Here is a 72,089-nt window from a genome sequence, read left to right on the forward strand (position 1 = left end):
CTGTTTCTTCCTCCCCATTATTGCTTCCCATCAGAGCTGGCAAATTACTTTTAGAGCACTCGCTAAACCATTCTCTCCCTACTCTTACCTCTGTTATTTCCACAGCCCAGCCCTCACATGGATTATTTTCAGCAAGGTAAATCATGTATTAGTTTCTAGCCATTCTAATACATGTGCTTCAAATTAAAAGTGGGTACAGCTCTTTGTCTATGTTGAATGAATGAGCAGCACATTGTTCAGCAACTGTCTTCATTTAGTCTTGAAGGGAGGGAGGGAGACCTGGAGAGACTGTAACAGTCCCAATCACCCACCTCAAGTGCTGGAGGCAACCCCAGAGAGATCAAGGAGCCCTTGGCCATCAGTAGAAAGACAGAGACTTCTCTGACACACAGTTTGCATCTACTCCAGTTAGAAATTAAAGGCAGTTTTCCTTTTTATCTGAAGTGCCCACAGCGGGCGCAGCAAGTTCCCCAGCCCTGATTTAAGTTCAGTGTATTTCAAGGCACCAAGGCTCCCAAATCACTGGCACTGAGGACAGGAGAGTTGGTCCCCATCCACAGACCTTCCCCCCAAAATGACCTGAGAAGTGGCACTGACTGCATTTCACACAAGTGTAATGCATTCAGACAAAAACAGCTAAGTCAAGGGGGAGTCCCTTCATCTGCTGCTTGGAGTTTCCAAGCTGTCTTTGGAAATGAATCAAATTCATGTCTTCCATGAAAAACGTCCAAAACATAGCAGCAGCAGCTTAGCCAAAGAGGCACTAATTTTGTTCCTCTTCAATCTCTCATCTGCCAGGACAGCTTTTATTAGATGTATTCACCATATGCACTTTCTTTCCAGAACAAGTCTACAGGAAAATCAGGACATCGCTTTTTAGTATCATTGTAACCATGTATCCAAAGTATAGGAAACAGAGGGGATTCTCTTTCATTTTTTTTTTCACCTGCAGACTTCTTCCTGGAGTGCATGGAACATATCCCAGTACATGTATCACCAGCCTTACCGCATTACCTTTAGGAGTTCCAGTGCTTTATTTTTTTCCATGTGCTATTCCTCCTCTACTTGAGCCTTCATCATTCTTGACATAACAGGCACGTTACATGTCCCTACCGTTTAATTTTTACATAAGATTTTATGTTCAACCTGTGGGATGAATTTTGTCTAGTGCAGTCACAACCAGAATTGTTCTGACCTCTTCTGCTTCACATTATCTTTTTCCATATAGAAATGACATCATCTGCATTTTATGCAATTCACATTGAAATACAGCAACCTGGGGAATCAGACCTTGATTTTTCCCTGTTCCCATCAACATCCAACCACCATCCTGTGTAGCACAGCACTTCCTATGCAGGTGGGACTAAGATGCTGAGAATAAAGAAGCCACCACAGCCTCTTGCCCTGCTCCAGTATCTCTCTGTTTCAAAGGGATAGTAATGCCCCTCAGAGAGAGAGCAGGTACCTCATTTAACAACACTGGTGCAGTGGGGCTTCGCAGAGCTGTACCAGGGAAAGCCACAACAATTTTGTCCATTTTATTGGGAAAATGAAGCAAAACAGAACTGAAGCAACTTGCCTGGTTACACAGTAAGGTGTAGGAGCTTGGGAAACAGAATCCCAAAGGTTTCTCAGTTCAGCATTTTGCAGGTTGGATAAAGGTGGCTGACTCTATACTCCTTCATAAGCCAAAACCACCCAACTTTTGCCTCAAAAAGGACTATTGAATTTCCTGGCCTGTCCTACTGTGTCACAAGTGGTCTTGTAACCCTTTTTAGGCCATTTTGGAAATTTATATACATGAAAGCCCAGCTAGAAATATGTGAGCTCTCACAAGAGAATAATTTCCTGTGGTTGCAATCCATTTGATTTAAGGTGTCCAGCCCAGGGAAACGAAGGTCAACTCTAAAAATGTCAGAAGCCCCACTATAGTCCTTTGAAAAGAAAATATGGTTAAGGAAGAGAAGTATTACTTAACATCCTTCCAGTAACAGTAAAGTCCAGAGTGCACTTGCAGTGATTTAGTACATGATGATAATATAGCCTGGTGGGTTTTGTATTGTGACAAACCTCTTCCCATTCCTCCCCCAAACTTATTACTGATGGTAAACTTTAGAGTCATATAGCTTTACCTAGATCAGAAACAAAAGAGGTATACTTGCATAGCCTTCAAGATTTGCAGAAATGCAAATAGTTTTCAGTATTCTCAAAGAGAAGTCATTCATTTCCAGGGTAAATGGTAGTACTAGCCAGTAAAAGCCCAACAAGTTCACTTGTGTGCAACAGAGGCACCTTCTGCATCTGCGAAGGCTGCAGACTTCTGCAAAAACGAGGCTTTACTCAGAGGACACGAGCTTTTTCATGACATACCCTACCTTCCAGAGGAACAGATATCTTCATGCGGTCTAATAAGAACCTCACAGCAAACCAGACATCACATAAATAAGCTGCCTAAGAACAGAAGAATCTCACATCTAAAATCTGAAGATTTGACCAAAGCTTCCTTAGCACTCAGGGCGGGAGGGTGGGGTGGTGTTGTTTTGGGTGCTGGGGTCTTCTTTCCTTTTCTTTCCGTATTCTTTTGAAACATTGAGTTTTGCTGGAAATGTTGCACACTGCTGACTTACTTGCAAAAGATTCCAAAATGCACTGGGAAACATGCACTGAGCATGCACAAACACAGCAGTAACCCTGACATCTTCAACACATAAGTTCTCTAAAGACAGGGCAGCTTTCCCCTACTTACAACCTTTCAACAAAGTCCCAATTTGCCTTAAAAAGTGAGGAATAGAGAGAATCAAGCAAAACACTGTTTGTAACCTGTAGCCTGCATAGGATGCTGGTCTGTCAACATTGATTTTTGGCATACAAATAGAAGTTAAATATCCCCTTTTAATTTTATAAATGTTAGGTTAAAAACTGTCATGAATCACTGCTGCTTTTCCAAAACATCCAGCGCTGCCCAGGAGCCAGACAGCCACAGAAAATGACAACATCCACAGAAGTCTTAACAGACTTGGCAACCATCACCACTATAACAAGACAGATGCACAAATAGCAGAATTGCGTTTGTTCACACAATCGATTAAATTAACAACCTTACCACAGAAACTTTTTTCATTAATACACATTTGCAGGAAATAAATTGTTTGCAAGCCACACATTGGCACTCACTTACCCTGACTCAAAATAAACTTAAAAACACTAGTTATTAAAAAAAAAAAAAGGAAAAATAATCATACACAAGAAAGGAAAATGAAGGAAAGAGATTCAAGAACTTGTAATGACAATCCCATCCCCCATATCTGACAAATTAAAAAAAACCTCACTCGCTTTCGGAGAAAGAAAGGAAGAAGGGAAATCAGAACTCAGACTTTCAAAGTCTTTCCATTTGTGAATGCACCTGCCTAGATCTAAAGCTGTACTTGCTAATGCCTGTGGGAATAGATGACCAAGCGAGCAAACAACGTAAAAAATACTTTCCACTCCAAGTAGCTTGGATGCCTTGGTTCTGATCTCTCTGTTCATAGTTCAATGAATAATGAAGGGTACAAGCCCACACATTTGTAACTGTCTCAATTAAAATGGAAGCTGCGTGCAGGTCTAGCCAAAAATCCCATTTTTTGAGGCTGCTTGCAAATGAATTTTACTCCCAGTTTAATGCAGGTGTCTTTGGCTCACAAGAGCAGAACTGAGTCTCTTGCAAGGACTGAGCTATGCAATAGTTCAGTGGCAAAAAGGTACCTCCTGCTCACACTTCACTAGATGCCCACTCCTAAAAATTACACTAGAAACTACATGGGAACTACAGGAAGTCATCTTGCTACTTGCAAGCTACTCATTTTTGGTAAACTCCAGTTTGCATAATTCACTAGAGCAAAGCACACATTCAAACATGTATAAAGGAGAATTTGTTCCCTGGGTGAAGGCAGAATAACGCTGGACAGCACCTAAATGTGGCAATGAAAGAGTTAAACACATGGGAGCTGGGGCACATGGAAAATGAGAGCCACATTTAAAACTCTCCTGAGAATGAAATGCAAAAGTAGCTGTCTCTGTCGCATGTTTTGTGTCTCCAGGGGTTTCTACAGGAACACTGTACAGTGCAAGATCATCTCTCTCATGCTAATATTTTCGAGAGATCCTCATCATTTTCCCTCCACCAACAATCTTCTTCAGGAGATGGGAAGACTTCCACAATTTGCTGTCAAAACCCAACTCTGTATCATGTTATAAGCATATTATGCGAGGACACATGGTTTGTCCCTGTAGATCCCTCAGTTAGAGCCTGGTGGGACAGGCCTACATGAATCAAATCAGAACTGCTAGTTACATATGGCATTGAATAAAATGAGATACAAAGTTAGGAACAGCAGTACAGCACCATGGTTGCAGCACAATTATCTCATGTGATTTGGATAAAAACTGCCCTTGATAAGTGCTAAGCGGTCAAAAGGAAGACAATGCAACAGTGCATTTTTCATTTGGAAACTGTTGTTTTCCTTTAGGGTAGGGGGAAGCCTCTTCTAAAACTTAAGAGATTTTCCTAATTTACAAGGGATTATGTTTTAAACATGTTTTTTGTCTCAGCAATGCTGTAGCACATGTATTTGAGATAACAGGAGATAAGCGATAGGAAGTGATAACACTAGTAATTCAGGCTTCACATAGCAGGCTGCACTGAATTTGAAGTCTTTTCATATAAAAACAGGAAAGGGACTGAAACACGTTGACAAAATCAGAGCCATCCCACTTACTGTGAAGTCAACGAACTGAAATATAATATGAATAAGGTGCATCTAGCATGCTTGAAGCTTTCTACAGGACCATTAACTTTATTCTAGCAGAGTTATTAGTTAGTTAAATCCCTGAGATTCCTTAGGAAACTTCCAAACATTCCTGGCAGTCTACAAACTAACAAGAGCTGGGAGGGACAGGAGAGGGCAAAAAAAGACCCACACCCCATCGTGTCTAAGCTTCTTGCTTTGCCTTTACGATGAGAGTCTCATTGCAAGAACATAGTCGAGACTTCAGCAACGACTGAAGTGGCCATGAGATCTGGCTACTTAGGCATGACTGATCATACTTTCAGGTTGGTGGTGGGAGTTTTATTGTTTGAATGCCAGAATTACCCTCTTAGCAGAGGCTGTGTCAAACCAGAAATTCAGTGAGTTATCTGTGGGAATGTAAATGGGGCTTTTCCCCTTCTTACAGAGGAGGAATCCCCAGGAATCATCACTTACATCAGCTTCCTCTGACAGACTACTACTGAGAGCCTTGAGTATTGGCAGTCTGTCAGTCAGCTAAGTTTTACAGCTAATTAAGCCCTAAACCAGACTGTCCTATGGAAAAATGTATTTCAGAAGAATAAAAAAATTGGATTCACCACCTACCCCGTCACAATGATGAGTCAGCAATGATAAATAGGAGAGCAACATGCAACATCCTCTTCTGCGACCTATCGAAAGATGATTGTGCTGCAGATTATTGAACTCACCTGGAAGAATTTGGCAAAGAGAGGGGAAGTCTCAAGAAGCCTGTATGCAGGAGAAAAAAGCAGTCTAAATATGAAAATGAGTTTGTCTTGTACTTTTACTTCACCTTCCAGAGACTATTATTTAATTTCAAGAAATACACAAGCAGATCAGGTGTTAACATTTACTTTTATTTATAAAAAAATTGTCGAACGTATTAAATACAAACATTTGGAAAAAGCAATCAAGGCTTCACTAAGATGCCCAGGAAGAGGAAGACAGAGAATCAGGAAGCTTACCAGATTTAGAGTTTTTAAACTAGCAGAAGTAATTACTATAATTTTTCACTGACTTCTTTATAGACAGTGGCCATTATAGCAACCAATCTTATTACTGTCCTTTTTAAAAAACAGAGATATGATTTGCCATATCTTCCCACTCAACCACAAAATGTAAGGAAGCAACTCTTTCCAGGTTAAAAATCAGTGTAATAAATACTAATGCATTTACCCATTACCTACATTGTTTTACACTAAACATTGGCTTATAATCACACGTGGATATCAAGTTTAGCCCCAAAAATCGATTATACATTTCAAATCTGGATATCCAGTAAGGTGTTATAAACTTTATACATTTTCCAGTGAACATCAAAAGGAGGACAATGTTTTGAGGCACAGAAACAAAGTAACTGAATGCAGCTCTTACACTATAAAGGCCAACTACTAAGAGGTGGACGGAGGTCTAAGTCGTGTTCCAGATAGCTGGAAGTCCTACAAACTGCCACTGAAAGGCTGGTTGGAAGACAAATCATGTCACGTTCTCGGTCTGTGTTAGCTTCTCTCCCTTTCTAAAAGGCCAAAAGCGAGAACTGTAGCTATCCTCTCTTCTGCACCTTGTGGTTATAAAAGAGTAAACTATCATTCTGCTCGCTACATGGGCAAACAAGATTCAAGTTTTCTTCAACTCCTGCAGCAATTTTACCACTTTAAATGCAGTATGCAGTACATACAGGCCACTAAACAAGATGTAGAAGCAAATGACTACAGAGAATACCTATTCTGTCTTAAAAAGAGAGAAGCACTTCCACTTGCTGACAATATGGCATGCCCTCCATCTTCCTGCTTTACCCTGTATCTGCTTTCGAGCTGCAGCATAGTGCACATTGACGTGGCTATATGGCCCTAAAGCCAAACTCCGTTCTAAAAAAAATCCTATTTGTGGAAATGACTCTTTGGGGATAACCAAACTCTTAAAAAATCCAATACGGAATAATCTTGGGACACACAATTATTAACAAGTATCTCCCATTCTGACCCTATATTTGTCAGAAGAGACAAAAAAGAACTATCAACCTACCAGCACTCACAGGGTTACTACTGCAAGGATGAGAGTGCCAGAAGTGTTATGGGATAGATAGTGCTGGCAGTCAGCTACAGGACGGACTGACTGGCTACCTCCAAAAGCACTGGAAAATGCTTCTGAAAGAGTTGCCCTTTGCAGACGGACTGAGGTTGCACTACGTATCCTTGTATGAGTAGAGGGCTGAACAAATGGACCAGCATCCTGAACACATGTCAGACCCTGTTACAGAGGAAAATGTTTTCCAATTACCAAATCTGCCCTCCGAGCACAGAGGGGAGTTGCCAACATGGGCGCTGCCGTGCTGGAATTTCTAAATAGCCAATTATTTGCAAACCAACATATTTGGGAAAAGTCAAATACTTCAGTTACCAGGCAAACACAGAGCGGTTGCTGGATATCCCAAAGAGGTGGTGGTTCATTTAGCAACAAGCTTGAAAACAAAGTCAATTCCAGCATCTTTCCCAAATCCCACAACATCCCTTTCTGCACACAATTATTCTGCTCTTGCTGTGTTCAATATATTTAAAGCACTTAGAGCAATGAGAGCCCTGACGCAGGCCTGGACTCAGATTAAATGGTCAGGCCAGTTCCATCCCATTCCCTTTTTTCTTTTTTGGCAAATATTAACATGCAAGATCTGTATTTCATGAGCCATAATATGTATTTCTTGAAAATACTTAACAACAGATATTTAACAGCCAGAGCTTATTTGACCCCAAAAGTCTTGCTCCCATCCAAAGAATTCACTGCCACCCAAAGCAAGCAGGAAATCACATGAAGAGGAATTTTATGAAGGGATAGGAGGTCACAGTACCAAAGAAACTGAAAGAGACAACAGTCTATTTAGTCTACTGACTACTTCTTGACAGGTTTGGTTTTGTTTCTCTTTTTTTAAATATTCTGGCTGTTTGGGAGGTATTTTTTATTTTCTGGAATCTTCAAGAAAAATAGGCTTTTCATCCTTTGATTCAAAGACAAGAAACCATGATCTTAACATCAGTGCCAGCCTCCATCACACAATCAGAAATTAACACACTGTCCAGTCTTCCTGGTGACATATTTGAAGTTACACTCTTAGAATACACTTGACTCAGACAATGGCTCCATTCCAGCAATGCACAATGTTACCAAGAGCAGAGTACGACCCCTAACTTTAACCTAGTTTAAAATATATTTTACAAATACATTCCTATAAATCTGATCACAGCAAAATATATAGTGGTTTTAAAATGGCAGAAAGTTGAATCCAAACAACTCAATTTTTAAACCAGTGAGAAATATGGGCAATTTTAAAAGAAAACAAAAACTTCTCAAATACAGACATTTGTGAAATATACATGCACACACACACTCTCGCGCACACACACATCCACTTACTTCACTCAGTGTCAGATTAAGATTACACAAGGCAATTTTCAAGGTTGCATTTACAACCACAATGACAAGAACAGCATTTTTGAGGTAGCTGAAGTCAAAGAGCAAACCACAGCACAAGCAAAGAAACAGGTGCTCGCGCTCACACGGAGCCCACTCTTTGGAGACACGTTATCATGTGCGCAGGGGTGTGTGTTGAAGAGGCACGTGTTCCACAGGGAATGAAGTTCAGCGGCACTAGAGACCTGATAACTATTCTCCAGACAAGCTTATGTTGGGAGACCAGATGCACAATAAGGGGACCACGGCTTAAATCACTGCACATCAGCTGAGCTGTGGCAATAGTCTCGGTGCTCTTGGTCTGTGGCAGTTCTACCAACAGCTCTGTCTCACGTGCACTGAAGCAAGCACAACTGTGGCAGTTGAAGATATTACTCAGAGCTGTCTGCCCCATTTCTCTCCTAGATGCTACTGTTGGTAGAAAGGAACACGTACCCATATCTCACCTGCTCCAATTTGCAGCCTAGCATTCAAGTTCAAACCCACCTCCACACCACTACTTGCCAGTGGGCTGTGAACAAGAGCAGCAGAGACACAGACTTGAGTTCCCTTCTTCAGACGCAAAAACATCTTTGCCACATGAATAGTGCAGAGATGTCAAACTGCCACAGCTTGAATCACCAGACTTCATCTCTCAGAGCCCTTTGCTAGCTTACAATGAAAGGAGTTGAGCTAACCTCACAGCAAATGCCAAGCAATGTGGGCAAAAGGGGATAATAGCTGTGGCTGGCTGGCAAACTGCCTCAGCCACAGTAACTGGAATCAAGTCTCTGGGCATACAGAGTGCTTGATCCTGCCCAAATTATAAACTGTGTGAAACACACTCATACGCACATACATAATGTAGTATTTTTATCAAGAAGCTTTCTACAAATCAACTGTATGATTACTGCTGAGAGTCTTGAAGATGGGATGGAAATTATGGCAAGATGTTTTTCAAAGGTAGAAAGAAAAAAAAATCAGCCTCCTACGATTAGGTCTCTGTTGTGTAGTTGCTGTATGAGAGAGATGGCACAGATGAGAAGTTGTTATTCCACTGTCTTCCTCCGGTATTCTGCTGTAATTCTGCCTGTTCTTTATATTTGCTCAGAAGATTTTTGGCTTCTTGCAGATCCTGAGAAGAGTTCTCCCCATATTCTTCTTTCAGCCACTGCCTGAACTGCAGAAATGGAACAAATATATACAGTATGCTGAAACAATAACATGAGACTGATGCAGAAGTAATACTCCTTCCTGTCCTACAGAATTTCAAGAGCCTTTAAAAACACAAGCAGTTTAAAGAGAAGTGCTCTACATATTGCATGTTCTTCAGCAGTAGCACAGAATACATGGGCACAGGAACACGCATTTGAAATCACCTGGATATCCTACATCCCCTAAAATCACACACTTGCATAACAGGCTGGCCAACTGGAGTCATACAGAGTAAGGAACATCCAGGCAAGGGCATCCTGGACTTAAAAGCACCCTCATCTCACTGCAAGAAGGTTGAAAGTCAGAAAGTGAACCACTCATATGAGTTTTTCATCCTGAACTCACAAACACATGTAGTGAAAAAATGCACTGTAGATATCAGGAAACGTTATCTTCTAGGAAGAAAAAGACTAGGAGCTTTAAAAGTTATAGAATAAGACCCTATATGTTACTATGCAAATGACTGAACAGAGCACACGGTGACCAATGTACCAGGTCCAGCTGAAGGTGAATCCAACTCTGTACCCTGAATCAGGCAATGGCAGGGCAATAATGCTGGGAACTTTTCTCTGCTCGTTTCCTCAATTTCCAGCAATTTTCAGCTCACTTATCTTTGCGTTTGATAGCAACAAATGATTTTTTCTGCCATGAGATCACTTTCTGAATCCCCAGATTTTTACAAGATATCTTCATGCCAACAAGCTCCATAAGTACATATTGTATAACCTCCCCTCTTTTTCCTTGATTGAGTCCCACCAATTGATAACTCCTTCTCACATTACAGGGAAGAGCAGATATCAGACCTGTTTCTCTATTCTGCTCAACTTTATAGACCTTTATCTCATCCTTCTCTGTCATTTCTTTGCCAGTTGGAGAACCGGAGTCCGCTTAGTCATTCCTGACAATCCCGTTGCTCTCCTCTGCAGAAGCAGCAAGTGGACACTGACCCAAACTGTTCAGTCCCAGTGGGGATAATATTCTAGTGATAATTTTTCAAGCCTTAACTTTTATAGCTTTGTCCTGTTTGGAGCTCATGGATAGCTTTATCCATAAGATCATTTACTAGGACACTGGGAGACAAGACCTCAATATAGTTAGTTCTTCCTGTTTCTAAAAGATATTAAGGTCCTGAGTCAATTCTGAAGCCACAGGCTACCATGTGGAAATCCAGAATTGGTGCAAACTGTGTAATGACTTTAGTGACTAAACTCCTTTCTGTAAGAAAAAGATCTAAAGGACTCATATTCCAGAAAACCCACAGGACACCACCCTATAGTGGCACAGCAAAACACCCATGCTGCTGAAATCAGAAAAAAGTTCACGCCCTTGGCAGATGGCATTATTCCACTGATATCAGGTGTGTAAACAGACACCTGCTAAGGATGTGGTTGCTGTTAAGAGACAGTAGGAAACTACAGCCCAGCCAGTGACTACAGGTGGATACTTCTTTTTGCAACCTTCTGCCTCCCCCTCAGTGAAAAAAAGGCCGAATGTGTCGTCCATGGTGGATGAAAAAAAGAGAGACGTTACTGTCTTTATCAGGCTATTTGCATATAGCCTTAATTGTCATTGCTGTTAGCCCAGACCAATTAGAGTAGAAATGACTGTAAGGGAGGAAGGAGACAAGTCTGGAAAGTCCCCCTCTGACTTCTGTCTCTTAAAAATCAGTTACTCTATCATTTACACTAGTTCCAAAGGATCCAGGAAACATTCAGTTACATATTAAAAACACGCAAATATTTACAGTTGCAAACTGCATCATGCAAAACAAATGGTAATTTCTAAACTTCGAGCCTTCTGCAGCAGGATGAACTAAAAGAAACATCTTTGCTTCATGTATTTTGCTTTCCGATTTTGGTTTGCTTCTGTTGTTGTTGTTGATTTTTAATACACGCAACAGGCACACAAGCCCAGAGAACAGCAACATGCTGAGCAATGGAAAATGGAGGGGACAGCCAGAGTAGGTGAACAAAAGTGGAAGTCACCCATCACCCACGGACAGCAGGTCTATTGCGTGGGATGGTTCTTTTTAGGGGTAAGAAACTCATTTTTGTTTTGTGAAAACCACTTTGCAGTCCTACTGTTCCCTCAGTTCTCCAAGTCCTATAAACCCATCAAAGGCTAAGATGAAAAAAAGGGTAAGATTTGAGGCTGTTCTACACACAAGAAGATGTACTGAATCTCAGCCACAGAAGGTGGGGGGAGAATATGACATGTAAGTCATAATGAGTACCTAATTTAGCTCCTGGATAGCAAATATTTCCGACTATGATTTCTTTGCTGCTGAAACCTACTGGTTTTATGCAATTGGTACCTATAGGTTGGTCCTTCTGCTGCATTCTGAGCAACTCACTCTTTAGTTTTTACTCCTCTAAAGGTGTCAGTCTTGTATTGTTTCTTGGCACACATGAAGCAATCACTGGACTGAGAACACAGCTGGGCAGGAGGTATGTTTAGATGTGCTTTGTCTCTTCTCTCATCTAGCATTTCCTGATATCTTCAGTGCTATTCACATCTCCCCAATGGAACAGGCTTGGCCAAGAAGTCAATTCCTCAAACCAAAATCAGGGAATCAGATAAACCACTCAAGTCTCAAAATAGTGAGAAACAGCATACGATCTGAGATTTGGAGTTGTGTTTCACAGTTCATTTGCCTGTAGTTCACTTACCTGATCAACATCATGTTTTTCAAAGTCCTGTAGCTGCCTCTGGAAGCCCATGTTAGGATTGGCACAGGATCTCGCTGCACGGACAACAGACAGTGCATCTTCCCAACCAAAGTCTGTGATGGTCATGATGTAAGCAACCACCAACGTTACACTCCTCGAGACACCTGCAAGACTGCATGGAAAAGGGGGTGCAATAAATTGAAGTCATGCTGTATTTCATCTACAGTAGTTAAAAGCATCACTTCCCAACATCACAGCAGACTGCTGTATTGTTTGCCACCAGGAAGCAATATTACAATATTTAAGTTAAAAGGTTTTGGTGCTGCTTTTTCAAATGCATCAGAACAAATCTATGACAAGATCAAGAAAGTGGGTTCTGAGTGTCAATTCACGAGAGACTGGGAAGGATGGAATAAGTATTAAGTTGTCACAAAACCAAGAGACAGTGTACACATTCTAAGTTTTGGGTTTTAATAAGCTAGAAATAAGTCACCCATTTTCTTCTGCCTATATAGATCAGAGCAGCGAAAAAAAGACTGTTCCCTCTCCACCACTAATAAAGGCTTCAATTTCATCACGCTGAAATGAATTTTAACGGAACTGTTAAAGTACGTATGTCTGATTACTTGAGCTCTTTTCCTCTTTCTGCTGTCCATGCAGAACTTCAACTCTCAAGACTCCGGTTTCCCCATGTGCAACACTGGGATAAAGACAGAATCATTCACTATTACTGGTTTGACAGCACTGAACAAAAACCTCCTGACTGTTACTGTTGTGAGTATAACGTATATGTTTGAGTTACATTCATACTAGACTTTTTCACTTGGCATTTTGAGAACATTTTATGCTTTTGAAATGCTTTATGAATTTAAATATGTGTTTTTTAAAACTCTATCACAATTCAAACAAACATAGCAACAGACCAAATGACTCATTTATGCTCAGGGTCCATGTACAAGCCCAGTGTTCAAACCATGAGATGATTCTGATTCCACGTATAGACATATGCTATTTGGACACAGAGCACAAAGAATACCAGAAATAGCAGATAGAAGGAAAAAAACAGGGTGGGATACCCTTTTCTATTCTCTACATTCCCAGGAGCATCTCTCCAATCAGAGACCTGCTATTAACAGATGTGATGTTTAAATGCTTCAGCAGTTTAAAGAAAACAAGTGGAAAACAAAATAAATTTCCGTTTGGAGGATTTTTTTAAAAAAACTCTGAAGTCACCAGAATAGCCATTATAGAAACTAATCAAATTATAAGGATTATGGAAATCATCTTTCAAAATACAGTGGGAAAATAATGGGAAATAAATAATACATCTCTAGTTAAATCAATGCTATGAAAAGGTTTGATAAGAAGAGAAGGTCACAAAGAATTTCTTGGGTTCCCTTTATCTCCTGGCAGCTGCCCACCCTAGTGACTCAAAAGCCCTAGCATGAGGCGTAAGTAACATTTGCAAGGCTTCTGGGGCTCTTCAAATACAGGGGCACTTCAGTCCAAGAGGATATTGCTATACAATGGAGATGAACGCAAACTTATTAAAATGATCAACATCCAAATCAAGGTATAGAATCCCTTAAGAAATTTTTTTAGCAAGTGGTATACATACCAATGAACTAGGCAGCCTTCACCTGCAAGCCGGCACTCATGGATAAACTTGATGCTCTCTCTGAAATGCCTTGCCCTGAAAACAGAAGCAGAAGGGGAATAAAGAAAGCGCTCAATTTAGTAAAATCACTACTTAGAAAGAGAGAAATGTATCCGAAAGCTCATTTAATGCTGTTTCAAGAATTTAGAACTGAATACACATCTTACAAGGTGCAATGTAGCATCTGCCAATGAAATGTAATACTCACTGGCATAGTTATTCTCTAATTTACCTGGAGAAGAAACTGGTATCTTGGGTACTACAGTGTGATAAACATTAACAAATGCTTTATTCTTATACTGTTAGGTTTGTATTTCAGCTTGGGTTTTATTCCTCTTTAAACTAGTAACTTGACCTTGCGTATGCTCAGGTGGCAGCTGAAACTGCCACCAGCATAACTACAGGAATAGTTCTCAATGTATACTGCCTCTCACAAAGATGCATCCACTACCTGCTACCCAAACTTAAGCTTAAGTTTGACTTCACCTCCTCCTTCAAGTCATGTGCTAGGATACGTATAAATGTTATGATTGTCTTCTTTGAAACATTAAATCCTCTCCTTTTGTCCATGCTATGAAAAAAATCTCACGTCAAGCCCTGGCTTCTTCAGCTCCTTCCAGTCTTCTCCTCTCAGGGTGCAGTACCCCTTCTGCCTGCCCTTATTCAGGGTGTCAGCCAACCCCTGCCTACAGCCTACCTTTTTTAAAGCGGTGTAGGAGGAAACCTGGAGAAGACAAAGACTGTCTACAGACCTTGAGGTCTGTACTCTCATTGTCCTTTATGTATGTCCTTTTCATTATAAGAGGGGTAAGTCTGAAGGAAAGTGACTGGGCAGCTGTCATTATCTCAGCAAATCTGCAGCATCACCTCTTTACATCCCAGCCCCAAGTTGCTCACTCTGTCTCTCTGCCTTTCAGACTCCAAAGCCTTTGGGGCTGCCTGCAATTTATCACAGGGGCAAGACACAAGTTTATTGAGGCCTTTGAGTGCTCTCACAATTTCAGCTCTCAAGCAGTAAAAATGTGTGCAACATACAGACAGAGGAGAGTGCTTTTTAAGGTGCAGTCAGTACCAAGTTTACTGGCAAAGACAAACCTGAAAGCACACAGCACTCAACACCCATGAAACACAGCGTCCTGCATTCAAGACATTTCCCCTCTCAGGGTGAATATTATACCACAAGGTTAAAAGAAAAAAACCTCAGACCAGCACCAGCAGCCACACAAAAATCAGGAATACCCACAGAAAAGGAAGCTTTCCTTCCTGCCCAACAGTGCAGCTGATGATGGTATAACCACTCAGACCTAAAAGAGGACAACTGATGCAACAGAGTGGTAGACTCTGTGGAACATGCAAGCCAATACTGTCTAAGCAGATATATCCAAAAAGAGGAATCCCAAAGCTCAGGACTCCCTCTCCAAGGCAGTTCCTGTATCACTGGATACAATATGGAGAACACAGCTGGAGAAGACTTGAGTGACTTATCTGGAAAACCTCAAACCACAATGCAATACCGATCTTTAAGGGCACTCATGACAACTCAGGATTTTATGTTTGGGATGAGTGAAGAAGAGGATGGAAGCCGTATCAATGCATTTCTACTCAGACTGCCGCTCCTAAACATTTCCACTGTCTGAGTTCTAACAGCTCATGGCACTCAGGTCTGCCTGGGGCACACGAGCAGCTTCACATAAATGAACAGAGGGGACAAATGAGGTGTTGGGCTGTGTGTCCAAGAGGCATTGCTACTGCACAATGAAGGAGCGTTTATCCAAGATTGAATGGATTCAGTCAAATGAAACTTGCTTAGGGCTGGATTGAAAACACCCCCATCTTCTCATATAGCCATCTTTTCACTGCACTTCACTTTCTCTCTAGAAAATCCGGCCAACAGCACAGCTCCAAGCATCATTGAATACACTAGCAAAAATTTTGGTTAAACACTTCAGTGCTTTAGTTTGGAAAAATATCTGCAAATGAGCGTAACACCTTTGCAAGATACAAAACATAGCTAGCAGTGAACACTATTCACTCAGTTTTATTTGCCCTTCCTTATTGCTGACACTCAGTCTGCTAAAACTGTCAGGTACAAATTGTTTACAGGCGTACATGAAAATGAGAAGAGTAATCGCCAAGTTTCTGCTCTGCAGAACCACAACCCCTCCCCAACTTGAGTCAAAGAAAAGGAGAAATGTACTCCTCCACAATCCTACACTATTGGGGTCTCTGCTGGCTCCAGCAGATACAGTTGCCTAAACTAATTTTCAAAGTTATAGTACAAACCATATTTACATGAAAACTAAGACTAAGGACCAGTTAGGGGTATGGCAAGTGCCAGACGCAAAGAGCAGTTGCAAGTCTTACATTAACCGCAAAATTGTTGATTGTCATCTGTAACAGGAAAACATTTGACAAATGTGTTCATTTGCAGCCTATTGCAGCCGATTTGCTGGACTGAACAGTTACTTCAAGATCATTTATTACATGATATCTGTCTTTTACATCTATCACCTTAAAAGCTGAGTCCTGAACTGCATCATCTTCACAGGGAAAATACCCCAGGAAGAAGAATCAGTACATGCCCTTACCAGCATGTTCCAAAAGTTATGTAAACTTAGGCATTGACAAGCTGGATAATCCAAAACTAGGCTGAGGGCAGAGTCAGGATATCAGCTCTACATTCACTGCAAATCAGATTTCTACAAATATCATAAAGGTTAAAAAGAAAGCATCTGAATCAGATAAGAAGTATCTTGATGATTCTTTCCTTTGGCAATGTAAATGCAACAAAGATCCATCTCAAGGTCTTTTTTTAATAGATTATCTGGCTTCTGTATTATAACCACTAACAGCCTGACTGTTGGAGGTTGACAATTATCTGGAACAGCCCAGGAGGGGAAAATTAGATTTCTATAGAATTAGCTTTTTAGCATCAGGTTCTATAGGAGATGACATTTCTGGAGAAGTCAATGGCCCAAGGTAAAATTCTCACAATCCAAGGAAAACACTAATTTAATGCCTAGGAAGCACCTTGAGCCTCAAAAGCAACTGCTTGTTTCCTTCTCTTGGTAGAAGCAGAACACGGGAATAGAAGCCAGCTTTTGAGCCACTTTCGTGAACATTCACATGTTAACAGGGTAGTCCTGGCTGTATTTCCCTGGTGATTCATTACTCTGAGGATGGGAACTCCACTAAACAAGCTTACTAGGAGTAAACATGCATTACACACATTATATACCAGAAGTTTCCCTAGTGACTACTGAGCTGAAGTGAATTAAGAGCTGAGTCCCAAAATTCAGTGAGTAAAGTCTTTCAGCTGGACATTATCAACGTGCCAGCACTTGCAAAGTAGCAGCAAAGCTTCTGATAAACTTCCTTTTGGGAAAGACAGACAAGACTAAGGCACATGCTAATGCACATGGAAGACAGGGAGGTGATTCAAGACAGCCAGCACAGCTTCAACAAAGGCAAGTCCTGCCTCACCAACCTAGTGGCCTTCTATGAGTGAGTGACTACATTAGTGGACAAGGAAAGACCCACAGGTGTCATCTGGACTTCTGTAAGGCCTTTGACACAACCTCCCACAACATCCTTCTCTCTAAATTGGAGAGATATGGATTTGATAGATGGACTATTTGGTGAATAAGACATTGGTTGGATGGTCACACTCAGAGAGTAGTGGTCAACGGCTCAATGTCCAAATGGAGATCAGTAACAAGCAGTGTCTGGCAGGGGTCTCTTCTGGGACCAGTGCTGTTTAATATCTTCATCAATAACATAGATTATGGGATCAAGCGCACCCTCAGCAAGTTTGCAGATGACATCAAGCTAAGTGGTGAAGCTCACTCCCCTGAGGGACAGGATGCTATCCAAAGGGACCATGACAAGCTGGAGAAGTGGGCTTGTGAAAATCTTATGAGGTTCAACAAGGCAAAATGCAAGGTCCTGCATCTGGGTCAGAATAACCCTCGGTCTCCAACCTTATAGGCTGGGGCATGAAGAGATGGAGAGCAGCCCTGCGGAGGACTTGGGGTGCTGACTGACAGGAAGCTCAACAAAAGCCATCAGTGTGCACTTGCAGCCCAGAAGGCCAACTGTATCCCAGGCTACATCAAAAGAAGTGTGGCCAGCAGGTCAAGGGAGGCGATTCTGCCCCTCTACTCTGCTCATTAGACCACACCTGGAATACTGCATCCAGGTCTGGAGGTCTCAGCATAGGAAAGGCATGGACCTGTTGAAGTGGGTCCAGAGGAGAGCCACCAAAATTATCAAAGGTCTGGAACACCTCCACTAAGAAGAGAGGCTGAGAGAGTTGGAGGTGTTCATCTTAGAGAAGACTCTGAGGAGACCTTATTGTGTCCTTTCAATACTTAAAGGGGGCTTACAGGAAAGATCACAGAGAATCATAGAGTTACCAGGTTGGAAGTGACCCACTGGATCATCGAGTCCAACCATTCCCATCAATCACTAAACCATAACCCCTCAGTACCTCATCCACCCGTCCCTTAAACACCTCCAGGGAAGGTGACTCAACCACCTCCCTGGGCAGCAAGTTCCAGACCCTTTCTGTGAAAAATTTTTTCCTAACTTGATCATTACGACCCTTTCTCCCAATCTTTATGGTTGTCTCTTAGGAATATCTCCGTTTTCCTAGAAAATATTACATAAGATAAGGAAAAACTTTTTAGCAGGGTCTGCAGCAATAAGACAAGGGGTAATTGTTTTAAAATAAGAGAGTAGAAGTTTAGACTAGATATTAGGAAGATTTTTTTTTCCTCTGGGGGTGGTGAAACACTGGAACAGCTTGCCCAGAGAGGTGGTAGATGCCCCTTCCCTGAAAACATTCAAGGTCAGGTTGGATGGTGCTCTAAGCAGTCTGATCTAGTTGAAGATGTTCCTGCTCACTGCAGGGGAGTTGGAATATGTGACCTAAATGGTCCCTTCCAATCCAAACCATTCTGTGATAAGACAGCAGCACATATCTGGTCAGTTGTGCCTGTCAACCATTGCTAAAAACCCACAAGGACCCACAATACAGGATGTTGCTTTAGTTCCACACACACACACACACACCCCCCCCCAACACCACCAGAACACCTCTTTTGAAAGAGGAAGGTAGATACACAAAGAGGGACTAATTCCTTTTAATGTTCTCCAGCTATCCCTCCCACCACAGAGGGCACAAGCAGTACTGCCAACTGCTCCTAGATAAGACTGTGTCAAATCCTCATAGATTGAACAAAGACAGTTTCCTCTTGCTTTCAGAAGATTGTTTGTGCAAAGCAAGCAACATTACTATTTCAAGCATCATGATTCAATTTTATTTGAAGATCTGGACTGTATAAAGCAAAAAAAGAAAAATCAGTTACTCATCAAGTTTTATTTTAAGTGATAAATGTATCATTATTAGAAGTTATGGCGTTTGCTTGCAACCACCCGATACCAAAAGCAAGTATTTTAGATGCCTGCAGCATAACAGAAACAATACTCATGCAAATATTGTATCTTCTTACTGAAATTCTAAGAGCTTTGGTACTGCACGAGACAGTTCAAGCACCGAAGGTGGTTTTTCAATATAACTCCTTGATATGTAACAGTGAAGGAGGGGCTGAATTGTTCATCAATTAACATTCATCACAGATGCCATCCTTTCTATTTCTATTCCCAACTGATCCAGATCTCTATTACAGAGGAAGCAGATTTGCAAAACATTTTCAGAAATGCTACACAGATCTCAGCATACTAATGATCAATTAATGACATGTGAATGTTTTCCTCTAATCTCAAAAGGACTTTTAAAGTAAATAAAAATAAAGAATTTTTTTTTAAGTATTAAGGCCACAAAAATTGTCCCTGACAAAGGCAGATAGCTGTCTTCCTTCTCACTGCATGCCTGTCTTGAAATTTAGAGGTGGCTTTTGTTGTGGATTGTGGGATTTTGTGTGAGTGGTGGATGAACAGGGTTCATCAAATGCTGTGTTGGAATCTTTCTAGGGTAGAGTAGAAACATACTCTAAAAATATCCCCTGAAACCATGAGCCGGAATACTGCTGAGATGTGAGAGAAAAGAAGTGCTGCATTTCCTTTTGTACCTACCAGGACTCTTTCAACTAGTTGTTACTCTACAAAACTTGGTAGCAGGATGTGGCTGAACCCCCCCTCACCTTTCCCTAACATAAACAGTGAGCTCTAGAAGAAAGAATTGGTCACCATCCAAGTTCTCTTACAAAACCTGTTTTGATTTGTCTTTGGAATCAATCAAGACTTGCTATCCTTGATGGTTCAAAATATTAAAACTGAGGGCAAGTCAATTAGTGTTTCATGAACGTTAGCAGAGTTGAGAAAGAATGAGGCTGGGACACCCTAGTTTCAGTACATATATCCTCAAGACGAGAGTTACCACAGGGTAGAAACTCCCCGCTGTACTAGTCTACCGCTAAGAGCAGTAGGGCCTTCTAAGGCAGGTTCAAGAAGCCCAGAGCAGATAGTTGGAGACGCAGTTTGCACACTGGGGCTTTATCTTGAAGGCCCACTTTAAAGAATTTATTTCAACTCTCAAAGCACCAGGCTTCATACCTCTTTCAGGTATTTTCTTCTTGCTAATGGCTGAAGATAGTCCTAACTAAAGAATAGCCGAGCAAGAATATTTACAAAAATAATAGCTAGAATAAACTGGACTAACTTAGAGGCAGGCTCACTAGGAATTCCTAAAGTTTAAAGCCAGAAATGAAGAAGTGTTTACATACTGACCCTCCTACAAGCCCTTACACACAAAAAGCAGGCTCCAGACCAAAGTGGATGCAATAAAGTGTTATTGTGTTTTCTTAAAACTGTGTTTTCTTTTTTCTTAAAAGCCACATTTGTCTAATACTCATGAGAAATCAGAATCAGATCTTTCAGCTCATTGTAAAACAGGCATCATGGTACTGAGGGATTTCTGGGATGTTGTGATTTATTTTTAAAGAAAACTTACAAGTTCTGTGAGGGTGAATCAGCAGCAGGAATGCACAGATACTTCAGTCCCTGTGAAAAGAAGCAAAAAAGAATAAGAAGAAATATCCATGTTAAATATATTTATCGACCACCATGCAAGTCCTGCTCTAGACTGTTGCATTTTTATTGACTTTTAGGAAGGCACACCATTATTGAGACAAGCAGAGATCGTTTCTATGCAGCCAGATTTTAAAACACTGTTTTCACATCAGCTTTGTTGCTAAGACACCAGCACATAGTCATGCTTATCACAAGGCCCAATAGCAAGCTTTTTAGAATAGAAGCTATTCACTAAAGAGGTGTAAACTTCTTGTTCAAATTCCCATTCTTACATTTCTAGCAAAACTAAGTTGCAGCTTCTCCTGCCCTTCCCTTTCTCCGAACAGATGTGACAACCTAAAATTGTGATAAGCAATTTCTCCCAATTCCATGCAATCACTTCTCTTTACCTAGTTGATAAACCAAAGAAAACACATTTCAGAGAAGAAACATGTTTGTGTCATGGGTTTTGGCCTTTATTTTTTTTGGAAATTTCAAGGACAACCGTAAAACTTGCACTTTTCTTCCACAAAATTAGCCTCATTTTCTTAGTCAGCTATTATAATAAGTTACAAGATCAATTAGGGAAGTTAGATAACCATTTATGATGCATTAAAAAGGTTACTGGGTATATTTAAAACAACGCTATAACCAGATACTACTACTTTGCATTGACAATGCTCATTTTAACTGTCGTTTTATTTTCAAAGCCTATTTGCTCCTATGACTGTTAAGACAAAGAACACTTCTGAAAAAATATTTAGCAAACTTTACAAACAAGACTTCCAATAATATAGGTTGCAGCTCAGACACACAAAAGCTAAATCATTCAACTGGAAGCCTTTTGACTTATCTCAAATGCAGAGTTATGAATTTTTCAGATGTACTGGTAAAGACAATTCACAGTAAAAGGTCCACCATAAAATGCACCTTAGTTTATCCTTCTGTAACAACGCAAACCCCTGTAATAATCCTGCATGTTCAACAACACACGTTTACCTATAAGAAGACATCCTTTGCCAACAAGATGGAACACAGCATGCATCTACTAGACCTTTCATTTGCCAGCCAGGGGTGGGGGGGAATTTGGGGGAATTTTCATCGCTAAACTGCAATAGCTACCTGAGGCAGCATCTTCTCCAATACCACCTTTGCTTTACTGGCTCAGAAACCTCTCTTTAATATCCCCTACATGCACTTTTGTTACTTTACTTGTCATCTTACACCAAAGAGCAATGGGATTCTGACCCCTGGCATCAAGCCAATCCTCTGTAAGATGCAAACTTCACCACTATGTCAGAAAGGATGTGATGATACCTCAACTCCTATCACTTAACTACCACTTACACATGGCACCAGTCATTTTCTCAACCCACCAGCACACCTTCAGCCAGTGTCTTCTTCACAGTCACATAGATTTGAGAGCCTGCCCTGTCCCCTCCATGCTTTACCAGACCTCCTTGCTTTGACAGGCCATCCCCAGCATGCCACAGCCAGAAGAAAGTTGCTACTGTCTATGGCCTTCAGGTTCAGGGAAGACAGAGTCAGGGTGGGGAAGGCTCTGCAGACAGTCCTAAGTGTGGAAAGAGAGATGTGGCAGTGCCTGACGAGGGAGAAGGCACCATCAGGACAACACCAAGCCAGTGACAGCACATGGCATTTTCGTGACAGCTGCATGGCAAAACCCACCTGAGAGGAGAGAGAATAAGCATGAAATCAGTTTGTAAACTAAAGCAGCTTGCTGCAGGAGGCAAGGGTATCAACACATGGCACTGTCCTCTTGCCTTGTATCAGGAGAAGAGATGCCTGCAGTGGGAGGCCAGGATGGTTCCACAGCCATAAGCTGATTCACAATGGCTTGCACAGTTACATTCACTCAGAATGACGATGTAAAAGTAATACGTACATTGATAGGCTGCTGAGCCAAGGATGATAATTATATTGTGACAGATTAATTACGATAATAAGCATTTTGTATGATGCATCTGAGAGGATTATATCGGACACTAGTATCACTTCAAGTGAGTCACTCCAGTAGAACGAGGGCCTGTGACCTGAAAGTAAATTTACATGCATTCTTTCCCCCACGCTTCTAGAAAACTATGCCAGTAACTCTGCACCACCGAGGGAAAAAACAGGAAGAAAATCAAATGTAGTAGATGGGTTAACTCCAGAATGCACTATATGCCAGAAGGTTCGCTCCATCAGCATGCACTGATGCAAGTTCTTCCCCAGATTTCAGAAGCTATGGCATACATAGAGTGCTTTTCACAGGCTGAGTGCATAGGGGCTTTCAGATCATGCTCACTTTAAAAGCAGAAGTAGCACCAGCACAAGTTTAAGACCCACAATGTTCTTTTTCTGTCATGGCTGGCTAGTTCCCACTACCACAAGCAAGTATGAAACTAGCCTATGAGAGACCACACATGGTACTGAATGGCTCATCCAGACCCTGATCCTGGAGGTCTTCAGCCCTTACAGCTTCCAGTGAAGCCCATAGCACTCTTTTGACCACTGTACTTGCAAAAGCTTATCAGCTTTATCAGCTTCTCAGACAGGAGACGGTGAAAGCTACTGGAATTTGGTATTTTGACCGATGCATGTCACTTGTACGGTGGTTTTGGAAGGCTGTGATGGTGGACTCCTCCCTGTGAGGAAACAATCACACACACAATTCAGAAATAGTTAGAGGTGGGATTTCAAAAGTACTGTGCAGTGACCTAACCTGACTCCCACAAAAATCAACAGCAAAACTCTTAGTGACTTCAACTCAAATGCATCTTGACCAGAGTCGATTACTTCTGAAGATCCCATCCTACAATCCAGTTTTGCTTGTCTTGTTTGTACTATCAATGATAATAATAGGATCAAATATCACCCATCATAATTAGATGCCTAAAATAAACCACCACAAGACTGTATGGGACAGGTATTCATAAATGAGACTCCAAGGGATTTTATGTGTAGATATTCATATGTTGATTGCTAGTATTAGATTTTCCACACATATGCTAGAAAGACTTTCTTTTTTAAGCATATTGGCAATAGGAAGATACTTAAATTAATGAACCCTGCTGTCTGTGACTGGTATTTTTTCTGTGTGTGTGTTTTTTTTTTAAATACCCAGGTTTGTAATATTATTTGTATATTTGTGCCACAAGACACTGCTGTCCTTCCTGTGCACATACACTGCAGATAATATCTAAGAACTGTCCCAAAGGGACCTTTCAAAGTAGAACAGTTTATGCCAAATGAACACAAATACCTACAGTTCATATGCAATACCAGCATGCAAGAAAGACAGAGGCATTGCTATTTAATTACCTAGCAGTTTGTTTGCCATTCTGAAACTGCAAAGCTTGAGATGCAAGAAGGCAACAACCACTGAAACAGCGACTAAAACAGAGTAAGCTAAATCAATATTGAAGAATCTAGCAGGCCAGCTCCCAGTGAACATTTCAAACAATCTTCAAATCAGTACCTAATCTGCAGTTTCATTAAATAAATTTGAATCTATTTGCAAATGCAATATCTAAAGTTGAACTAAAATTGTATATTAACAAAGATGGGAAGACAAAATACAAATTTGATGTTAACCACATGAAACTCTTTGTTGTATTTATTAATTTCTTTTTAAATTAACTCTGTTTTGTTGCCTTGGAATGGCAATTCTCTAAGAATTATTCAGTGGAGGAAGGGCAGAACAACTCAAAACAGGTACTGTACCACTTCACCTACACACAATATATTAGGTGTCACAGAATAGCTAGTGCATCCCAAGACATCCCAAAGCAAAGACAGAAGCTTGCAATTATAAAAAAAGATGTAAAACGAAACACTACTTTAAATCCTGCATGAATTAATACATCCACTTTATTGCTTGAATACCAGTTGCTAATACATTGTTATTCAAACATTTCTTCAACTGACAGCTGTCAGTCGTGCCTTATTTCTCCAAACAAGCTTTTCCCCAGAATAATCACTTAAAAATATATATACATGAATCCAATGTTTATAATTAAATAGAAGTTACGTGTGTTCTCAGGTAATAAAACAGTCCATACATATGGAATCTGTTCAAATCCAACTCCTAAGTCAATGAGTTGCTAAACTGTTTTTCTGCTCATCTGAATTCACTACTACTTCCACTTGTTACTTGTTTTGCTTACTTTACTTTCTCCATCAATCACCTTTACTGCCAAACATCCCTACCCTCCAATATATGCACTTCTCTAAAACTATTTCCTTATTTTTCACATGATGATCCTAACTGAAGCCCTCACTGAATAAAAGCAGCGCTCCTGTTTCTTTTGGTGTATTTAACCTGTTAGGATTACCTAAAAAAAATCAGTAAAATAAAACATAATTTACTTTTCTGTTTTCTGTTTCAGCAGACAGAGTAACCACCAAAACTAGATTTCTGTCTCTCTTAGGCCCTGAAACTAAATGCTACAGTTAAAACGATACAGTGAGAGCAAGCAAAACTAGAGCAAGTATTCCAATTTCAAGATTGTCAAAGTTGAAACAAGCGAGAGTTAAGTAAAATTTCTAAAATTCACTGTTGTTTGAGAAACAACGACAACACTTGCATAATTTCATCACAAATCCTAGAACTAAGCCAGTTCTGCTGCAGTGAACAGAAAAGGTTTAGGTGCACACATGTATGTGCAGAGGTTTTTACGCTATAGTTAATAAGGTATTCATGGAATTACAGTAATTTTCAAACTTCTAATTATTTTAGAGGTCAATCTACTAAGACTGGAACTCACATTTGGAAAAGTCAATAATACTATAGAACATCACCTTCTGGATATCATTAGTTTTTGAAAATACTAATAAAATGTGTGTAATTAAATGCAGTACTGCAGTGCTCAGGAAATGTAACAGTCCACTTACATAAGGAATGCTGTAATCACCTATAATCTATTATAAAATTACCTATAATCTATTATAAAAACTTTACAAGTTCAGTTAAAAAGAAGCTAAACCTAGTATTTAAGGTTTTTTAGCAGAACATGTAGAATTTCACAGTAGCAAAATGACACATCTGCAACTGCTACATATCGGATAAGGGGTCAGTGACTGAGAATAGGATCTCTAAAGAGCACACACAAATTTAATCATGCAATACCAAGAAAAATTTCAACCCCAAACAGGATAAGGTGCAAAGAACAGTACTGTGAGACAAATGTGGCAGCTATATGGATGTTAACTCCTTTGTAATGATCAAAGATATTCTGAAGTCATTAAGAACAATGCTCAGTTTGATTACACCCTAAATCATACTAACACACAATTTATTTGTGAAAGAAAACTGTCCAGCAATTTTTATATAAAACTTCATATTCTAAAACAGTATGCATGAGAATAAGAGGAAGAACTAAAAATGTTACTACTCATTATTTACGTTTAGTGGGTTTTCCAAGTAATGTTTTTTACAGATGTTCTTCAGAATATTGTCCCCACCACTACTGCACATTTAAACAATATTTCTGAGGTTCTAGTTAGCACTGGAAAACTGAATCTAGAATTTCAGAAGTTAAAAGGCAAGGACAGGGGGAAAGAACTTCAAGCTACAAAATTTCTGTTCTCCAAGGGCAGGGGTTGGGAGGAAGGGGGTGTAAAATAAAAAGTTTAATAAGAGTAGGATTGTATTTTTGGCATTAAACCCCTCTATTTAAATTTATGTAAAGATACCATCAACGACTTCCAAGAAATTTTTTTTAAACCTAAACCCCCAAACTTAAATTTGTGAACCCAGATGCAAATAGAAAACCTCCAGCACCTGGCAAGTTCTTTCAGGTTAGTCAAAAAACATGTGTTAATTTGAGTCGTCACACCAACAGATGAGGGCAGGAGGACTTATTTTTGTTTAGGGGCATTTCAGCAAAAAAGCTAAACTGGGAAACAGCCGGCACAAAGCTTCCTCAAGCCAAACCAACAAGAGTTTATCAAGGGTTTTGTCCAGTAATGCACCAAACCGAACCTGCTAAACTGAAAACCGTTCAACCGTTTGTTTGTCCTTTCAGTTACTTTCTGTAGCAATCACCATTGGTGCTGATTTTATTAATGACTCATAGAAAATACATTTGTGTTTCGGCAAAAAACAACCACTAATTGACTTCAGTGAACAACACACTCAGGTTTGGTTTTGAAAAATATTATAAATGAAATTGAAATATGAACAACAGAAAGAAGGATGGTTATGCAACAGAATTTATACACTGGGTTTGTGTTATCTTGGATAATACAATAGTTTTCACAAGTCACGTGGAATTTTTTCCAATCTTTGTTCATCATTTTCTTAAGAAGTGGTCTCAGTGACACTTCAGGAAAAGCCAGTATCATTAAGGCTGGAATGTGCCAATCACAAATATAAAGTGTCCTGTTAAAGCCCTCCTTTCCTCATGTCTCCTCCTCTCTGTCGCCCTTCCAAAAATTGTAAGAGGGAAATGTTGAAGAGTTAAGGATTTTACTTCACTTGCACAAAGAGCTGCAAGTATTATTTCTAATTCTAACCCTGAATTCCATATCTAACCTGGCTCATCTGAAAGAATGCTGAGTTGGAGAAAACAATAACAAGTTTATACTACACTGTGGCTTGTATCCTTTAGGACACAACAAGAATATTTACAAGACTACATACTTCAGCTGAGATGAAGGACCTTCTTAGTTTGCCTCGACTATATGATGTGTTCAAGTCCCGAAGCATGTCAGGGCATCTTTAACATCTGAGCACTACCTATCACACTTGCTCCCTGAGCCCTCAAGAGGAAATCTGAGTACTACAATAAAACAATATATCTCATCTGCCTCTCTTGTTCAGGGAATGCTACACCTCTGGAATATACTCACATTACAAACAACGATTCACACACTCTCCACACGACCTGCTCTGCACAGGATGTGTCAGAGCATTTGGTCTTCTATGGTCAATGCTATATCCAAGCAAAGAGAAACACCAGGCATTTACTGGTCTAAACATCTCTCATGCAACAGCTCGCTACTGAAAGCTTCAAATGTTCCTCATCCTCTCCTCCCTGTTACTACAAGGGACATGCTTCCCCTAACACAGCTAGCGCACACTGAGCAATTTCACAATAAAGTAATTTAGTGCACAGCAGCCTCTGCCAGGGGTGATGAAGGCACAACTTGACAAACTTTAAAAGCCACTTTGCAGAAGTCTCTTGGAAGCTTCTTAGTGGGTGACCAAAGTAATTTTTTAAAAAATTAGTCAGAGCTGCCAACCTTAAAAGCAGAGCCAACACCAGACAGGGCGTTATTTCAAACTAGAGAGAATCTTCTGGTGCCACTACACCTGAAAGAAACATGGTAGCTATTTTGCTCAGCATGATCTTCTGAAACATCTCATGAGGGGAAAATCTTACCATGAAAAGGCAGTGAAACATCACAGAAGAAAGTTAAGTTTTTTGTTAGAAGAAGCACTTGTACACTTCCTCTTGATGGTAGCATGAAGGCTGAAAATCGACACTTTCCAACATTGGTGATATAAGAGCTTAGCACTGTTGAAGGAAATGCAACAGTATGGCTTGACTAAATGATTAATTTGCAGAGCTGATCTTCATACAACAGCAATGACCTTGTGATACAATACTAGCAACTCTGATTTTGAAAGCCATCTTGCCACCTCTACCTTTAATAGTTCCCATAAATCTTTGGGCTGGATACCAACGACAGCAGAATCTGTACAGAGTACATGTTGCCCACCATACCAAGCAGGGACGTCTCTCATCTTGTCATCAAGATGCAGTTTTCATATATGAATGGCCTCCTACAGCTTGAGTCTTTTTGATGCTATCCAACATAGCAACACAGTTTTAACAGACTGAAGGTTCTCACTTGCTGAGCAGCATCTGTTCAGAATTAGCAGATGCTTTTCTTTAAATAAAGAAAAAAAAAACAAAAACAAAAGCAGGGCTGATTGGTTTCCCAATATTTCCCTATTTAGTTACTTCATTTTGTGCAGCGATATGCTTTTGAGTCCAGGCAAATATTTTCTGGACTGGTGTCTGTGTGAGGTTATTCCTTCAGATTACAGAACCAAAGAAGAACGTGGTAAGGCAGCTTTCAGCACTTCCAGAGTTATCAGCTGGGGCACGACACAGGATTTTTTTCTTGTGTTTTAGTACAGGTAACCCCTGTGCAACACGCACAAAAAATGAAGTCAGTCCAGAATGTGTGTGAGAGAAAGAAAGAAAGGAGTTTCCAGAAACTGGTGATGAAAGAATTAGAAAACAAAAAGGAGGTGAGGCTATTCCCCTTCAAAGCTTCAGTAAAAGATCTCCCATAGTAAACTCATCACATTAAGTACTAACAGCAAATATGATAGGTTTTTACAGCAAAAACTGAAATAGCTGCCAAAATACTACCCACAAACTATGGCAGGCAGATTACTTGCATTGCTCCAGAGCTGCCAGTTCAGTTTCTCTATAGTTTAGTTTGCTTTCTGTTTCCAAAAAACCTGCACGTAAACAGCCTAAAGATCATCTGTAAACATGCAAGACCATCATGTCCAGCTAACACTGCATTAAGATTTACAATATCCAGACAGGCTTAAGAAATATGAAATGCAATTCCAGATCTTAAAGCAAGCTGATACAAATGCATTATCTATACTAGGTCTGCAGGCTATGACCTAGCAAAATTTAGCAAAATTTCTCAGTTTTTGATAGGTATTCAGTCATTTAGCTCTTCACTTTTCTCCAACGATCTGGAATTACCAGCTAGTCTTACACTCTTCTTTTTAATTCATACATTTGGTTCAGCACTTCCTCTTGTGATTTCCCCAGCTGCAACTTTCTCATCCTTAACACCTTATAAACCAGGTATATTGGAGCATTCAGCAGAGAAAACTGATGCAGAGAAGTTATACAGCTTTTCCATAGCATCCTTATTTCTCTACAACTTTTGTTCCTCACACTTACTGGTTCTGTTCCAGTTACAGCATTTATTTGTTATCTATTTGTATCCTCTTAAGCTATTTGACTGTTTACTCAGGGAGCACAAAAGATTGTTCTGAAAGATCAGCACAGATTTTAAACTGTGATTTTCCTTTTCAGCTCAGCTTCTTAGATACCGAGTACTTGAAAACCTATTTCTGATTAAAATGTTCACATTTTCAAGGGAAGAAAAACCAACAGCAACAACAAAAAAACACCTTAAAATTCCTTATAGGATGACCTGGCATATTGTTTTATTTTCAAAGATACGTTTTATTTAAGATGTGCTAGCTGCACAAGCTAACAGACAGGACAGAAAAGATGCTGAATTCAGACATCATTTAGCTGTTTTCTACCTCCCCTACTCCTCCCCTCCCCCCCCCCCCACTATATCAATACTTATTTAGGTAGTCATCAATTCAGGAAAAAAGAGGGGAAACCCACTGCTCTGGAGATAGCATGTACCAGATGAAGACGATATTATTAATAGCATCAGAATACAAAGAAAAAAGGAATAACTAACTGTCATTTGCGGGTGCTCTGGTTAACTATGCAGAATTGGGGGGGGGTGGGGGGGTGGAAACATAACCTATAAAGTTAATATGATAAGGAACTCAGAGAAAAAGAAGAGCAGATGTTTCATAGGCATCACAGCATTTTCTTAGAAACCAGAAGACATTATTGCAACTTTCAAGAAAATCTATAGGGTGCTTTAAGACAACACTTTTTGTTTGGAGAAGTCCCACAAATGGTAAGACTTGATACAGAACTCTCTGGCACACAAGCATCACAGGGACATAGATTGGCAATTCACACGAAACGGAAATGCCTAGAAATTATGACAGCTTTGGTATAGAACAAAGAGGGATGACAATATGACCCAACCCAAAAACCTGCATGTTTTGTTGGGTTTTCATTTACTTAAACTTCATCCAAATGACTTTAATTGAAACTATGACATACACTGACAGTACTCTTTCTTCATTTGAAAGACACCAACACACTAACAATAAAAACAAAACAAATATTCCATAGCAACAGAAAACAAAAAAAAAGAAAACTGACAAGCATATAGAAGCAGCACACTTGCAATAGCCTACTCTTAATGCAATTTGTCATAAACAGAATGAACAATGGAAAGCTTTTGTGGCAAAGGACAGTACAGGAATGCCCAGGTAAACTCCTGTTGATTTAAGATCTACACTACTGTGATCGTTAGGAAGCGTCCAAGATGAGGGCAGCATGCAGAGCTTCCAGCAATGCAATAATGCTATAAATTAGTTAACGCCAAAGGACTCCACAACCACAGGCAACTGATAACTGGATACATACATTTAATTGATCAAACCTCTGGTAGAGGTGAAGAACAACAGTAAAATTATTAGTAACTGACAAATGTGTGGTGGACCTGTAAAAGAGGCTCATAGTTTCAGTTCATTTCCTGACTGATGGACAGGTGTCTACGGTGCACACAACAGTCACCAAAACTGGCACCTCAAAGCATCTCAGATGAACCAAGGACTGTGAAATGCTCAGACTGTAAAGTGCAAAGCTCAGAGACCTCTGTCTTACTTAAATCCTTACTTAAAACCCAGCCTTACTTAAATCAACTTCCACACAAAAATGGACCATGCAATAAAGTCCACTGTTGTCTCTGGCAATTTATTTCAGCAGTTCCTTACCTTCATGGTTAAAGCCTTGTCTACTTCCAGTCTGAATCCATGACGCCACTTGTTGGCCGTGCATACCACACTGCTCTCTAAGAAGGGTTCTCTGCCTGGGGACCCACAGATTGTCATCAGACCATCCCTGCCTCTCTTTGTGCATAATACCTCCCTGGGATGGGGCTTGAATGACTATCTGACTAGAAGGTCCTCCAGCATATCTTCCCACCAGGACTCATGCTGTATTTCTTCCTGCGTCACACACAGCAATCACTGTCCAATGCACTAGAGGAAGCATTCCTGCTTTTGCCTGTATTTAAGTGTAATTGTGTGTGGTTGCGAGTGCAGGGAGGGAGGGATAAAAGTAAGGCTTAAGGATGCTCCAAGTTCAGCTGCTTTGACATAACTATCTACCACAGCACACACTTTCCAGACTGAGATGCAGCTGTCCGCAAGCAGCTGCACAATCCAATCCAACATCCTATTTGGCTTAGGCCCATACTCAATCTCCATGTAATATCCCCCAGAACAGGATCAAACACAGAGAAACACTCTTAGTTTCAATGGATCTTCAACCAGATTCTTGTTGGCCGGATCAATAAGATTTGCCTTTTCCTCCTTCACTTAGATCAACTGGCATAAAATTTGTTAGATTCTAGATCTAATGCAGCAGAGTAACAACTAGCTGGCACCATTAGAAGCAACAAGCTGAAGAACTGCTCAGGATTAGTTAGAAGTGATTCGACATTCTCTGTGCGTTTTCACTGACTGCACGAGCTTGGTTAAGATATATGGATATCACAACAGTAAGACCTTTCAGCATTTTGGTGTCCAGCTATTTGTCCTAGCTTTAAAAATGGGAGCCCTACCAACAGATCCAACAAAGTCACTGCCAGATATACTATTATTTAAAGCACGCTCTTGAGATACTCGTTTCCTCATCTGCCTTTCAGTGCCTTCCACATTCTGAAGAGAGACTTTAAAACCTGACCTAACTGAGAAATACATTAGAAAGCAGGTGGCAAGAAACCTAATTATTCTCCCATATATATGGCTTTTGTGTGGATTTATAAAACATCTGTGCGTGTTCAACGGGCAGTCATCCAAACTGCTCTGAAGGATCCAACTTGATTCACCAGGGTTATTGCTTCTGTGGGAACACCCGTGATGTTGTTGGACACTGCTTTTACTCAGGGGCTGTATTCTGTGTATCTGAAACAAAAAATCTTGTTCCACGTGACACGCCGTTCCGTCTTTTGGACACACCACCAGTTTCCTATAGTTTTTTCTGATAGAGTTATAAACATGCATCTTTAAATTACAAAATTATTACACAAGTACTTAAGAACCTGTGTAACAATGGTGTATTTAATGGGAATAACAGCCTTAAGATGCTCTCTAAATATAAATTAATTTCAGACTTAGTTTATCAGAAGACAATTTTCTTGAAACAGTTTATACAAAAAGAACTCCAGGGCAAATAGTGCAATATAGTTCAGGCTAGATTTTGGCAAAATTTCTTCAGTCTAAATCACCTGGAGTCTTAAAAAACAATCCTAGGTCTTGTACTTAATGCAAGCTGCCAATGTCTAAATGCATAAAAAGTCTTAGAATTCAACTCATTGTTAAACCTATTTTTCCAGTTATTCCAGCAAAAAAGTACGCAATAACTTACTAAAGCCCAAATCTGATTATGAGCCACCAATAAATCAGGAATTCATGATGGTTTGTAAATGATCATTAAGATAATGTCTGAAACCATATTTCAATAAGAAAACTTTTTTTTTAAGTTACTTCTCAACAGACACACACCATAAAACCTAAACTGATACAACAAATATTTTTAGAAAGAGTCTTTAATAATTTACTAGGAAGTTGGTAACTAAAGAACTAAAACAACATATATCCAAACAATGCAGTAAATAAAGCATAGAGGAAAGCATGTTTCTCAAAAGGTACCGTGATATTCTAAACATAATCAAGAAAAAATGATCTGTAACATCAGAGAGAGGGCAAAGCTGTAAGTAACTAAAGCCAAAAAAAGTTCTACAATCTGTAGCAGGCTGGTGTTCATATACACTAATGTTTGCTTTTATTTCTTGAGTATTGCATTCTTGAGTGTGGACAATGAAGCCAAGTTAGTAATTTTCATTCTCTGCCCTCCACTATCAGCTTTAAGTACAGTACTAGCAATCACAGAATCACTAGGTTGGAAAAGACACACAGGATCATCAAGTCCAACCATTCCTATCAATCATGGCCAAATTACTGGTATTACTGCACCAAACCCAGCCATTACTGAAACTTCAAAATCTGACAAGCAATATGGGGGTAATTTGCCACCTCTTTGAGAGCTAAGATATGCAGCCATATTCGTTTGTTCCACAGACAGACAAAAATGGCCAAAATTTCTTTGACAAAACATTACAATATTTTGGGGTTTTTAATAACTAAACCCACTTACCTTCCATGGCTTGCACAGAAAACTTTGTTTAATGAAATATTTGTAGCATTTCCTATAGGATAAGTAGGAAGTCCTTTAGATAAAATATTGCTAGTAACAGACAAATAAAACTACTGCAGTTCAAGAAAAGGCAACATTTTACAGTTGATCAACACTCACATAAAATACACACACACACTAAACAAAGAACCTCAGGGGAAAAAAAGGATTCTCATAGCACTGCAATTCACGTTTAAAGGTCTGAGTAACAACAGACAGATTTCTGAACACAAACTCTTACTTTCCAAGAGTGAAATCTGGGAAGAAAGGGAAAGAGTAAGATACAGAGCAAAAGCATTTCTATTTGATTACAGCTGACTCGAGAACAAACCTCAAGCACAGTGAGGCTATACACACTGTAACAAACCTACCTGTGACCTGGCAAAGACTTAAATAATGAAGGAAGTAACACAACCTAACAGATGTTTTCTAGGCCCCTGTTCCTAAACAGAAGCATTTATTTGCAAACTAGCAACACAGAAAGACTATGAATGATAAAATAATTAATAATCAGCTGACTAACACATGGAACTTGCAATCCTTCTATCACTTTAAGAACTGGATAAAAGTTTTAGCAGTTGTTTTCTGGATCACCAGCACGTAAAAGAGTATATTGCATGCTGAGAAAACAGAAGGCACAGTTGGAGAAATACTTCTTTTACACACAGGAGTGAATACAGCAAGTACATTCTCAACCAGTCACTACTTGTTGCCATGCTGCTGTACTTTTCATAGAATCATAGAATAACCAGGTTGGGAGAGACCCACCGGATCATCGAGTCCAACCATTCCTATCAAACACTAAACCATGCCCCTTAGCACCTCATCCACCCCTGCCTCAAGGTGAATCAACCACCTCCCTGGGCAGCCTGTTCCAGTGCCCAATGACCCTTTCTGTGAAAAATTTTTTCCTAATGTCCAGCCTAAATCTCCCCTGGCAGAGCTTGAAGCCATTGCCCCTTGTCCTGTCCCCTGTCACTTGGGAGAATAAGCCAGCATTTTCCTCTCTACAACCTCCTTTCAGGAAGTTGTAGAGAGCAATGAGATCTCCCCTCAGCCTCCTCTTCTCCAGGCTAAACAACCCCAGCCCTCTCAGCCTTTTCTCATAAGGCCTGTTCTCCAGCCCCTTCACCAGCTTTGTTGCTCTTCTCTGGACTCGCTCCAGAGCCTCAACATCCTTCTTGTGGTGAGGGGCCCAGAACTGAACACAGGATTCCAGGTGCGGTCTCACCAGTGCCGAGTACAGAGGGAGGATAACCTCCCTGGACCTGCTGGTCACGCCGTTTCTGATACAAGCCAAGATGCCATTGGCCTTCTTGGCCACCTGGGCACACTGCTGGCTCATGTTCAGTCGGCTGTCAACCAACACCCCCAGGTCCCTCTCCTCCAGACAGCTTTCTAGACAGACTTCTCCTAGTCTGTAGCACTGCACAGGGTTGTTGTGCCCCAGGTGCAGGACCCGGCATTTGGCCTTGTTAAACCTCATCCCATTGGACTCAGCCCAGCGGTCCAGCCTGTTCAGATCCCTTTGCAGAGCCTCCCTACCCTCCAGCAGATCCACACTTCCACCCAGCTTAGTGTCATCCGCAAACTTGCTAAGGGTGCACTCAATGCCTTCATCCAGGTCATTGATAAAGACATCGAACAGGGCTGGACCCAGCACTGAGCCCTGGGGAACCCCACTTGTCACTGGCCTCAGCTGGATTTCACACCATTTCCCACCACTCTCTGGGCCCGGCCATCCAACCAGTTTTCCACCCAGGACAGTGTGCGCCTGTCCAGGCCAGAGGCTGACAGTTTCCAAAGCAGAATGCTGTGAGAAACTGTGTCAAAGGCTTTATTGAAGTCCAGGAAGACCACATCCACAGCCTTTCCCTCATCCAGCAGCCGAGTCACTTTGTCATAGAAGGCGATCAGGTTAGTTTGGCAAGACCTGCCTTTTGTGAACCCATGTTGACTGGGCCTGATCACCTGATTCTCTTGCATGTGCTTCATGACAGCACTCAAGATCACCTGCTCCATGACTTTCCCTGGCACTGAGGTCAGACTGACAGGCCTGTAGTTCCCTGGATCCTCCCTGCGACCCTTCTTGTAGATGGGCACAACATCAGCCAGCCTCCAGTCCAGTGGAACTTCCCCAGTCTTCCAGGACTGTTGGAAGATGATGGAAGGACATTGCAAAGGACTGCAAGGAGCCGAAGAGGGAGAGAGAGCAGTGCTGCTACAACTGTGGCAAGCCCGGCCACCTGGCTCGTGACTGTGACCATGCAGATGAGCAGAAGTGCTACTCTTGTGGAGAGTTTGGACACATTCAAAAAGACTGCACCAAAGTGAAATGCTATAGGTGTGGTGAAACTGGCCATGTAGTCATCAACTGCAGCAAGACCAGTGAAGTCAACTGCTATCGTTGCTGCGAGTCAGGGCACCTTGCACGGGAATGCACAATTGAAGCTACAGCCTAATTATTTTCCTTTGTCGCCCCTCCTTTTTCTGATTGATGGTTGTATTATTTGGTTTGGCTGGTTTGGCCAGCACATCCGCCAGCTCCTTCAATACCCTTGGATTAATCCCATCCGGCCCCATAGACTTGTGGGTGTCTAGTCAGGCTAGCAAGGCTCTGACCACCTCCTCTTGGATCACAGGAGCCTCATTTTGCTCCTCTAGCTCCTGGGTTTGTACACAGACAGAACAACTTCCTTTACAATTAAAGACTGAGGCAAAGAAGGCATTGGGACACTACTGTGAACCAGACTGGGAACAGATCCAGGTAAATATAATCCCTCATGTCTTTTGCGGGGCTAGCTAGAGGAAGAAATGGTGACTTGGTTATATTTAACCCACAAAATCTCCCGGATCTATTTACCATGTGGCCCTACAAACAGATGCACCACCACAAGTGAGGAGGTGGCATGTGAGCTGCCAAAACTACCACCACCACAAGAAACACTGGCCTGAGGCTGCAGCTGATCTGTGCCATAATTAGTCTTCCCACTATTCTAATCACAATAATAAAACATATCAAACTTCTATTCACTTTAGAGAACAGCACCTTAGAGGAAACATTACGTCTCCCTTACTCAGTACAACAGTTTCTCTCTTCAACTAAAAGCAAGCTTGAAATTCACTATGTTTCAGACTTAATAAGCATCAGGCACAACAGAAGTCAAATGGACAGCACAAGTCAAAAGCTAAAGCCCTGCTTCAGCACACATCTCACTTCAAGGTCAACCCTGAATTCACCATTAACCTCATTCTGGTTTTAATTGTGACATAGTAGGGACATCTTTTGTTCAGCTTACCTATTGACTAGCCTGGGAGGGGTGGAAATTCCGTAGAGACTTTTTACATGAAGAGAATGAAAAACAGAGGTTTCCAGCAGCATCTCGGGGGCAACACTAGCAATTGCCTTACCTAGAATTTTGCTGTATCTCATGAAAAGTGAAATGCGGGGAGGGAATAAACAAATATAAAAGGACAACAGTTCCCAACATAAATCCAATAGCACAATTTCAAGGTGTAGCAAAACCCACACGAACCCCCCTCCCTCTATGGTAGGCTGGTGTAAAGAAGAAAGCACAATGGTCCAACACAGAAGACCTGGAGTCTGGTCCCAGCTTTTCATTGCTCAAGATGATACAGCAAGTTAAGTCTTTCCATCTCTTCAGATCAGCTTGGTTAATATGCTTCATGTTGAAATGTTGGAGACATACAGATGCTCTGTTGTATTAGATATACCACATGAGAGAGCAGTGGTTCCTTGCACATCTCAGGCCTAAAGAAGGCTACTTTACACAGAAAAGGACTGCAAACCTCTTACACAACCAACTCCTATAAAGATTCGAGAAAGAGGCCTAAGTACAAGGGAGGGTTAGTAGTGGGTAAGGGGGAGAAGGAATGTTGTTTATGCGATGCCTGAAACCCGCACAGAAGGCAACATATCTTTACTATTAAACTAACAACAAAATCCCACTATTGTGTTATATTGATTGACACCATAATTGTCTCTTCCTTTGTCAGTTACATTTCTTGTTGTTATAACAGCAGCAACAACAAAATCTGTGCCCCTATCCCAAAACTACAACTGTCAAACATTTCCACAAGAAAATCAGTCTCAAAACACCAACTGTACAGAACAAGAAATTAACCCCAAGATGCCTGTAACAGTCAACTGCAACGTATGGATTTACCATGGAGTCCTTCACGCCTCTTACCTCAAGCATAGGGCGGGCACTGTCGTGGATTGAAAGAATGTGTGTAATGTTGTTCTTACTCAATTGCTCTACATCTCGGGCATCTGTAATAAAAGGGAAAAAGGAAGAGAATTTCTTTACTCTTTTGAAATAGCCCACTCTCCTTTCCATTGTGCATGCTGAAAATGACTTATTGCTACATTTCTTTTAGAGGCTTCATAAAGTAAAGCAAAAACCCAATGCAGCTGTTCTAGAACACCAGAGTGGGTAACGGGAAAACACACTTCTAGCTCCAAAACAAATTAAATACTATAAAAAGAACAAGTTTAAGTGACTCAGGAATGTGTTCTTAAGTCAGAAGTTTCATGTATTTTGCATCTGAAATATATGTCTGTGTGCAGGTGATGGCCATCTGAACAAGCTGTACAAGAAATAGTTTACCTTCTCTCTACCCACAAACCCCCTTCAGGAGATATATTTTCACTCGGCAGATAGACTTTCTGATATCCAGGCGTGAGAATTGAAGCCAACCGTATCACTTGAATTGAGGTATTAACAGGCAAACCAAAGTGAGAACTAGATGTTTACTTCCTGAGGACTAGCAGGGAAAAATGTGCATTTAGCCAAATATACAACATAATTTAAGTCTGAAGAGAGTTAGATATGATAAAGATTTGAAAATATGAAAAAGCAAAACGCTCCAGCAAGGAAGTACAGTTGTGAAAAGGTAGTCCCAGACCTGTAACCAAAGGGTTTCAAACATTCAAAACTAGAAAGCAAACTAGGGCGACTGAAAATTTGATGCTAGATACTGCGAAAGCATAGGTTTGTTTCTCTGAGAAAGAAGGTAAAAAGGATTATCTGTCCTCAGTGAGCAACTTTCCCCACACTAAAGCATTAGCGTGCTACAAAATGACCACCAATACAGGTAAAAGTTAGTTTGTGTCCATTTACTTTTGACTTTTTTGCTTGAGAATGGCACAGCACACCAGGGCAATTACAGCAATGGTTTTGTGATGTGAACACCTGTTTTCCAAATCTACCCATGCAATCTGTTCCCATTAGCCTGGCTGCACACAAAAAAAAGAGCACTGACCACAAAGGTTTCAAACCGGCTCTCTCTAGGTATAAAAATAACAATAGCATCACCTGTACATTCTTTATGTATGTGCAAGAGTCCAATTAGCATCTCTTGCTTCATCTTATTCCACTCTACTATAAAGTTTCAAAGTCTTTCCTACATCACAAAGAGAAATTGGACATTTAATTATACTGCCCCATAAACAAGATCCATGTGAGCACCATAACGGGCAATAAAATTTAAACCTAATCCAATTATGAAAGCTTTTCTAAGTCTAATAAAATTGAAAGAAGAGTCAAAATTGCATTGATTTCACTTGCTGCTGGTCAAGCCTGCACAATCAATACAGATACCTAATCCTTCAGGAGAGAATTAACATAAATTCAGTCTGAAACAGAATTACGGTCTAGCTTCACAGAACAATTAAAACTTTCTAAAACTCTCAGAGTGAGCATTTCAAAGAACAAACACTAATGTCTGTCAGAGGTCTTCTAATCCATCTGACCTTCAGATTTATTAATGGTTTATAGGACAGTCTTAATTCCTCAGAGAGCACCTAAGCAAGCAATGGTTTGGAAGCCCAGAAGCCAGCCTAAGTGTCCCTAACAATCACTGTTTTCTGTTCTCTAAAGGCTAAGGACACAATTCAGGGTTTGCTGGCTGGAATTCGTGGTGTTGATGCATAACTAGCACAAAGATACCCCAATCTCTAATTATTTGTGTGACCCACACAGCAAGAAATAGCTGGCCACATAAGGCACACAGCTTTAAAAGGAGATATGATCCAAATTAAATGTTGACTGCCTTGAACAAGTCTGAAAGGCCTAACGGACACAGTACAACTAACAAAAATAAAAGTCTGTAGTTTGTCAGTAACCAAGGACTTAAGGTAAAGGAATTTCAACAAATCAAGACTATACAGAAAACCAGTGAGGTTCCAGATATTCCTAGAAACAAACTGGAAATGGCTATCCCAGACCTACATCCCAGGGTAAACAGTAGCTTCAATATACTTAGGCAACAACGATTCAAATCATAGAAATAGAGGAGAATAACATTCCCAGCCGATGACTGTATTCTCTGGATCTAAACCTTGAACAGTTTACACAAAAGAAATTTCCCCAGTCCTCCTGGCACCTGCCATAAGTGCCTAGAGATACTACAGACAAAGCTATTTAAACAGCACTACAAATGAGATATCCTGCCACTCACAGCCTCATATCATAAATTACAAAAGAAAAAAAAATTAAGGGGTTAGGTAAAGGTCCACCAAAAGCCAGAAGAATCGCCATTACCACAGCAAGTCTAACTTTTTTACTGTAGCACAGTAGTGTATACACAGGCTCACATTTTGAAATCATTTTGAAATTTCTAAATTTTAAGATGAAAGAAACCTATCAGAGTCCATCTCGTGCATCCCTAAGGGGTCCCTCAGTCCCTAGGGGGTATTATTCTTCACAGTAGGTTACCTAATATTCTGTTTCATTCAGCAAAGTGATTCTCAGTTGATGTGGACTTATCAGCAAAGCCATCAGGAATATCTCCCCTCACCTAAAAGACACAATTCACAACGGGGAAGTCTTCTTTTCTCCCTCCCATACCCATATTTAGCTTCTCTTCCCTCATTTTCATCCTGTTACTCCTAGCTTAACCTGTACTCACATGCAGAGAGTTGCAAACACTCCATTGCAAAAGCAATGGCAAAGTCATCAAAATGGGACCAGAGCTCAGAAGTATCAGAATTTGTTTCCCTACAGCTCTGGAAAGCCTCATAATGTGGCTGGGGAGGAAATCATCTAGCATATTGTCCTTCCATCCCCCATACGCAAAAGGGAGATGACACTGGTCCAAGCATTCCGATTAAGACACATCAATGACTGAAGGACTCCAATACTAGGTTGATAAAGTCTTCCTGCATCAGTATTTTACAACCTCTATAGAGATGGAAAGCGAGGAATAAAGATTTCTCCCTTTTTCAAAACAGATGGGAAGAAATAGCTGTAGTCTTTTCCACATCTACTAACAACATAACAAAAAAGCATCCTGCCAGGAAAACAAAAATTGTTACAGTGATGTAGGCCTGGATCCGGAACATTGTCAGGATTTAGTCCCAGCCCAACCTGATTGGCAGCCAAATGCAACTCACCCATGAATTGAGAAGATTAAATGTCCCCACAAAATAAGTGACATTAGTTTATTTTCATTTTGTCACCTTTCCTCCGATTAGCCTGCTATTCCAAACTAAAGATATCTCCTCCTCCAAAGTCCACATTTCTGATTGTGTTGCTAGCCTGAAAAGATTGGCATGTTCCTATAGCACAGTAAGCTGGTAAGTATTTAGTTTTGAGCATAAAATTTTAGGCTATCTATACAAAAACAAGGTAAGAGCTTAGAGAAGGCAAGTCAGCCCAGTAAGACATCAGTATTAAGTCTCAATCTGCAGATGTACAGGCACTACAGTTTCACCATTACAAGACTTATTTATTTTTTAAATAAAACAACTTCTCCTCTACACTTTATTTTCTGCTTTGGCAAGAACTAGAGATGAGACACCCAAAGAGAACCTTGTCTCCAGTGGTTCAGAGCACTAAGAACTATTGTTGAGAATGGCTTCCCATCAGGAGAGCTTTGTTCTAGAGTCCAGTGATCCACATGCACAGAGACACACACACAGAAACACACTCAGAAACTAAGCACATGAACACGAACTCCACATCTCCTGTTCCCACTTAACATTATGTTCTAACATATAGAGGTCCCAGCCTCTCGAAAGTATCTTTTGGGGGAATTGGAAAGGCGGAGAAAAGGGTCCAATGCTTGGTTTAATCATAGAATAACCAGGTTGGAAGAGACCCACCGGATCATCAAGTCCAACCATAATGTCAGCAACCATAATGTCTATAATGTCAGCACCTAAAGAAGCGTCTTCCTTCAAAAGACAAACCTGAAAAAGGGAATGGTATCTTCACCCTCTCCTGTTTTCAATACCTTGAATAAAGCCTTAAAAAAGGGAACCCCCCACAAAACACCCCCAAAAAAGCAGCTGATAACAGGAATTAATTGGTTCTAGAAATACAGCAGAACCACTTGGTGGTCACTGCCTTTTTATACGCTTTGTAATGGAAAGGGCAGAAACTTTCCCAAGACTCTCCAACTCATCCACAGCAACACTGGACTCTTTGGGGAGAATTAAACCTCATATTATGGCTTTCCCCTTCAAATAAAAAATCCCCCAAATATTCCACTGGAAAAACTTGAATGTTACAAATATGATTAGAAGCAAGGAAGGACACGAGCTCTTTAATATTCAACTTAAAAACACTCTCAAGTCTCTGGTGCTTGCTACTGGTATACTTTTTGGTTTCCAATTAAAGAAACACTCATTTACAATCTCCTACAGAAGAAATTATATTTTTTTTCTGTTTGTGCAAAGGTTTAAAAGCCCTGACTTAGCAGTCTCTTAAGGAACAAAGCACTTATTTTCATCATGAGCACAGGTGCCTTTCAAGGGACATCAGGCTTCCAGTGCAGAACACACATGGACATGAAATTCCATAATAAATTCTTCGTCTTTTGAGAGGAATGAATTTCGTTTGTACAGTACAATTAGAACAAAACAGAATTCCCCCCAAACCAGAGGGAGGAAGAATTAACTTCCTCTTTCCCTTCCTTCATGTTTCTCTCTTAGCCTCCCACCCTCCCATTTGCAAAGAACTAATTCCTCGTTAACTTTCACTGAGGAAGCAAGAGAGCTCTGTTTCCTTCTGGGCTTTCAGTCCAAACTCAGTCTTTTTTTTTTTTTTTTCCTATGGTCATCTGCAGCTCTTCTTGAATTTTTCTGCCCTCTAGCTGTACAATCTCAAATCTCAGGAAAATACCACAGGTTTAATGGGCTATTGATGAGTAGAATCATGCTTATAGATCTTATACGATAACAAGCACTTATGCACATGCTGAGATCTGTGCTTTTTGAGGAAAGTTTTCCAGAGACATACTGAAGTCCCATGGACTTAGGGGGATTTCAGCATGTATTTCAGTGTTTTCCATAATCAGGAGTATACATAACTTTCTACCCTAAAGACCCTAAGGTTGTTAGAGAAGCCCCTCTCATTCTGTGTGCCTTAAGGTTTGTGTAGCAGCAGCAGACAAACTGGAAGCACCAAGCTTAACTCCCATTTATGCCACAGACTTATTTCACAAGTTTTTCTTGGGCCTCAGTTTACTTCCCAGTCAAATGTGGAGGAGTTTTCACTTCCACTGTCAAGAATTGGTTTTAAGTTGATTAGGTCTACGAAAACAGTAAGAAACTCTATACATAAAGTAGAAACACTGCTGAATATTGAATAATAATTCCCCAGTCAGAAAAGCTGCTGAACTCCTTCTCCAGACAAAAGCCCTCCAGGATTACAGTGTTTAACATCCTGCTTTCCCTCAGCAGGAAGGCACTTATCTGGAACAACTGTGCCCCTTCCCAATCTGTCAGTGTCCCCAGAGGTCTCCCATGCAGCAGGGAGACACGAGTGTGCATAGAACAGTATTTCCATGACCTAGCTACAGAAAGTCTGCCTGTTCGGGCTCCCTGAAGAGACATTGGAAAAAGGAGGAGAAGCTATCCTCCAGAGGGCAGATCAGAGCGATGCAGACTCCCCTGAGTCATCTTTCAGAGAAGCTCCCTCCTCTCCATCCCCTGCACACAGACCCAGAAGGTGCCACGAAGCCTCAGCCCTGTGTCCGGGCAAGATGCACAATGCCAGGGATTTAGTGCTGCTCCTCTTACTGACAAAATGCAACTTCATTCAACTCAAGCCATCAGTCTCAAGCTGAAGAAATAGGACACTGCTCAAGAGTACATTACAGAAAATAAATTTGTAAATCTATGTCTTTAAAAGTATCTAGACATTTCAGCTACCCAAATCAGGAAACTCTAACCCATCCCAGCTGTATGTGCTGCTGAATATTCTCAGTCAACGATCCCCTTTATGGCAGTCTCAAAATTCATTAGTCACTTTTTGAAAAAGTGCCACAAATCAGAACATGCCCCAGGAACATGGTAATCAAACTCCCTCAGAAAAATATAACGGTGACTATCCAACAGGCTGTTCTTAAATGGGATTATTTTGCTGCAGACAGCTCATTGCTGTTGCTCTCAAGCAGCTAGGGGGGAAGGTGTGTGTTCAGGAATGGGGGTACAGAAAAATACAAAACTGTAAAAATTTGCTTTTATATTAGTGCAGTACTATAACACTAATCTTCTCTCCTCCTGTCCAGTTATGGTAGCTAATTTGAGGTTATAACAGCAGATAGTAGAACATAATAATTAAATGTAATGTGAGCAAAGGCCACAGCAAGAAACAAACATTTTGTTTGTTTTTAATAATTAAAAAACCCAATTCTATAACACAAACACTAAAATTAAAGCGAACCCATCCTTAACTCTCTTCTGTGTAGGTAGCTGAAGATTTTCAGCCTGTATTTTTTACAACTAGACTCCCAGAAACACTGAACACTCATGCCATCCTCATGTGCACACCTCTACTTTATGCACAGAATTAACCTGGCGTGCCATTTAAGGACCATCTGCAAGGCACACAACTGAGTTGCCAGAGCAGCACGAGTGAGAGGGTTGCAGGTCCTGGCATTGGCAGAGATGCTGACTCACTCTGCAACCTTGGCCAACTCCCCTCAGCTGGTCAAACTGTTCATCAGCTGAAAACAGAACTGCACCAAGAAACAGATGCTCTGGCTGAGTTTCACTCCCCTGGGCGAACTGTCAAGGCAGCAGGACAGCCACAGCAAGAAAGATAGACCAAGAGCCACACTTCCTGGGCTCATCCTGCCAGACAGTTTGAAACTATCAAGTATCATCCCATCCCTCTCCTAAATCATTTGACAGGACAGAAAATAAAATAAAATAAATAAAAAAAAAACCACCAGAAAACAAGAAGAGGAAGCAACACAGCTATGACCAAGTTAGTTTTGTAACTGGCACATGCAGTGGTCCATCCACAGTGGTTTTGAAACCATCGTCTTCCCTCTATTTTCCTTTTTTCCTGCTTCCTTTCTTTTCTCCTTTCACTATCTATTTCCACTAGTATAAATTTCCCTTCATCCTCTCATTTTCCATGGCATGATTAACTCTCTCTCACATGCTAACCATGGTACTTGTGTTTGTATCTCACTGTGTGAAACAGCAGGTTTTCATTTCACGTGTACCTCTGAGCTGCCTCTCAAGGTGATCAGGCCAAAACTACTGAACTGACAGGTTTTGGGAGCAGAGGGAAGAAGGTGGGCTCGAGGCAGAAATGAGGTGCAGCACCATCTAAATACAAGGCAGATGTTGTCCAATATTAATAGACCAGCTGTGATATCACACAGACCAAGAAGGGCAGGATATTGCTGAGTCCCAATCAGCCTAAACATGCTTTGCTGTTGTACACAAGCATAGGAAATATAGGGTCTACATGTATTGAAACAACTATACTGGCATGCCTGGTTTACTTCTGAATTGGAAAGGTCAGCCGGAACTGCTGCTAACAGAGTGCTTTGAGAACTGGTCATTTATTTGAATGTTTACGTGAAGTTTCCCGTGTTTTCTAAAGATGGTTCTGTCTTTCTGTACTCAAAATACAAATCTTATGCAAAAATGGAAAAAATCCAGAGAATCTTATATCTGAGACACAGACAGCATGAGTATCGCTGGTCAGACAGCAATATGCAGACCTATCTGTCTCACAAGCAGCGATAACAGAACTCTTTAGCAGCTGTTATAAATAACCAAAATAATGAAAGCAATGAGCAGGAGGCATACTAAGTCTTTACTTATAAGGAGGGTTTCAAATAAGTCTTGCAAAGAATCTGCCCAGCTCACAGGCTTGCCTGCCAAGCGCAGGAATCACTTATGGCAGGCCAATGTTTAGGAATTCCATCTGAAGCACGCTCCAAGGAGATGGCGTTCATTTTTCTTTTCTTGCGGCACAGCACGCAGATGAGACAGCAAACAACTTCTTCGTTAAGTGCTACCAGGTGAATCCAAAAGTGAAGAAAGACGGGGTTAAAGAAGCTGCAGAGATGTCAGAGAATTCCATAGGCCTGTGAAACAACATCTTAAGACGCCTGCTAAGCAATCCTAGAGATAACAATAAAAATAATCTTACCTTTAAAGTTGCCAATGAACAAGCCCGGCAGAATCTGTGAGAAAGAAATATAGTATCAAATATAGATATCTTGTGGTAAGACCAATTTGACAAAGTTCAATTTGCATACAGGATGGAACATACTACTTTAGCAGACTATTGTCAAATGCAATCTAAAAAGCACCAACAACATTTTATGCCTCTTTGCAACCTTCTCAAGCTACATAGCTCTAGGTACACTGGGGTTTGAGAGTATTCTTGATAGCTGAAAAGTATTCATCATGAGGAATCTCACATAATGGAGGCTCCCCAAGGACAGCACAAGTGGTGAACAAATATAAAGTAGGCCTTGCAATACATCCCTCCCCCTGTCCCTCGCAGCAGGGTAAGAGTTACCCTCATGCAACTGATGATGAAACTTCATACAGAAAAGCTGATTTGCCTAAAGCTGCTAAGCAAGCTGGACGAGGCACTGCAAAACAGCCTTTTGAAGTGCAAAGCAGTGGAAGACAGGGCTGCAGCGCTGTGGGTCTGTCCTTCAACAGGTGAAATCACTGCAAACAGCGAGTTGTTTATTCACATAGAAAGAGAACTGATGAAAGTCACTAGTTGCATTTTTCTCTCCCAGATCTACCCGCTCACCCCAGCACTCCCAGAAGCCTACACAGGTCTCAGTCACAGGACTTTAACTGGGGAGGTTTCAAGGTCAGCCTGAGGACCAGCCTGTGAAGTCTGAGGATACATGCGTGCACACGTACAGAGAGGCAGGTGACACTGCACTGCTACCACTCCCACCCTCTCACATAATCCTCCCAGCTGGGGGAGAGCAGTAAGGACGTGAAAAACCTCCGGGCACACCAAACACACTTTCTGGCCAAGAATTTCGTTCTCTATCACCTGAAGTTTCTGACTCACACCCACATCCTTTGAAGAGGCCAGAACCATGCCACTGAGACCATACGATCCTTTTTAATTTCGTACATGCAGAGCATACCACCAATACAGATATGTCAGCGCCGACTTCCTAAAGCCTTAGCAACACCCAAGTGTCATCACAACAGCAGCAACAGTCTCTCAGGGGCAGCTATTTAAAGGGAAAACTCCACCCATTTTGCTCAGTCCAGCAGCCGTGAAGATCCGAAAGTCACGCAGGACTTTACATCAGGGATTATCGCCCCAGCCTTCGTTTCACTGTAGCCTGCTGCTGAAAGGCAGCCCAGCTTACCATGCAAAGGTTAGCAGGCCAGCAGAATGGCCTGCAAAATAGCTTCTGACCTGCCTTAACTCCAGGGCTTTCATCTGATGAAAACGTCCTGTTCACTGTTATTTATCTAGCCTTGCAGAAAACAAGAAGACTTGCAGCCCTTCTCACACTGCCCACAGCTTTGGTTTGTGCACACATTCCTTCCTCCCAGCTTTGCTAGGTGATCTCTTTCTCTGCCGTGTCACCCCAGCAGTAACAGGGCTCGATTCTGCCACTGATACTGAGAGACCACTTCTCTGGGACCCTTGCTGTACCCTGAACTGCTTACAAATTAGGGACTGCGTGACAACACCAACTAGACAAGAAAATGGTTCTTTAGTCTGGTACAAATGGGCCCCCATAAGTTTTGCACAGAGAAGCTCAGACAGTTTTCTCCCCTCTCCTTGCCTCTTCATTTTGCATTTGTACAAATTCAAAATTCATACAAACACAGCAAAAAAAAAAAAAAGCGAGACAGTTTCCAATGCCAAGGTATCAAATACATAAAAGAACCCTGACAACATTCTGCTGTCTCCTTCCACATGCAGAAGACTCACAGTCTCATGGACCAATTCATTATTTTAAGTACATTTAATGACTCTGCTAGAAGTGCAGCCCAAAGACCACCATCCCAGGCTAGGAATTAGAAGCCTGTAGCTGCTCCAGAGAGAAGAGTACCCAAGGGTGATTGCTAAGGGCCAGTTCTGCAAACAAAATACAGGCTTTAAAGCAAAAGAGAGTCAAGTTATGAACAAATTTCACCAACCAGCTCATGCCTGCCAGCTCCCTCAATTTAAATGTAGAAAAAAAAATTTTAAAAATGAAAAAAAAAAATCCCTTCTGATATTTTTAAATAGCTCTCTGGTATTTCCTATCTGCAGCACAAATCTCTAATCACACCACCACTAGACTATAGCACTTTATAGACTCCAGGACATTATTTCTGCATCAAATATGTCCTCTCAAGAGAAGATAAAAGCTTGAATTCCAGTCACAGTTATTAAGGTTAGACATTATAAATTAAAGATATCAAGAAACACTGGAGGGGGTTGCAAAACTGAGATTGTTGTTGGCAAAGGAGGAAAAATCCAGACGTTTGCATTTCTGCATTATGAAGCAACATTGTATGCTAGATAGGAAATTAGGACACTGTGCAACCAAGGACAGATGTTAGCCCTGTTGTCCTAGTCATTCTAGAAGCAAGAAACATTACTATGGGTGAAAGCTACCTGGAAAGAAGTGAATCTTCATGCCGTGCTGACTAATACTTTGGTACTAGACTACGGCTGGGAACTTTCAGCTGTGTCATCTCACACTGCCTTCAGCAACTGCAACTCTGGGCTGTGTAAAATGAAGGCTGATGGCTGCTAGGGGTGTGTGAGAGAGAAGGGGTGGGAGTCAGAAGCGAAGAAAAATAAGGTGGTTGTTTTTGTGAACTTTTCAACCACTGCTTTATGAATAAGAACAGTAGCATCTTTATATCATTCGAAACATTGCAAAAATGACCACGGACTAAATAACAGATGTAAAACAGTAGACAACCAAGCAACAAGGACAGCAACGCCTGTCTTGGTTCATACATCACATGAGAATAGCTCATGTTCTCCACCTTGCACAAAGACAGCGCCCTGCAATGGACAATAGTATCTCCAGTTGCTAATGTTTCTCATCAGTCCTCTCTGAAAATACACCTCTCTGGAAAATGGCTTAAAGGGCTACTCTGCTGCTGTTTCCCATGTAGATATATACTTACAATAAAACATCTAACTCCTTGCCTAACACCGCTTCTAGGTGCAGTAGTATGATGAGTGCTTCAGAGAAGTTCACCAGACTTTCTGTGGAGACAGTCAGGTGCTGTAGAAGGAGTAGGTGAGCCTACCTTGCCCAGGAGTACAGGAGACTGTTACCGGTCAAGGAGAGGGATTCACTGCTGACACGAAGTGGCGCAGTTTCACTGGCTTCCATAGAACTGGCTGCATCAGTTGTAACTATCCACATTGATTTACATTTCTTATGAATCAACGCCTGCAACGAACAGGGCTTATCTGCCCTTTTTGTAGAGATAACACTCAACTCGCCCCTTCAGAAGAGTATGCATGAATAACGGGCAGTTAACAGTAACAGGACTAACAATAACTAAAACCCAGGAAAAACTCTTCACTAAGCATATCCTGTTCAGAGATAATCAAATCGAAATACTATAATCTCTTGTCACCATCTCAGCCACCAGACTTCAGCTCCTGGAAAACATTTTCAACCACAGATTTCAGCTTGAACTTTGAATACCAGTCAAAGTTAGACATTAGGCATGAAGACAAATCAGGCCACCTAGACAACTGCCTAAGTCAGACCCCATTGCTCACCTTGTACTTAAAATATATATATAAAAAAAAAAAAAAAGTAAAGCACTGAAAATTAATAATAGCTCAGTCAATGCACATTCAATATCCAATTCTCCTTCCCTGAACAGAATAAGAAGGGTATTTATGAACCAATGCTTTCAGTTTAATTTGGGAAATGTCACGAGGCTTGGGTGGGCTTAGGGAACACAACTAAGCACAGCTAATTTTACAGAGAAAAACCAGCAATAAAAGACAAACCCCACCTAAAAAGAATGCCAGGCCTCCAGCCTTTCATCAACACTAACGGCCACTTAAAGTCAAGTGCATATTTCTTAGCTATATGCTACTAAATGCATGAATATCATGTGACAGAAAAATAGGAGATCATACCACTGAGAAAGGCTCAGCATCCAAGAGCAGCCACAGCAGCTGTAGCAGTCTCTGGAGCTTTTCCTTACCATACCCCATTACAGGTCACTACTAATCCTCTTCCACTGGCATCAGTACAAAGAGATGCCCTAAATGAAATAATCCACCATTGGATAAGCTGCTTATTTTCTCCTGCCATCCACATACAGCTCTATGGCAAAAAAACACACTTCAGTTGGAAATGAAGGCAATTTGCATTGACAGACTACACTGAGTCAAGCAAATACCCCCAACATCAGCACTGATGATTCCACGCCTCCCCTTGCCCCTCCAACGTTTGCTGACTCACAAGATCAAAACAAACAGATGATCCAGGGGCACATTCTGAAGGTGGCAAGTACCAGACCTACACACAAGATCCCTATAAAAATAAACCCTGATAGCTGGTACCCAACATTGTTGTAGTCTCCTTAAAGGAGCCAGTTCTTCCTGAACTGCGGAACATTTCACCCTCTTGGATACAGCCATAAGAAGGAAGGTGTGTGCTATGCTTGTCCCAAAACGCTCTGGTTATTAACGTCAGGGCAACACTCAAGAGAATTTAAATTACCTTATTGCCTGGAGCCATAGATTGCCAATTCCTGCCCACATCGTAAAACAGCAAGATGTAATGAAGACAAAGTGCTAAGCTTCAAAGGGTTGAAAACTGTCTTCCTCCCCTTGACTGCAACTTTAGCAACCCATATCCCACCCCCCTAAATGTTTTGATAATTTCAAACACTCCCAGAAAAACACTAAGAACATACCACAGGATTAAAAGAAGCCTCTGCAGCTGTGTTTCTTCCTAACTGGCTGTGCTGGTTTTGGCCGGGATAGAGTTAAGTTTCTTTACAGTAGCTGGTATGGGGCTACAGTAGCTGGTATGGGGTTTGGATTTGTGATAATGTGTTGATAATTCAGGGATGTTTTCTTTACTGCTAAGCAGTGCTACACAGTGTCAAGGCATTTTCTGCTCCTCACACCACCTCACCAGCAACAAGGCTAGGGATGCACAAGAAACTGGGAGGGGACACACCTAGGACAGATGACTGCAACTGACCAAAAGTATATTCCATACCACATGACATCATGCTCAGCATATAAAACTGGAGGAAGACGGAAAGGAGGACCTTCAGAGTGATGCTGTTTGTCTCCCCAGGTAACCATTAGGCGTGATAGAGCCTTGCTTTCCTGGAGACAGCTGAATACCTGCCTGCCTATGGGAAGCAGTGAATGAATTCCTTGCTTTGCTTTGTCTACATGTGCAGCTTTTGCTTTACCTATTAAAGCATCTTTATCTTAAGCCATGAGTTTTCTTTTACTCCTTCGACTCTCTCAGCTGTCACATCACAGGGAAGCAAGTAAGCAGCTGCGTGCTGCTCAGTTGCCGGCTGGGGTTACACCACAACACTGGCCACTCCTAGAAGGTACCTCCAAGGAGTGACTGCATATCACGACATTATCCCCAGACTTGGAAACAAAACAATGAAGAGAAAGATGAAGAGAGGTTCTACCTCCTACCTGCTAACTCTGTTGGACTAACCAGCCAGATCTTTCCCCTGCCTAAAGTTTCTATTTCAATGCTTCAGTCCACGGGATGAAAACGCTTCACCTCCCAGGTGGCAAGCTAAGAATTCTGGACATTCACTCATCTGACTTACAAGGGCAAGGATGTCGGACTGGGACAACTTGCAAACAGCTATTTCTATTTCTTCTCCGCTCTATCAGAGGCCACGCTCAAAGTACTCAGAGCAGGATGTTCGACAGAAGAGATGACTCAACTTCTGTTTCTCATAGTAAGCTATATATAAAAGGCTAGTTACCACCACGCTTCCAGACCTGGGTTTGCAACACAGGTGGAGGTACCGAGAAAAATCGCAGTCGCCCCTTGGTAACCACCGCGACGTGCCAGGGGAGTCAGCGCCGCTGCCAAAGAGCCAACACCCTTTGCAAAACAGATCCATCTTCCTTCCTCGCCGCCACGTCCACCGGGGCCACCCCCCGCTCGGTGACTGCCCGTGTCCGCCTGCCACCCTGCGCTGCCCCGGGGGGACGCGGGACACCCCCTAGGTTGGGGAGGGGGCGCCAAGGGACGCGGGGAACTTAAAGACACGTTCCCACGCTCGCCGGGCCGGCGGCACAGCGCCGAGGGTCCTGCCGCAAGGCTGAGGGGTGCGGGCTCTGCCCCCCCGCCCCCAGGGCGCCCCGACTGGGGTTGGGGTGCACGGGTTGGAGGGGGGACACGCGACGGGACACGGCGTGAGGCCGCCCCCAGCCTGGGAAGGCCTGGGAAGCACCACCGAAACCATCCCCCCCCGCGCTGCGGCGGGGACGGCGGCGCGCCCCGAGGGAGCGGCACAGCCCCGCTCTCCTTCCCTTCGTCCCAGGGCGGGGGACCCCCGGAGCTGAAAGAGAAAAACCTCTCCTGCCCTGGCTTTTGGCGGTTTTGTTGGGGTTTTTGGTTTTGCTTTTTTTTTTTTTATTCTTATTGGGGCGGGCGGCCGTCGCCCAAGGGCGAGACAAAGGGGTGGGAGAAGGGGGGTGTCACGGCGGGCCCCCCCGGGCACGGCTGCGCCTCGCCCACGCACATGCACCCCCGCGCAGCGACGACGACGAGCGGCGTTACCTTGTTCATCCCATTCCCCATGGCTTAGGGCGACCCGCCCGGCAGGGAGCAGCCGGGGGCTAGCGAGCTGCGGGCGGCGGGGCAGCGCGCATGGGACAGTGCGTGCCGGGGCGGGGTAGGCTGGGGGGACGACTCGGGGACGAGCTAATTGCTAATGAAGGGCGGCTCGGCGACGCAGAGGCGCATCGCCTCCCGCCCCGGCCGCGGCTTTCTCCTGGCTGCCGGGAGGCTGGAGGCGGGTTTCCGCTCGCCCGGCCCCGGGAGCCGGGAGCCGCGGGGCCGCGCCACCAGGAACTGCCTCCCCGCCACCGCCCCCACGTGCGACTGCAGCCCCGCCGCGCCGCCGCGGGCGGCCCTGGGGGTTGTAGTTCGCCGCGCCGCGCCTCCCGCCTGCCGCACGCAAGCCCGGACTACAACTCCCGTCGGCCCCCGCGCCGCCGGCTCCTCCCCCCCACCTGTAGCGGGACCGTCCCCCGCAGCTCCGCCCGGGCAGGGCGGGCGCCGCCTCACCTGCCGCTGCCGTGCCCCGAGCGGGCGCGTTCCGACCTCGCGCGGGTGGCGCCGGGGCTGCTGGGTCCCGCTTCCCAGCCCGCTCCTCTCGGCCCCGCGGGGGGTCCCGAAGCGCCCCGTGTGCTGTCGGTGCGCTCCGCTCCCGGCCGCGCTGCGGGCACGGGGCGCTGGCGAGGCACGCGAAGGTCATTCACGGCCTTCACTGAGGCGAACGGAGGCGGGGAGGCGAACAGTTCGAAGCCGACATCGGAGAAACCAGACTGGTTGAGGTGGAAAGGGGACCCTGGGACCACCTGGGCCACCCCCCCCCCCTCCTTAGGCAGGGAAAGGTGACCATGCGGAGTCACGGCAGGCCTGGCTTCAAGGGCGTGTGCAGTCCTTCCAAGCCCATGCTTTTGCTCCCTAATGTGCAGTTAAATGTTACATGATCTCTCTCACACACACACAGAGAATCATTAGGTTGGAAAAGACCCATTGGATCATCGAGTCCAACCATTCTTATCAATCACTAAACCAAGCCCCTTAGCACCTCATCCACCCACCTTTTAAACACCTCCAGGGATGGTGACTCAACCACCTCCCTGGGCAGCCTGTTCCAGTGCCCAATGACCCTTTCAATGAAATTTTTTTCCTAATGTCCAGCCTAAATCTCCCCTGGCAGAGCTTGAGGCCGTTCCCTCTTGTCCTGTCCCCTGTCACTTGGGAGAAGAGGCCAGCACCCTCCTCTCCACAACCTCCTTTCAGGTGGTTGTAGAGAGCAATAAGGTCTCCTCTCAGCCTTCTCCAGGCTAAACAACCCCAGCTCCCTCAGCCACTCCTCGTAAGACTTGTTCTCCAGCCCCTTCATCAGCTTCATTGCTCTTCTCTGGACACGCTTCAGAGCCTCAACATCATAATGTAACATACTTAACCTTGGTGACACCACACCTCGAATACTGGGTTTGGTTTGGGCACCTCACTACAAGAAAGACATTGAGGGGCTGGAGTGTGTCCAGATAAGGGCAACGAAGCTGGTGAAGGGGCTGGAGAAGAAGTCCTACAAGGGGCGGCTGAGGGAGCTGGAATTGTCTAGCTTAGAGAAAAGGGGACTGAAGGGAGACCTGATCACTGTCTACAACTGCCTGAAAAGAGCTTGTAACAAGGCAGGTGTTGGTCTCTTCACTCAAGTGACAGGCGATAGGAAGAGAGGAAGTGGTCTCAGGCTGCACCAAGGGTGGTTCAGATTAGACATCAGGAAAAATTTCACTGAAAGGGTTACCAGGCACTGGACCGGGCTGCCCAGTGAGGTGGCTGAGTCACCAGCCCTGAAGGTATTTAAAAGACAGGCAGATGAAGTTCTTGGGGGATCTTGTTTAGTAGTAGACAGGTGTGGTTCAACCTGATGATCTCAAAGGTCTTTTCCAACCTAGTGATTCTATGATTCTATGATACAGCCACATCCCTCTTGCATAGAGATGTGTTCTGCAGAGGTGTGGTGATTTGGTAGTTGATGAAGGAAATTTACTCTGAAGAGTTAATATAATAAGGAACGCAGGCACGGACTTGAGGGATACATGCAGTTTAAATATGCAGGAACCGCGTATTACTACATAAGATCTCTGCCATTAACCAACCCAATAACATCCACCCAAAACCCCAAAATCTTTAGTGGCTCATATGCAAAACAAAGAAAGATGCAGCTGTGTGACTGCCATCGGGTTCCTTATGCATTTATACATGTGTCAGTGTGAAATGTGTATAAGTGATGACAAGATGTCATTTGTTTGGCATGCTGCACTGGGACTGGGTGGGTCAGGGGCATCTGCAGTCCAAGATAGGCAACGGAATGGTGAAAGATGGAGAACAGGGTAAAGTCAACAGGCAGCAAAGCCAGGTATCAAATAATAGATAGATGAACTCTGAAATGATGGATAGATGAGTGAGGGAGGAGTGTAGCAGAAAGGAAGTGGCTGCCAGTACAGGCACTCTAAGGGGATGATTTCACAACCTCCAGTTGCAGTCAAATGCCAGCTGTTGCCAAAGAGGTGATCACACACCTCCATGCTACCCTCAGTAGTACAGCTGTGATCCTTTCCTTAAGCAACCTCAACACTTGTCTAACCCAACACCACACTCATTCGGAGAACTAGCCCCATAGAAAGCAGGGGGGTGAGAGCCCACTCCCTGTGGGGTCAGACTAGCACACACGGAGACAGGGAGCAGGACCACACCTGCCTCTGCAGTGGCTTGCCACCGGATTGCCACATCTTCAGAAACTGGTGCTGTTCCTACAGAAGCCAATGACACACTTGAAAGTCAAGAGAAGTTAAGCCATGTGTTTAACTGCTTAAGAAGGTGGGAAACTCTTGCCTTGAAACAGCCATATCGTCACCACAGATGCTTAAATTTCAGGGGAAGGGAACACCCTCAAGAGCAGCACTGCTGGAAGAGCACAACCCAGGGCAGTGGAGGCAGGGCAGGCTCCTGAGTGATCTGCAGCCAGCAGGTAGTTTAGCACCAACTTCCACGTGTTGGGTGTGTCAAGTGACCAGTGGGAAGTCAGGGTGCTAGCACGAGGTTTGCTGAGTAGCCTTATCCGGGGTTTGTAGGAGGAAAGCAAGCAGCATGGACTGCAGAGGCTAGGCCGCTTCTGCTGTATCTATGCTGGGTGGCCCTGGGAGTGCTTCTGAGCTGCACCTCTATCCATGTTAGGGGAGGCTCAGTGTAAGCCAGCCCCTGCTCTTTTCTGCTTACCTGGGTCTCCCTCATGGAACTGTGCCAGCAGGGCGGTAGGAAGCCAATACATGCTTCAACCTGGATCGTTTGGGATCAGGACTTTGGCTTCACTATGTGATACTCCACACCTGCTTCTTGGACTTAGCAGAATGCCTGACCCTTCCTGGCTCACAGGAGAACAGAGAAGCATCAGGAAGACACTGCCTTTGCTTTTGAACCATTCCTAAACCTACTCCTCCCTGAGCTTCCACGGAGTTTGGGGTGTGTATCATGTCATTATTAGCCACTAAAACATAAGAGTGGTTTCTCTGTAGGGCCAGGAGGGATAGCCACATGACTTATGTATTGCAATTCTCCCATCCCCCTCAACATTGCTGAAAAGCAGAGCAGTGAGCTTTATCACAGACACTGGCTTTAATTTTTCATTCACAGAGCTTTCCAGAATATAATTTACTTTATTCTCATGCCATGCAAAATATGACTGAGATCCAGAAGATATGAATCATAGTTTGCCATAATAACTACCAAACATATTCTGCCCCCAAAATGAAAAATTCCTTGTCAGCAACTCTGGCAAGCAGTTTCTTTTTGTGAGACAAAAGGATAAACAATTAATAATATCCTGGATAACTGCAGGGACCTGTGTTGTGCTAAGAGGTCCATAGTAACTACAACACCTTTCAGTCAATATTCTGAGAGTCTGGGCTGGTCAATTCAGTTCCCTAAAACTTGTTTTCTCCATCTGTAAAATGTAAATGACAATATTTGTGATCTTTGCAAAGAGCCTTGAAAAGTACTGTGCATGGGCAATTCACATGAAATTGTTATATTAGACACTACAGATGGAAAACAAGTGTATATATATCTTAGTCCTTTGGCTTTTTCTTTTTTTTAATAGGAAGTGTCCTGCATTCCCGTTCTGAATGGCAAGTGTGATTCTCTGTTTTATTTTCAAGTTTCGTGACTCCTTTCAGGATGCCTACTTCACCCTGCAGTGCTTTCCCTTATTAGAATGTTATTGCACGTATGCAGCTTTTTAGAATGAAAGAGCAAAACTTAGAGTGGGAGAGTGTAACATACCAAGATGAAAAAGCAGTGGGAGGAAAGCCACTGGTGTCTTAAACATTTACTATGATGTTTAGTGTCTCCTTTTCCTCCCCACAGGTCTAGAGGGGGAATCCTGATACTGTTGCCAGACCAGTCTCTCTTGCCAATTATTCCAAAACTTGGTTGTTTTACTTCTTCAGCTGTTGTTTAATAAACCACCACATAAGGCATTTAGGGAGGCAGGTCTTTAGTAAATCTAAAAAAAATTCATTGTTAGTTCTCAAGATCTTAGTCCTTGTGCTTAGTATCTGCACTGGTTTTAATATTTTGAAAGCACATTTTAAAAAGCAAGCTATCCTGAGATGACTGGGCAGAATAAATGAACTCAAAAAATAAGAGAAAAAAAACTCTTGCTGAATTTCATAGCTTTCAGTATCCCTGAAAAGAGAGATCATTTGAGCATAGCCTGTAATCCTACAAATCTGTGGATTTTTCTAATTCTTTGCGATATGAGGATGATAAATTGAATAATCGCTACTTCTTGACTTTGCACCCAAACACATCTGGCAATGCCGAGTCTTCAGCAGCAGCGATCATCTTCTAGGCATTTGCTTGAGAACTAACAACCAACTAAACTGATACCGAAAGTGTACCTCTTTAAAATATTAGACAAAACTTCTGTTTTGACAGTACATTGAGCTTACTATGTTAAAAATAAGTAAGTAAATACTCTTTACTTCTTATCTTCTGATCTTGCTTTCTGTAAACCCTGAGCTCACATTCAGCCTTAGGCAGAAGGCGGCTATACATGATCTGTCAGGAACTGATAAGGCCTGGGTTGGGTTCCCCTGAAGCAGCGTCACAGCTTAGTTCTCAGAGGTGGCAAGAAGGGAGATAAAAAGAATGATTGGTCAGAAATAGCTAATGGAATGGTTTTCCTCTGAAATAGAATGATTTGATGAAAAGCAAGTGTTTCATCAGAAATAAATAACGAAACCTTAAAATTCATAAATAGCATTGGGCTTGTTTTTTACCTGTGCTGAGAGGGAGGTCAATGGAAGGGAAAGATTTTGGGGGACTCATTGCCCTCCCATTTTAATATTTCTACATTGTAATAAACATTGCCAAAGCATTTCAAAGCCTGTTTTCTGGAGAGAAGAGATAGCACTCTGATTTATTGCCATGTATTCACAGAATAGAACTCATTTGCCATTTGATAAATTCACTGTCTTAAGGCCAAATTTGGCTTTTATTATGCCACTGTGAATCTGCAGTAATGTCATCAAAATCAATGACGTTGCAGCTAAGCTTTACGTCCTGAAACTGAAGGGAGTAAACATTGTGGTTTACTTCAGCAAAAATCAGCTTTAAGAAGCTGTTCTCAACAGGCAGGGTAGATGGAAGACTATCATCTCCTTCTGCGTCGTATTCCTCTCCTTTCCCCTTCCATTAACAGATAATATCAACAGAATATGGAGTATACCACAACGAAAGGGCTGAGCAAGCAGATGAGACCAAAGTGACACAAAGGAGGGCTTTGTGGAAGGCAGATCTCAATAAAAAAGGGAACCGACAATTCAGACAGGAGGAACAAAGCTAGGGAATGGCTGAGAAGAGTGTACAGGATAATTCAGATGTAGGTTAGCTGCCATGGCAACCATGTACCGAATTACTGCACTTCTGTGTCTCTAAACCTGCCAGCAGCTCCTTTTTTTTGTATGTACTTCAGGCTTTAAAAAAAATGAATCCACCTTAAAACTCATGATGGCTTGTACATGAAGTGCAGATACTGGGATTGCTGTGAAGTGCTTGGTTTAAACATTTAGAAAATGGAAACAGAAAAAAAATAACATTCTGATGTCAGTAAGTAATTAAAAAATATATGATTTCTTTAACATTATTAGCTTTGTACTGGTTTGACTTGCACATATTTACTGGGTCAACCTGACACTTTTACCTCTAATGTGTATATAAGAAAGAAAGTAGTCCTACCAGCAGCTCTATTTATTTTTCAGTGTGAAAGAATGCCACACTATAAAGAGCATAGGACATTTTCTTTTAATCCTAGGATTCTTTGGAAATATGGTAAAATATTAGATCCCTAAAGAAGAGAAACAAGGCTATCAAAAAGCATGCTGCAAGGCACATGCATATTACTAGTTACTAAGAATAGTCTGTTGCTGAGTGTGAATGAAAATATCCAAATGTGTTCCCTTGATAAACTAGGTATGTGTTCGTTTCTCTGGGCACATGTCAAAGTGTTCTCAAATGGAAAAATAATATTATAATAACCTTACCTCTGCTTCCAGATCATATACTTGTACTCCTAGGGGAACACAGCCTTCACAACATCTCTCTGCTAGAAGCTGATAGACAATAATATACATTGGACTTCTCTTACAAGGTCCGTGAAAACTTTTCAGAGTAGAAAGAGGTCAGTTTTGAAGTTCCCATTGAAACTTGGTGAACATCATAGAGACATTCAGCCATCAACTGAGAGCAGTTAGGATGTGACTCACCCAATTCAGCAGCAATCTTTGAATCAGCTGCAGAAGCGGCTGTGGTCAGTGCCAGGAGGTAGCTCTCCATCCCTCCACCATCACATGATACTCAGTATAGACTGTGGTACTTGCTAATCATGGCCTGCCTCCAGCCAATACACTGGGCAGAGATCTTTATTTTGATATTTTCCCAATAGCTTCTGCTTGATGGGATACAACTTAAGATTTCCTGTGTTTGGAAAATGTAAAACAATTAGAAGTACAGTTCTCTATTCCCTATTTTTTATCTCAGCCAAAACCTAATCTTTAAATACTGCTTATGAAAAACATAATCCAAATGCTTTTATTTCCAATATATTCACTACATTCTCCTAGAACACTCAGTTAATCTTGTGCCCCTTGCACTGGTGCCTCACTCTTGATACAATGTTATCATCCAGAGTCAGCTATTCAATTTTCCTTGCAGAGTTTTCACTTGATTTGCTTGTTTTGGCCTGCTGCAGTTATCTATCTGACTGTGGCAACAGAGTCCCTCCAAAGCTGCCTCCAAGCTACCTGGTTACCTACAAAGTCTGAAAGTATGTTTCCAGTGCATCTGGGATTCTGCCCACACTTCAGTGGGCTGTCTGTGAGTGGTCTGTGGGGCAGCTGAGAATGGAAGATGAGTGGGAAGCAGAGCACAGAGCAGGCTTACATCTCTTGGGTGTACAGGTATAGAAAAATCTCTTGGGTGTATAGGTATAAACCACTAAGATATTCTTAGGTTAAGCAGCAGATTCAGTGCCCCTAGCCTGCCTGTCTTCTGTAAGTTATAATAGAAACTTGTTTTCTCTGTAAGTATGCGGCCACTTGAGACACCTGGCATCAGTATGATTACAGCTACTCTCAGCAAGTTTAGTACCTTTGGAGATGTGAATTATGTCAAGCTCAGGAAGCAGTAACAGTGCCAGGACTTCAAATTCTACTGTTTGCCTCTATATCTGTCTCCCCACAATTCTGTAAACCCCCATTCTTCTATCACCTCCTGCTGAGCACTACACCAGCTGAGCAAGTTAGCAGCTGCTGACAAACTATTCCACTGGTGTGACCTAGTTAAGTACAGATTAATATCTGATATTGGTATGTAAACCTGTTTTCCACCGTACATGGTAAATTCAGGGTCATTACACTAAAGACATTTTCAGACATCATAGTATCTCATATGCCTTGTCCAGCAGAACAGGCACAGTCATCAGTAAAGCAATGTCAGAAAAGATCAGTTACTAGTCCAGTATGGGTTCTGTTTGCTTTCATGTTGATAGTTCCTTGATCTTCATTTCAACCAGTGTATGTTTCCAAGGGAAGAACTACTGGAGCTACTGTTGCTGTCTTCCCTGTATACTCTCTGTTCACTAAGCTAACATCTGTCTCTTTCTGCACCTACTGGACACCTTGCAGTTGCAGGGCATATTGCTCAAATCATCTGCCTCTGAGCTCTTCTAGTGTTACTGTGATGTTTTATTGTGGTATTTTGGGGTCTCGGTCATCGCTTTTACTAAAGCATCAGCAAAACTCAGCAAGCTTCTAACCTGTTAAGGGCTAATTCAGGATCTATTTTTTTGTATCTTCTGAGGCTTTTTTGTTTATTCTGATCCTTTGGTCCTTTGTCTGGGTCTTGATCACATGCAGGACTTGACACATTAGTTTTCAGGTTGTATACTTCTCTATAGTTTCACTTTCCTTTGTGACTCCACATTAGATCTACACTCTTCAGTCCATTCTACAGGTCATTTGACATAAAGACATAAAAGCAGCTGTTCTGGGCCATAGCAAAGATCCACATAGCTCCACATCTTCCCCGAATAGTGGCAATGGCACCTGTGAGAAACAGGGTGAGTACAGAGGGTTCTTTCCCCTTTTATATCTTCTAGTTTCTGGCAACCAGCAGGTCAGGTTTGTGAGCCAAGGGCACACCCAGTCCCCAGTCTGGATGTTAAGCTGGTGTTTTTATGTCAACACTTAGAGTGACTCCAAGATCTCTTTCTTGAGTGACAACTGCTCGTTTGGAACTGTTTGCATTTATTAGGGTTGTATTTTCCCCATATGCACTGTTTTGTAATTATCAGCATTGTATTTTCTCTGCCATTTTAATACCCAGTCAGCTGATAATGTCAGATCCTTGTGCTACTTTCTCAGGCAGCTTTTGGTTTTGACTATTGGAAACAACTTTGTATCATCAGCCACCTTGGCTGATCCACTATCACTTCAAGCCTATTTGTGAATGTGTTGGACAATGCAGGACCTGGCACAATCTCCTTCCCCTGCCTTCCTGCTGCAACTTCCTTTAATTGTAAAATATGATCAGTAGCTCCCATCTTTGCTTTTCATCCTCTAAACAGTTACTAATCCACAAAAGGACCTTCTTCAAACTAAGGCTTTCTAATGAGCCTCTGGGGGTTTGGGGAATCCTGTGAAATGATTTCTGAAAGAAACCATTATACAAATGCTGGGGGAATTGGAATGGGGAGAAGGGTGTGGAGCAAGGAGATGTATTTGTTTCTAAAACCAGGAAGTTTTTAGTTTTCCTTATGCCTAAGCTTCTCTCTAACCTGAGAAAATTGTGTATCCTGCCAGAGCCCTGCTTGTGAAAAAGCAGTATATTTCCACCCAAATCCATCTGGCAAAGCTAATGACACTGGCTGAATGTTCTGCTTATCAGTAGACTTGCTAAGTTTCATTTCATTCACTAATATCTTTGAACCTAGTTCCGTAAGCAAAAATTATTTTGTCTCTTCTTTGTGAACAACTGTACTTGGTTTCATAAAGAGTCAAACCTACCTGGAGGGAATGCAATAGTCAAACTCTAGTTAGACTTGGGTAGGGTTAATGCAAATTTAAACTGAAGTCCACGAAGGCACAGTCAGGGTTTGTATTTTTACTACCCAACAGGAACAGTTTATACTGCCAGTGAAGTCAATGAAGCTTTGTCATTGATTTCAGTAGGAACAGGAATGCCATTTGTCATAAAAAATATCCTTGGCCTAATCTTTTTGTAAATAAAGAAAGAAGACATTTCAGGAAATTTCACAGTGGTTTTTTTTTCCATATGATTATTATTTCACCTGCTTTGATGGTTAATTTATTTGTCACCTGGCAGAAAATGAAACTCATTTTATACTCTTTTAATATCCAAACAGAGCTATAATGCATATCGATGTGCTTGTATTTAGGAGTGATGCCAACACTGAGTAATTTTAACATATTATATAGTTGATAATATCTGACCAAATATTCTAGAATAAGTCACTATAGAAATGAAGGTAGGTTTCCTGTGTGGCTTGCAGTATCATACTAAAATACAAAAGAAACCTGACAAGGTTTCAGTTATGAAATAATAGATACTGAGCCATTTTCAGATTTGCTCCATGTTGCCAAAGTGTTTAAGCAGGTGTGTTTCACAAAGTTTGTGAAACAAAAGCTGAGCTGAAAACAAATCAACATTAGGAAGCAAAACCAGTGCTGAGTGATAGTGCTTAAAAACTGAGAAACAAGAGTGGTTTTAAACAGCAACTGAAAAGGTGCTTTGATGTTTTTTAAAGCACTCCCTTATACTCTAAAAATATGTTACAGTTTTCTGCAGTAATGTACAAGACATTGCACTTCTGTAGTTTGGATTATATCCATCAAACTAACTTTTTTCTTGCAATATGAGCATGTCAGCAGTTTATGAAGATCAGGAAAACATGTTCATAAACCTAACTGCTAAAAACCATTTTTTTTCCCAGAGCATTAGCTTGGGCGTACAAATGGGGAGAAATGGCAAAGGATCCAAAAGCCTCAGTATCTTCACATGACCAACAATTAACCTGTCATTTTGTAGGAACAGGCGAACCCCTTTGCAAGTGAATGCAAGGGCAGGCAAAATATTGTTTGCTGAATTGAAGTGATCTTTGTAATCAATATCTTATCTCGACCTCAGCTGAGAAAGTACCCTTCCCTAGCACTGCAAGCTGAACATCTTCCACCACTGCACAGAACAAGTGGTCTCCCTCTGAAACACAACAAGGCTCAGCAGTAGCACAGGCAGAAGTGTTTGGGTCAAAGATTGCTATCAGAGGCAAAGGTGGACAAGATGACCTGAAGGAAAATTAAAATTGTAAGAGTTCTAGATGATTTTACATAAGTCCCTGAAAGCCTTGAATTCATTTGAACTGAAGCCTTTTTACAGCAGGGCTTGTATTGTGTAGCTCTCTGACATGACTTAGAAAGATAAGACACGAACAATGGAGAGTTATTAACATGAATGATTTTCCATGCAAATTGGAAGGAGCACCGAACAATAGGATAGCTGTGGCTTAATGACACCAGGTTGTCTGCAGGTCTGAACATAAAATATCACGGTAGGAAAGAAATAACAAAGACAAAAGCTACTAGAGCAAATCTGCTTTCATAAATGGGGGGGGTGGCTGGACCACCAGATCCTCTTTCCTGGAGGTGGTTCCAGAGATTCAGTACCCAGAAAATATGCCTGAAGAGCCAGAGCTAAAACACAACTGCAGATTTGCTAGACATGAAGACCTTCATAAACCCAATGCACGAATCAAAACACTTCCACCAGATTCACCTTCATTCCATCTCTTGGGGTCAGCAGGATTATGACAGATGTATTTGTAAAAGGTGTCTGTATTAATCAAATGTGTTGGCCCCTTCAATTCAGGAAACAGAGAAGCAACACAGAGAGATGAGCAAATAACATTTCCGTATGTCACTTCATGTATTGTATTTTCTGAGAGAGGAGTTTTCAGTAGAAATTATGTAGGAAGGAGGAGGGCTAGTGGAAGTTGTAGGTACTGGGATGCACATCCCCTGGGGTATGTAGGTAGTTGCTGCTGTGACTTTCACAAAACATATTTCTGCTACGTGTGTTGCTACAACTCACAGCTGAGCAGCAGAGCTGGTGCTAGTCCAGGTGGCAATAGCTTATGCTGCTTGAAATACCAGTCCCAAGAAGCTCAAGGGAAAAAATATTCACACAGCAAAGAGACAGCAGCTGTTCCACTGGCTCTTCTGTCCTCTCTTTGCCTAAGCCTCCTCCACCTCTACATAACTGACACTCATAGAAGGGAACATACAGAAGAAAAGTATTTTTATTTGATGTTTTGGTGGACAGTCTATGTTGCAGCAGGATGCTGTCTGAAACACACAGACCTCTTTTGATTTAATCACTCTGACAGTGGGGATTATCTTAGAACACAAGTGACAGGAAATAATATTTCTGCAATTCATCCAGAAACAGAAATAGGCAAAGAACCAACTCTCAAAGAACAGGAGCTATGACGTCTTGTCCATGCTGCACATTTGGTGCCTCTCTGCCCCTCAAAGAAATCGGAAACAGAGTTTTCCTCAAATGAGTTGATTTTGCTGAGTCAAAGCAAATTACTGTATGCCTCTGTCTTCAAAATCTTCCAATGTAGTGTATGTTCTATTAGAAACTGAGTGACAGTTAGCTTGCTCCTGCCCATCAAGCATAACATTCACTGAAATCTGTAAAGCCTTGCCCTGAAGTCTGAAAGTTTTCTGACAAGTTGTTCACATAGAAGAGGTGACTCAACAAATTCTAGTACTGTGAATGGATGGATGGATGGACGGATGGACGGACGGACGGATGGATGGATGGATGGATGGATTGGAGGGAGGAGAAAAGGAAGGGAAGAAGAGGAGAAGGGAGAAAGGGAGGAAGGAAGGAGGGAGGGAGTGATTCCCTCAGAGTAAGATTGCTGTTTGTTGATGTTCCGGAAGTCTACATTGCTGCTACCTTTGAGAGCCTTCCTGTGGTTACACAAAGGATTTCAGTATCTGTGGTATTAGTGTGGTACCTTCAATGCATACTTGATTCTCTACTGAGTACTTTGATGCTAGATCTTACAATCAAGAAGCTGATTTACTCTGACTGGGTGGCAAAGCCAGAACAAGGAAGGAAATATTTCTTTTCTTTCTTCCGTTGCAGTGATGAATCACTACTGGATCCAACAGCCAAAGCACAGATTTTTTTTTTTTTTTTGTGTGGAAGCAAGATTACCCAGTTTCTGCAGTACATATATATCCAACTCCCCTTTTATCCTTCTCCTTAATCTTTGTCTCTCAAATATCTCTCCATGCCTCCCAGTTCCCTTCTTACTCCCAAATCACAGCTCCAAGTCTTACTATCTCTTATCGTCTAGAGACCAAATTGAGAACAACAGAAGAGAACAACATGAAGAAAAAGGGGTCAAATCCTAGTTGCAACTAACTGCTTGCTTCACTTTTCCTGAAAGTCTGCCTTTGACCTTAATTTCTGCCCTCCAAGAATCTGTGTTTCAATCACTGAGAATGAAAGCAGACATGCAGAGGAGTTGTATTTTGGACCATTTTTTCCAGAGGAATGGTTGGATTTTTCTGGCTATGGTTTCTAGGATAAAAGTAAAGTTGGGCTTTCAACTAAATCAAAATATCTACTTTCTAAATCAGCTTATGGGAAGAAATGGAATGAAGAGAGATGAGAATGAGTATTGTTAAAATTTTAATGCTTTTAGCAACAAATTCATCAATTTCCATGAAAATAATGTATTATGTAAAATTAATCAAAATTTTCTATGGGGAAAATACATCTCTAATCAGTAAGCCTTCATTACAAATTACCCGTTGATCTTGAAGCTGTGGAGCTCGAGAATTATTCACAGGTAAATATATCACAGAATCATAGAATGGTTTGTGTTGGAAGGAACTTCCCACCAGACCAGGCTGCCCAAGTTCCCATCCAGCCTGGCCTTGAACACCTCCAGGGATGGGGCATCCACAGCTTCCCTGGACAATCTTTTTCAGTACCTCACCACTCTCATGGTGAAGACTTTCCTCCTAATGTTTAGTCTAAATCTTCCCCTCTCCAATTTATACCCATTCCCCCTCATCCTATCACCATAAGCCTTTGCAAAAAGTCCCTCCTCAGTTTTCTTGTAGGCCCCCTTCAGCTACTGGAAGGTCGCTATAGGGTCTCCTCGTAGCCTTCTCTTCTCCAGGCTGAACAAGCTCAACTCTCTCAGCCTGTCCTCTTGTGGGAGGTGCTTCAGCCCTCAGATAATCTTTGTAGCCCTCCTCTGGACCCATTCCAACAGCTCCATATCCTTCTTATGTTGAGGATTCCGGAACTGGACACAGTACTCCAGATGAAGTCTCACGAGAGAGGAATAGGGGGGCAGAATCACTTCCCTCGACCTGCTGGCCACGCTTCTTTTGATGCAGCCCAGGATATGGTTGGCCTTCTGGGCTGCAAGCACACACTGCGGGCTCATATCAAGCTACTCATCAATCAGCACCCACAAGTCCTTCTCCACAGGGCTGCTCTCAATCACATCATCCCCCATCCTGTGTTTAAACTGCAGATTGCCCCAACCCAGATGTAGGACCTTGCACTTGGCCTTGTTGAACCTCATGAGGTTCACACAGGCCCATTTATCTGTCCAGAAATTCTTTCTGTCCAGGTCCCTCTGGATGACATCCAGTCCTTCCAGTGTGGCAACTGCACCACTCAGTTTGGTGTCATCTGCAAATTTGCTGAGGGTGCACTCAATCTCACTGTCAATATCATTGATGGAGATATTAAACAGCACTAGTCCCAGTACGTACCCTTCAGGGACACCACTTGTCACGAATCTCCATCTGGACTTAAAGCCATTGACTACTACTCTCTGAACAGACCATCCAACCAATTCCTTATCCACCAAATAGTCTACCCATCGAATCCATATCTATCCAATGTATAGAGAAGGATGTTGCGGGGGACTGTGCCAAAGGCTTTACAGAAGTCCAGATAGATCTCATCTGTTGGTATTCCCATGTCTGCTGATGTGGTTACCCCACCATAGAAAGCCACTAGGGTGATCCTATACGAGTGTGGAACACATTGCTGTGTAAGACACAGACTGACAAGACTCCATTCTGGAAAAGAGGTGTCTGATAAAGGATGTGTTTAGAGACCTATTGAAGTAAATGCCATAGGGAAAATGAATAGGTAATGGTTGTCCCTAGTCTGTTCTTCAATACAGGACCTAAGGGGCAACAGTTAAAACTTGCACAGAGCAGGCTGAGACAAAAAAAGTGGTCCTTTATATATTGATTTAAACAGTGGAAATCCTTGCTACAAAAGACTGTGTGTACAAAGGTGCTATAGGGGCTCAGTAAGCAACTGGGAAAATTCTTTAAGGATCACTGAATAGGAAACAATGGAAGTCCATGAGCTATACATTACAGAAAGCAAGGAGAATATCCTGGAAAAGTTTCACTATATCCTTACCTTAACTTTTAATTCCCTCCTACGCATCTGCTGTCAGCCACTGTGGAAAAAAGGACATTCCCTCTGATCAAGCATAACTGTTCTTCTCTTGTTCAGTTTTGGCTCAAAATAAAGATCTTTTATATACAGCAGTATCTACCACTCCTTGAGCTCACCAAAGGTGTTTTTCAGCTTTATGAATTCAGCCAGACTTAGCATCTTAAAGGCAGTGCTACTCTACGAAATGCTTCCAGTAATGGGGCTTCACGATTGTCATCTTCAGTATTTCTTATCATAAATGTGCTTATGTTCCTGTGTAACATGATAGCTCAATCTAGAGCTCATAAAGGTTTCTTTCCTTCTTGAAATTTTTCTCCAGAATACCATATCATATCCCTTAATATTTTCAGTGCACATTCACTGCTTTCAGGGTGACTGGTACCTAATGTGAAACGAAGGAAGTGCTCCTGCATACTTTTGTCAAACTGTGGAAGTCCTTGCTGCAAAAGACTGAATGTTTTCACAGTGAAACTGATTCAAATATCACCTCAATTATCTGGTCATGACTATAGGATGGATAGAGATAAATTCAGGGGAAAACCCCTTTTCTGGTGACCAGTGCAGGTGATGCACCTGTTCCTACAGAAAGTGGAATTCTTCCATGCTGACTTCACAACAGAGCCACATTTAAAGTGGCATTGGGCTGTTCTTGATTTTATAACACAGACGTCATTTTAGTGAACCTTTAGTGACCCTGTCATGGTATTAGTTTGGTGGCTGACCAGAGAGAAGGTTGCTGTTTCAGCAAAAATGCAGGATAAATGGTGGCAGTTACACGAGCAGCAGCAAAGTCAGAAGCACTATACTTCTTGGAAGTGAAAGACAGACCTTGAAGTTACCTCAGGATTAAGAAACAGAAGAAAACTATCCAGTTCCTGAGACGAGGTGCCCACCCTAGCTGCATACTAACATCAGTTTGGCTGAAGTTTGACCTTAAAACACAACTACTTTTGTTTCACCAACACCTCAACAATGGAGCCCAGATGCATAAACCTGCGAGGAACTGCAGCACAACTCAGTAGGTAATCTAGAAGTTATACAGGGTGCAGGTCTCTTCCTAGGACCTGAAATGTTACTGCTACTATAGATTTTACTTACCAGCTGGATAAACATCCGGGTTGCTGTTTAACTTGAAGTCTGCTATGAGCTTTGCATTCTCATTGTGTGCTTGTGACATTCAAGCTCTTGTTTCATTAATTTGTGGCCCCCTGAGACACCCTTTGATAATAACGTTGTTCTGCCTTGCCTTAGGCAGGGTGTCACTTTCTGTGTGTGGCATAGGGGTGAGGAAACTGAGTTGGTCAAGCACCTCCACAAGTATCTGACATTATTAGATCGTGAGATGTAATTCTCAGTCTCAAATATTATTACTTATGCATTTTTTCCATCACAGTTAATATTCTGAGTAGTTTCAGTTGTCTGTGTGGGTATCTATGGTTAGAATTTTCAAAACCGCAAAGTGTGAGCCTAACTCCGTTTCCACCAAAATCAACAGCATTTTCATTGACTTTGGTTTTGGACGATGACTGCGCACCATGAGGCATTTTGTCTTGTGTTCTGAAAGCCAAAGAGAACCTTTAAACAGAAGACCCACTGTTGAAGGCATTCTGGCTAAATTAAATCCTTCTTTTTAATTCGAGCTCTCATTTGCAGAGTATTTTAGATGTAAGGAAAAGTATCTGACCATGAACATTTCAGATAGATGGAGACATAGATCTGGATTAGAGCTACGGACAGGTCAGGCACTGAAAGAGAAAACATCTGCAGAATCACATAAGAACTAACTGTCTGTCTACCAGTGTAAATAAAACTTATGTTCTCTTATCTCTAAAGCTCACAGGAGTTTTTTATAAAAGTCTTCAACTCTTTTAGTGCCATTCTTCAGGGGCTTACACAAAATTGCTTTTGACCTGCCTGTTCTGAAACCTCATTCACTGACAACTTTCGGCACTTTCTCCTAGTGCTGAAATCATCCTTTTAAAGTTAAATGACAGCACCATTCTCCAACATCAAACGTGGTCCTCTAGATTTTCCTGCCTGGTCACAGGAGGGTGGTTGAGCACTCAAACAGGTGCCCAGAGAGAATGTGTATAACAGAACCCAACGGGGGAAGGCCTGTGCAACCTGATTTGACTGTGATGTGCTCCTTGTTTAGAGCAAGGCCTTGGACTGAGTAACATCCAGAGATCCCTTCCAACGCCAGCTAATCTTGGACTCAATTATTCTGCTTTTTTCCTTATAGCACATATGGCTAAGGCATCTCACATAAAAATGCAGCTTTTGCAGCTCTCCCCAGCTAGCTTTAGCCTTTCACAGATTTTTCCCTGAACCTATGCTCTACCATCCTAATGAATACTCATGGTGTCTAGCCATCAGCTTTAAGCACAACAAAGACAGAACTTGAAGCCTTTCTCCTAAAAACTCGCTCCATAATCTCAGTCATCAAAACAACATAAATATCTTCAGATTAGTCTCACTGTTATATGCTGGTTTTTACTTGCCCTGCTCTGTAAACCTACATATTCAAGCTGTTTGCAAACATTGTAGTTGCTTTGTACATCAGATCTCTTATAACCACCCCTTCCTTTCAGTCATCAGAGATCTAAGGGAGGATTCAGAGATCCAAGTTTTGTATTTGGTAGTCTATCTACTTCTTTACATACTTTTGTATATTTTTTGTGCAGTCCTTGATGAACCAAGGTATTCTACAGTGTCACAGATTTTTTGCTTTCCACTATTTTTTTCTTTTGTTAAAAGAGTTAATCTCCTTAGTTGATTAAAAAAAAAGCTAAAAATTAAAATTAATTCCATGATCTTAACTCTCCATCCACTACTCATATTCCATCTTTATTAAGGATGTTAGCAATGATAGTGGATTCAGAAAACTCAGGGTTAATTCTTGCGTTTATAGAGGTCTACAGTAGAGAGCTTCACATGAATTAGCTCAGAGACAACAGTAGTTCAGGTGGAGTACATGAACACTTTGAAACATCTAATTTACATTGTGAAAGTAGAATTGTTCATTTATAGCTACGTTTGGTATCTTTAGGGTAAACACACCTAAAGGGTTAACATATCCAAAGGCTATGCTTAAAACTGCACCTCAGGAAAATAGGGATAACACTGTTTCCTCTCTCACCCTTCTCCATCTGCTTATGCTAATTTTAATATATTTTCAGCCAGGAATATATTTTATTAGATGTTTCAAAGTGTAACTGCACTTCCAGTCTTTTGAATGACTACAGTTTTAAGCAGAAATTTAGAAAAAAAAATCTAGTTTTAGTACTTCATCTTTTAAAGGGCAGCCTTTTAAGAAATGCATCTTTCTTAATACTGCAGCTTTTCATAAGAGATTCCTACTTTCTAAGAGAACCAATGAGATTAAATTTTGTCATTTCATCTTGGTCCTCTAAGTAAGGCTAGGAAATGCAGCTGAAACTAAAATCTTCCATACACTTTCTGTTTTCTGTGCATGTTTTTGAATATCAGGTGACATATGTGGGTGGGGGATCTTCAAGATTAGACTTAATCAAATCTCAGCTTTTGCTGGAACTTCCCAAAGCCTTTCTCACCCTTTGCTCCTGACTGAAACATTTTGCTAGTTTTGGGTGCATTCCAATTAGAACTTAAAATATTTGGTTTTCATTTGTTCTCTTGCAGTGTTCCAAATACTTCCAAGTTTCATTTCATCACTGAGATCTACCCCTTTAGTCTTCTGCGCTGAAGTTAGTTCTAAAATGTTACTTCTGTATCTGAGATACAGACCATACTCAAACAAAGCTGCCTGTGGTTTCCAAAAGGCTTTTAGTCTGAATAGGGAAGAAAAAAATTGATCTTCTACCACAGGCTGTGGGGGCAAAATTTACAGGAAAAAATCAGGCTGAACCCATACCAACAGCAGCTTCTTGATGCTGTTTTAGAAAGAAAAGATGAAAGATAGCTTCACTGTGTTTCTGTGGAGAAAGGTCACTCATTCCAGTAATGATCAGCAGAA

At 41.9% G+C, this 72,089-nt stretch overlaps 1 protein-coding gene across 1 annotated transcript; it reads right to left on the reverse strand.

Moving 5' to 3' along the window:
* Positions 1 to 5,632: 5,632 nt before the first annotated feature.
* On the reverse strand, positions 5,633 to 53,224 carry DUSP22 (dual specificity phosphatase 22). Its single transcript, XM_069853602.1, has 7 exons — positions 52,976 to 53,224; positions 46,378 to 46,411; positions 38,164 to 38,246; positions 20,767 to 20,816; positions 13,755 to 13,829; positions 12,137 to 12,308; positions 5,633 to 9,432 (listed from the first exon to the last, which is right to left on the reverse strand). The coding sequence occupies exons 1-7, from the start codon at positions 52,994 to 52,996 to the stop codon at positions 9,247 to 9,249; spliced, it is 621 nt and encodes a 206-aa protein (XP_069709703.1). The 5' UTR covers positions 52,997 to 53,224; the 3' UTR covers positions 5,633 to 9,246.
* Positions 53,225 to 72,089: the final 18,865 nt, after the last annotated feature.

The sequence above is a fragment of the Phaenicophaeus curvirostris genome, chromosome 3 (genome assembly GCF_032191515.1).
Source record: "Phaenicophaeus curvirostris isolate KB17595 chromosome 3, BPBGC_Pcur_1.0, whole genome shotgun sequence".
Lineage (NCBI taxonomy): Eukaryota > Metazoa > Chordata > Aves > Cuculiformes > Cuculidae > Phaenicophaeus > Phaenicophaeus curvirostris.

Bases quoted from the DNA above. Each gene is read 5' to 3' on its own strand.
- DUSP22 (XM_069853602.1), bottom strand. From the start codon at position 52,996: ATGGGGAATGGGATGAACAAG. The intron at 46,412-52,975 runs GTAACGCCGCTC...TCTTTCTCACAG, and splicing joins TGGGGAATGGGATGAACAAG to ATTCTGCCGGGCTTGTTCAT. The intron at 9,433-12,136 runs GTAAGTGAACTA...CCATTTCTGCAG, and splicing joins AAAAACATGATGTTGATCAG to TTCAGGCAGTGGCTGAAAGA.